At 44.6% G+C, this 69,245-nt stretch overlaps 6 protein-coding genes across 11 annotated transcripts in view; 4 read left to right on the top strand and 2 right to left on the bottom strand.

The window, feature by feature from the left end:
- The window catches only part of LOC129862445 (desumoylating isopeptidase 1-like), a 6,665-nt gene extending 3,645 nt beyond the window's left edge, over positions 1-3,020 (bottom strand). Inside the window, exons 1-5 of the mRNA XM_055934142.1 lie at positions 2,536-3,020; positions 2,290-2,311; positions 2,056-2,125; positions 1,524-1,633; positions 1,259-1,381 (exon numbers count right to left, since the gene is read on the bottom strand). Of these exons, the coding sequence (XP_055790117.1) occupies positions 1,259-1,381; positions 1,524-1,633; positions 2,056-2,125; positions 2,290-2,311; positions 2,536-2,626 (416 nt within the window). The 5' untranslated portion in view covers positions 2,627-3,020. The remainder of the gene's footprint in view (positions 1-1,258; positions 1,382-1,523; positions 1,634-2,055; positions 2,126-2,289; positions 2,312-2,535) is intronic.
- A 762-nt stretch (positions 3,021-3,782) lies between these two features.
- Positions 3,783-9,012, top strand: LOC129862432 (X-ray repair cross-complementing protein 5-like). Of its 2 annotated transcripts, none has more exons than XM_055934120.1 (13): positions 3,783-3,935; positions 4,710-4,801; positions 4,891-5,003; positions 5,245-5,386; positions 5,573-5,824; positions 6,016-6,202; positions 6,353-6,539; positions 7,120-7,288; positions 7,457-7,618; positions 7,738-7,867; positions 8,071-8,171; positions 8,307-8,423; positions 8,588-9,012. In XM_055934120.1, exons 2-13 carry the CDS (start codon positions 4,732-4,734, stop codon positions 8,785-8,787), a joined length of 1,830 nt encoding a protein of 609 aa, XP_055790095.1. In that variant the 5' UTR covers positions 3,783-3,935; positions 4,710-4,731; the 3' UTR covers positions 8,788-9,012. The 2 variants fall into 2 exon arrangements, with proteins under 2 accessions (XP_055790095.1, XP_055790104.1); XM_055934129.1 differs by lacking the exon at positions 3,783-3,935 and adding an exon at positions 4,010-4,592.
- Positions 9,013-14,632: 5,620 nt separating this feature from the next.
- LOC129860383 (GTPase IMAP family member 4-like) lies at positions 14,633-19,140 on the top strand. Its single transcript, XM_055930789.1, has 7 exons — positions 14,633-14,927; positions 15,295-15,372; positions 15,603-15,653; positions 15,825-15,875; positions 16,067-16,117; positions 16,222-16,299; positions 18,049-19,140. Exons 1-7 carry the CDS (start codon positions 14,810-14,812, stop codon positions 18,792-18,794), a joined length of 1,173 nt encoding a protein of 390 aa, XP_055786764.1. The 5' UTR covers positions 14,633-14,809; the 3' UTR covers positions 18,795-19,140.
- Positions 19,141-19,366: 226 nt separating this feature from the next.
- Positions 19,367-26,025, top strand: LOC129862425 (josephin-1-like). The gene is made up of 5 exons (XM_055934111.1): positions 19,367-19,504; positions 19,969-20,828; positions 21,029-21,157; positions 23,630-23,824; positions 24,054-26,025. The coding sequence occupies exons 2-5, from the start codon at positions 20,521-20,523 to the stop codon at positions 24,154-24,156; spliced, it is 735 nt and encodes a 244-aa protein (XP_055790086.1). The 5' UTR covers positions 19,367-19,504; positions 19,969-20,520; the 3' UTR covers positions 24,157-26,025.
- A 164-nt stretch (positions 26,026-26,189) lies between these two features.
- LOC129862416 (chromobox protein homolog 7-like) lies at positions 26,190-34,969 on the top strand. 3 transcript variants are annotated; one of them, XM_055934097.1, is made up of 7 exons: positions 26,190-26,586; positions 27,587-27,630; positions 27,738-27,803; positions 27,943-28,009; positions 28,153-28,495; positions 28,652-28,743; positions 31,380-31,498. In XM_055934097.1, the coding sequence occupies exons 1-7, from the start codon at positions 26,518-26,520 to the stop codon at positions 31,410-31,412; spliced, it is 714 nt and encodes a 237-aa protein (XP_055790072.1). In that variant the 5' UTR covers positions 26,190-26,517; the 3' UTR covers positions 31,413-31,498. The 3 variants fall into 3 exon arrangements, with proteins under 3 accessions (XP_055790072.1, XP_055790064.1, XP_055790054.1); XM_055934089.1 differs by having other exon boundaries at positions 26,191-26,586; positions 28,649-28,743; XM_055934079.1 differs by lacking the exon at positions 28,652-28,743 and having other exon boundaries at positions 26,202-26,586; positions 31,380-34,969.
- A 138-nt stretch (positions 34,970-35,107) lies between these two features.
- LOC129862407 (histone acetyltransferase p300-like) lies at positions 35,108-61,906 on the bottom strand. 3 transcript variants are annotated; one of them, XM_055934046.1, is made up of 29 exons: positions 61,393-61,906; positions 58,768-59,354; positions 57,541-57,720; positions 57,057-57,372; positions 56,751-56,864; positions 56,173-56,406; positions 55,661-55,766; positions 55,281-55,415; positions 54,247-54,364; positions 53,885-53,972; positions 53,529-53,606; positions 53,201-53,283; positions 52,720-52,962; positions 51,941-52,417; positions 51,207-51,627; positions 50,922-51,040; positions 50,542-50,781; positions 49,659-49,747; positions 49,001-49,111; positions 47,224-47,280; positions 47,019-47,096; positions 46,859-46,926; positions 46,580-46,730; positions 42,526-42,672; positions 42,125-42,404; positions 41,800-41,967; positions 41,453-41,614; positions 40,964-41,245; positions 35,108-40,411 (listed from the first exon to the last, which is right to left on the bottom strand). In XM_055934046.1, the coding sequence occupies exons 1-29, from the start codon at positions 61,484-61,486 to the stop codon at positions 37,235-37,237; spliced, it is 8,403 nt and encodes a 2,800-aa protein (XP_055790021.1). In that variant the 5' UTR covers positions 61,487-61,906; the 3' UTR covers positions 35,108-37,234. The 3 variants fall into 3 exon arrangements, with proteins under 3 accessions (XP_055790021.1, XP_055790042.1, XP_055790032.1); XM_055934067.1 differs by having other exon boundaries at positions 49,001-49,081; positions 61,393-61,905; XM_055934057.1 differs by having other exon boundaries at positions 52,729-52,962; positions 61,393-61,905.
- Between the last annotated feature and the right edge of the window lie 7,339 nt (positions 61,907-69,245).

Below are 69,245 nucleotides of genomic sequence, written 5' to 3'. Positions count from 1 at the left end.
TTTTTGTTCATCAGACCAGAGAACATTTCTCCAAAAAGTTCAATCTTTGTCCCCATGTGCAGTTGCAAACCGTAGTCTGGCTTTTTCATGGCTGTTTTGGAGCAGCGGCTTCTTCCTTGCTGAGCGGCCTTTCAGGTTATGTCGATATAGGACTCGTTTTACTGTGGATATAGATACTTTTGTACCCATTTCCTCCAGCATCTTCACAAGGTCCTTTGCCGCTGTTCTGGGATTGATTTGCACTTTTCGCACCAAAGTACATTCATCTCTAGGAGACAGAACGCGTCTCCTCCCTGAGCAGTATGACAGCTGCGTGGTCCCATGGTGTTTATACTTGCATATTATTGTTTGTACAGATGAACGTGGTACCCTTCAGGCATTTAGAAATTGCTCCCAAGGATGAACCAGACTTGTGGAGGTCTACAATTATTTTTTCTGAGGACTTGGCTGATTTCTTTTGATTTTCCCGTGATGTCAAGCAAAGAGGCACTGAGTTTGAAGGTAGGCCTTGAAATACATCCACAGGTACACCTCCAATTGACTCAAATAATGTCAATTAGCCTATCAGAAGCTAAAGCCATGACACCATTTTCTGGAATTTTCCAAGCTGTTTAAAGGCACAGTCAACTTAGTGTATGCAAACTTCTGACCCACTGGAATTGAGTGAATTATAAGTAAAATAAACTCTGTAAACAATTGTTGGAAAAATTACTCGTGTCATGCACAAAGTAGATGTCCTTACCGACTTGCCAAAACTATAGTTTAACAAGAAATTTGTGGAGTGGTTGAAAAACGAGTTTAATGACAACCTAAGTAGCCAACCTAAGTGTATGTAAACTTCCGACTTAAACTGTGTGTGTGTGTGTGTGTGTGTGTGTGTGTGTGTGTGTGTGTGTGTGTGTGTGTGATATATATGTAACCCTAAATCTACTTTCAATAGTCTGAATAAAGAGAAAAATATGGAAGGAAGACAAGTCTCCGTTCACATGTAGAGTGGGGTCTACATTCTACATGTGAACGGAGACTTGTCCTCCTTCCATATTTTTCTCTTTATTCAGACAGTATTGAAAGTAGATTTAGGGTTACAGGTAGAGGAGAGACAGCATGAAAGTGTCAGGGGTGGAATTCTTACCCATGTCACTCATGAATAATATGTGCTCGACTATCGCTGTGCCATGCTCCCGCACTACACTCTAAATATCTGACAACAGGTTCTTGTTGCTATAGAGACAGGGGAGGGGAGAGAGGGGTAACTCACGTGGAGAGCACTTCAGCCGGCAGGTCTGTGATGTGGCCGGGGATCTTGCTGCCAGTGAGGAACTGGGCCACTTCGTTACTGAACGTGTTACAGTTCCACTCAAACAGATGGTATTGGTTCCCCCTACAGATAAAGAAGATGTGAGGCAAAGATAGGAACAGAGTAAAGATAGAAGGGAGAAAGAGAGGGAGAGAGACTGCACATTGCCATTACGTGTGGAGTTGAGATCCACCAGGTTGAGATCGACCAGGTACCACAGCCTCACCTGTACGTGGACTCTCCCAGTGAAGACAGGTACTCCATAAAGATCTCCTCAGTCACCTCTGTGGTGCCCAGGTCTATTATGGAGTTGGGTTGTCCCAGGGACGTTCCGCCCTAAAAACACACAAATACAAACAGCTTGTAAGAGGAAAGGGGATGCCTAGTCAGTTGTACGACCAAATGCATTTAACCCAACCCCTCTGAATCAGAGGTGCGGAGGGGTGGCTTAAATTTACCAGGGAGCAGGTGTTGTTGGAGGTTTAACTGCCTTGCAGAACTGCACATTTTTCCACCTTGCCGGCTTGGGAATTCGAACCAGTTGGTTACTGGCCCGACACACTTAACCGCTAGGCTACCTGCCACCTGCTTGCTCAGTTGTCCTCCAATAGCCCATATGCAGCCCCAGGATTCGTTTTGTATCACAACTAACAAGATCTATGCTTGGGGTAACTAACTTAGACTTATGTACACCAATAAGAAAGAGATTTACAGGTCTAGTTTATGTCAGGAAGGAATAGAATAAAACATTGTCTTACAGGTGGGCAGTTTGTGATGCCATCTCCCCCATAGAAAAACTCCTCTCCATGTACAACAATAGCAGTGTGCCTAAGTGAGAGGAAAAAAAGCTAAAGTTTATTTCACATAAAGACGGATTCCCAATTAACAAACTTAAAAACACTGGGGGAAAATATAAAAGGTGTACATAACTTGACCTTTGTCCTCACTAAAATAAGGATTTCAATCATTCAAAAAATACATAATTTACTCACCATATTCCATCAAGCTGTTTACCTGTGAATAGAACAGAATAATTGATAACGTTATACATTAAGTTTACATTTTGTAGCGAACTTGGTGTACCTAAGATACAGAAATTGATTCTAAATTCAGCGCATAGGCCTAAAATGCATCCGCAGCCTCTGCTCATCAATCCAAACTCTACATCCGCGGGTAAAACAATGTATATTCCAAGCAAAACTAACGTTAGTTAGCTAACTAACGCGTTAGTAACTTACCTAGCATGAGGGGGCTCAGCTGGCGAGCCATTCCTTTAGATATATCGTAAACGTACAGTTTCACAGCGTACGATGTGTTATTTGGATCCATAATTCAGCTTGGTGGTGTAAAATTAGGTTGAGTGCTGTGTTGTCTTCAATGTGTACGAACTAGCTAGCTATTATTATCTAGCTAGTTATCCGACTAGTGTTATCTAACGTAACTAGTTAAGTTATTATATTTCGTTCTGGTTCCGCAAATAGAAAAACACAAATAGTCCGAAATGCCTTATGTTGGGCAAAATAAAAAGTCATATAGTAGCTAAGCTTAATTACAACGAATATCTAATAATTGAGACAAATTCACGAGTCACGACCGTAACGAAGCTCTTAACAAACATGCTAGTCAGCTGTTGCTGTGTCACTGTGACTCAAAACAAAATACATCTGTCAAAAATGCCCATTCATACGGCTTAAAAAACAGCCAATGAATGGACAGAGTGAGACTGGGACACCTGTGTGAAGCTAGCAGCAATAAGAATTGGCCACAATAGTGGAATTTTGGGTAGCGTTTAAAATAAAAGTCACCCATTGCAACATGCAAACGGATACAAATAGTGGAATAATACCATATTTGGACTAGATCATCCTAAACAAGTTTGGTATATTGATATATAAATTCAACAAAAGAGAACAAGTAGTTAATTTGACGCCAAAAAGTTATTTTTAAGTGTTTCAGCATATTGTGTGTTTGATTTGATTTGATAGTGCTTATTATAAGTATGCCCCCATTGCAATACGGAAGTCTAATTACATCCACAGTGCGATTTCAACTGATTCTTTACTTTTTTGTGTCAAATTAACTACTTATTGTCTTTTTTTGAATGTATATAAAAACATCCAACCTTGTTTGGCATCTAGTCCAAATAGGTATTATTCCACTATTTGTATTCATTTGCCTGTTTCAATGGTGGAATCTTATTTTGAAGGGAAACTGCAAATTCCACAATCCTTATTGTGGCTAGCTTCAAACAGTTGACTGTGACGACCTACATCGTGAAAGCGTCTGATAAAATATTATGAAATGGACGCAAGAATCCGTAATCAAATTAAGAAATCTTGTGTTTATGCAAGTGAGTTTTACGATTGATATGACAAATATGTTGACGATATTTGTTTCATAAATCGTCTCTACCTCAATCGCACAGTAGATGGCACTATGCACATTTGGCTTTACATGAACCCACCAACATTTTCACCATAGAAAAAGTAATGCGCGTTCACGTCGCAACTGATGACGCAATTAAACTATGTGACAAGACTACTGTCTGATATCGACACCTGCATCAAGACAAAACAAGGCTTGTAGCTAACTAATTCCACCGAAATCACTTTTGTAACATCATACACTCGGCCATAAGGTATGCTTTCATTCGGCTGTATAGTTTAAATGAGAGTGCATTCTTATTTATGCTGATAAGTGGATGCTTAGATAACCATACACCGTTTAGAAACTGATTATATTATATTCAAAAAGTTGTCTGCAGCCTATTCCCCAACGCTCCGCCAAATGTTCTGTCTAAACGCAAATGCAGGTGTTGGATACAGTTTTGGAAACATTTGGAACTTAACTTGAATATAAGTAGGGGAAGAAAATAATCAAATACAGAAGACTTACCGCATGCAGTTTGAAAGTTGCACACGGCTGTATTTTTAAGAAGCACCGGAAATGTGGAACGTATTGGTGTAATGGAGATATCGTAGCTGAGGCAGTGTGTGAAAACAGCCGGGTGTAACTTTGCTAAACTGTGCACAGTAAAAGTGTGTGTTTTGTATTTTAAATATTATTTCTCGCTTATATAAAAGTTACATTCCAAAGGTTTACAAAACCTTATCGCAAGTGGCGTATTTGCGTTTAGAGTGTCGGGAGTAAACAGAGCTTCGGGATTGTGGTTCACATGGGGAGGTAGAGTAGCTGTGGTCCATACTATCAGCTAAGAACCCACAAGGTGGGGCAACTGTGAAGTGTGTATACCCTCCTTGAGTTCTCAAGAACTAACTAGCCACTTACCCAAAAGGTGACAGGAGTGCCACATTAAATTGCCTCTGACATTGCCTGGTATCACCTGATCAGAGTTTTATAACAACCACACTGTGTGTGTGCACGTATGCGTTTGTTTCCTTGTTATTTTCAGGGCAAGACTAGTGCATGCCTCAATGGCACAGTGGAACGACTACCACCATGAAGATGAAGATGTGGATGGAGAGGAAAGGGATGAGTCTGGAGGTAAGACCAACATTGATGGTGATTGAATGGATCAATACTGAATAGAATGGGGGTTAGCATATGTAATGTAATGTAATCCCTTTCCACAGTGGACTATAAGAGCACAGGGCGTGACAGCCTGGTGTTTCTGGTGGATGCTTCCAAGGAGATGTTCATCAAGGGGGAGGATGAAGAGCCCTCGCCATTTGACATGACCATGCAGGTAGTCTTTCTCTCTCACTGTCTCTAACTCCCTCTCTGCTTTCCCTTTCCTGTCCTTTCTTCACCCCCTCCCTCCCCTGCCTCTTTCTCTCCTTATCTCAGACATGATCAAAATTACTGAACTCTTAGCACCATGAAAAGTGACATGACTGATGGCCCTTTCCCACTCCTCTCTTTATCTCTGTGGTCCTACTTAGCCCTTTGACAGTGTTTTATTGTATTGTGCTACTCTCCCTCCCTAGTGTGTCCGCAGCGTCTACACCAGTAAAATAATCAGCAGTGACAAGGACCTGGTGGCTCTAGTGTTCTATGGGACGGAACAGAGCAAGAACCCCAGGAACAGTTTCAAGCATGTCTATATCTACCATGACCTGGACTCACCTGGTATGTCCCCCTGGCCTGCTGTTTCAGTGTGTGTTCTGAAAGAGTCTTGGATTCTTCTGGAACCCATTTGAACATTTGTTATTATTCTCTCTGTGTATCTCCAATCTGCTTATCTTTACTCTTCCTCCTCACCTATCTCTCTGTCTATCCTTTTCTTTTATCTCCTCCCATCTCTCTCTCCTCTAGGTGCCCGTCGGGTGCAGGATGTGGACGGGCTGCGTGGGGAGAAGGGTGCCCAGGTGGCAGGAGAGACCATGGGCAGTGGGAATACTAACCTGGGTGAGGCGCTGTGGTGCTGCTCCAACCTCTACAGTGACATCAAGCTTCGGCTCTCCCACAAACGCCTCATGATCTTCACCTGCCGTGACACACCACATGGGGGAGACAGCGAGCGCAACCGCCAGGCCCGCACCAAGGCTAGCGACCTCAAAGAGACTGGTGGGTCTGGGGGAAGGCAGTTGTCAAAGAGAGAGAACATACATAGTTGTATCTCTATGGCAGTTGGCCTCCTTGATGTAACAGGGTTGAAGGTGAAGGGGTTTGAAAGGGGCCGGAAATACATCTTGGTCTTGCAAATGTTTAGTTTATCACAAACAATGTTGGATCAGTGAACTCTCTCTCTCTCACAGGTGTGGTGATAGACCTGATGCATCTGATGAAGCCAGGTGGGTTCGACGTCTCGCTCTTCTTCTGCGACGTGGTGAGCCCCCCCGAGGACGAGGCTGAGCTGGGCCTGCAGATGGATCCTTGTGGGAAATTGGAGGACCTCCAGAAGAGGGTCAGAGCCAAGGAGATGAAGAAGAGATCGGTCGCAAGGTACAGAGCACAGCCCAGCACTGTTTTCCTCATCATTGTATAGGCGTGGCCCTGTGTTCTTATAGGACATGTTTAGATGTTACAAATGTTTAATAAAACTGAATAGGGCCCTGGTTGCTGATGGCTCCTCTCTTGTCCTCTGTGTCTCAGGTTGAATCTGTGTCTGGGGGAAGGGATGAACGTTGCAGTGGGTGTGTACATCACGGCCCTACAGGCCAAGAAGCCTAACGCCATCAAGCTCTACAGAGACAACAACGAGCCAGTCCGCACCAAGACACGCCTCTACCACACACAGACGGGCAGTCTGCTGCTCCCCAGCGACACCAAGAGGGTTCAGGTAACTAAGTGGGAATCGCAAATAAAACCAAATAAATATATATTTAAAGTGTATCAAAGAAAGTATGGGCCTCCCGAGTGGCGCAGTGGTCTAAGGCACTGCATCGCAGTGCTAGCTGTGCCACTTGAGATCCTGGTTTGAGTCCAGGCTCTGTCACAGCCGGCACAGAAACCGGGAGACCCATGGGGCGGTGCACAATTGGCTCAGTGTCGTCTGGGTTAGGGAAGGATTTGGCCGGCAGGGATGTTCCTGTTCCATAGCGCTCCTTTGGCGGGCCGGACACGCTGACACGGTAGCCAGGTGTACAGTGTTTCCTCTGACACATTTGCAGCTGGCTTCAGGGTTAAGAAGGCATTGTCTCAAGAAGCAGTGCGGCTTGGCTGGGTTGTTTCGGAGGATGCACGGCTCTCGACCTTTGCCTCTTCCGAGTCCGTACGGGAGTTGCAGCGATGGGATGGGACTGTAACTACCAATTTGGATATCACGAAAAATGGGTATAAAAAAAAAAAAAGTATGATTTCATATTTCTCATTCTGTCCGGTTAATTTCAGTCTAGATGTGATGTGTGTTGTCTGTATAGGTGTATGCAGGCAGGCAGATAGTGATGGAGAAAGACGAGGTGGATGTGATAAAGAAGTTTTTTGACCCGGGTCTGGAGCTGATTGGGTTCAAGCCCATGGAGCGTCTCAAACTGCACCACCACCTCAGATCTGCTGTCTTCATCTACCCAGAGGAGGAGGCGGTCACAGGTGTGTGTGAACCTGTCACTATGATGGGAAGAGAAACGGTGACAGTTGAAAACATAACTACAAGTCAAAATGTAATCGGGGAAACGTCAGCCCATGTTCGTTCTCCAAGTTCCATTTTGAGTTCCAACTTTAACCCCTTTCTCATTATGTCCTGTTTTTCCATCCCAGGGAGTGCCTGTGTGTTCACAGCGTTGCTGCGCAGGTGTAGTGTGAGGAACGTATTCGCTCTGTGTAAATATACACGGATTCGTAATTCTCCCCCACGCTTCTTAGCGCTGGTGCCCCAAAGAGAGGAGGTGGATGATGGCCAAGCCCAGATTGCGGCTCCAGGTACAGTCATTGGGTCCCACTGCAGCCGTGGTCTTGCACAAATACCACACAATTAAAATACTTTTAAACGTTCAGACTAATTGTATTGACGTGTGTGTATGTGTGTGTGTTTGTCTCAGGCTTCCATGGCATCTTCCTGCCCTACGCGGATGACATCCGTACCCTGGACGCTCCTCAGCTCCCCACGGCCTCCGAGCCTCAGGTGGACAAGATGAAGGAGATGGTACACAAGCTGCGTTTCAAATACAGGTACGGCCCTTTTATTACAGTGAATACTAAACATTATTTCATACCAGGATTCACATTTTGAAAAGAGTTAAAGCATAAAACATAACAGTGAAAGAATAGCAGAAAACAAGGGGAACACTATTATAAACGTCCTAGAATATGACCTGAATGAGTCTTGAGATTCCCATTCCTGTGTTGTCTGTGTTGCTCTTCCTGTGTTCCAGGAGTGATGCGTTTGAGAACCCAGTCCTCCAGCAGCACTACAGGAACCTGGAAGCCTTGGCTTTAGATCTCATGGCCCCAGAGCACATAGATGATCACACCAGTAAGATGAATACACACATCATATGCTTCTGATTGGCCCACATGCTTTTTTTTTAGCAGTGCTCAAGCTCGCTTTCTCTCGTCCATTCTTTCTGTTCAATCTCCTTATCTATCTTTCTCTCTCTCCCTCTCTCAGTGCCCAATGTGAATATGATGGACCAGCGTCTTGGTTCCCTGGCTCAAGAGTTCAGAGATCTGGTGTACCCTGCTGACTACAACCCAGAGGGCAAGACTGCACCCAAACGCAAACCAGGTGAGTTCTGTATGATCTATATTGTGGTGTATGGTTTACTTGCTTTGTGTCCTTTAGGAGAGATTTGGTTCTGGCCCATGTGGTAAGAAAGAACAGAGTAGTAGTTGGCAGTCTCACTGTTGAAATACTGGTTGTTGTAACATCCTGGCCCTGTGTGTGTTCAGCTGAGGCGGCAGGCGGCACAGAAAAGAAGCCCAAGGTGGAGATGTCTGAGGACGAGCTGAGGGGTCACGTACAGAAAGGCACCCTGGGTAAGCTGACGGTGCCTGTGCTGAAGGACGCCTGTAAGCAGTTTGGGGTGAAGGTCACAGGGACCAAGAAACAGGAGCTAATAGACGCCCTGACTGCACAGCTCAACAAATGAGGCGTACATGTCAAAATATGTTGACATCTACGCTGTCGATATTCTGGTCAGAGGCACCAGATGGCAGGATTATTGGTCTATCTTTAGGCTTCCATTTTAAGGTTTCTAGTCTGAGATATCACTGTACTTAAAATGGAAAGTTTCTCATTGGTGTTGCTAGAATAATATTTGTTTCTTTACATGTTTTAAACTTTAATAAAAAATGAAAAGGAACAATTTATATAATTGTCTGTAATTGTTGTTTTTGAACATAAAGGTAACTACCAAAATAAAGAAAACATCAACGTAGTGTCTTAATAGGGCGATGGGACATCACGGGCTGCCAGAACAGCTTCAGTGCGCCTTGGAATAGATTGTACAAGTCATCAAAAAGAAAGGAGGACCAAGGCACTCTTCATATAATTAATTAAAATGCCTTTATTAGTATGGCATGTTCAATAGAAACAAAGTTGTTTAAAAAACGGCGCGTTTCGGCTGCATGGCCTTCGTCAGGGAGTACAGAAAAAGGAGAATACAATGTCCTCTTTTGAAAGGCTTTTCCAATTAGCCCTAATTAGAAGAGGGAGTGGTTACCAAATTGGACACACCTAGTAAGCAATAATATACACATGAAAAGGTGAAATACTGTAGCTATGTTATCATGAGCATACAACTCCAAGCTAGAAGCATCAGAACACCCAGAGAGGCAGTTCCAACCCTAACCATGACTGGGAGAAGTGTCCAGAACAAGAAAGCAATATATTCCACAGTACACTAGACCACAGCAAAACATGAACAACAGTCCAAACATAGCTGAGGGCAATTGAGCAAAATGCCCACTAGATGACAGCAAATGGACCCATCACGACCCTACAGGAAGGGTGAGAAATCCATATCTTCATTTAAACCAGGGTACTTAGTGGCCTGTAGTTTGTAAATCCAAAAACTTTCCCTTTGGTTTAACTGTTTAAGACGGTCCCCTTTTCTAATAGAGGCCGGAACATGATCAATACCCATAGCTTGTAGGGAGGCAGGGTTGCCATGGTGTAAGGACTTGTAGTGCCTTGCCATGGGGTAGTCTTCATTGCCTACCCGTATGGCGTACTTGTGTTCCGCCAAGCGATCTTGAAGGCGTCTCTTTGTCCGTCCAATGTAGAACACCTTGCACTGTGGACATTCTAATCTATAGATGACATGAGTGGTTTTGCAGTTAATAAAATGCTTGAGGTAATACTCCATTTTAGAAGCTGTGTCAACAAAATACTTTTTCTGTGCAATATTACTGCAATGGTTGCACTGGTTACATTTAAAAGAGCCCTTCGGTTTGTGGTCAAGCCAAGTTTTTTGAGAGTCACCCGGAAGATAACTGTGGACTAATTTGTCATTTAGGGTAGGACATCTGAAGGCCTGGTACAAGCAAAACATCTCTCCAACTACAGACGCCAGTGTCTCAAGTCAGGCAGTTTCTGTTCCCTCAAAAACACCTTTTAAGCCCAAGTCCACTTTTTGTCCCATAGTCCAGAATGCCACACTAAATACATTTGCCAAGAAAGTTAATTTTGATGTGGAGAATCTGTTTAAGGGTAAAATTGATTCCAACAAAACACGATGTAATCTTTCTAAGACGGAGAGGGATGCAGTTGAATCATTGTCCAAAAATGAACGGATTGTAATTAAAAAAAGCAGACAAAGGTGGTGCTACAGTAGTGTGGTGTAAAGACAAATATGTGACAGAAGCCTACCGTCAATTAGACAATACGAATTCTACCAATCTCTTACCTTCAACCCTACAGAGGACCTAAAAACTGAATTGAAAGGGATCCTCACAGAAGCTAAGGAAAATGGTTACATTTCAGACAATGAGTTCAAATTTCTTTTCAATGGCAGTCAATGGCTTCTTTTTACCTTCTTCCAAAAATCCACAAAAATCTTGAAAACCCCCCAGGCAGACCAGTCATTAGTGGTAATGAAAGTCTGACAGAACCCATCTCTAAGTACATTGATTACTTTATTAAGACTTTTCTGATGTCACTTCCAGCCTATCTTCAAGATACCACAGATGTGTTGAACAAAATTAAGGAATTGAAGAATATAGGTACAGCTTCCTTTTTAGTCACCATGGATGTGGAGTCTCTATACACCACCATTGAGCATCAACAAGGTTTGGCAGCGATGCACCATTTCTTGAGTACCCGGCCCTAAACTGAGATGCCTCCTACAGAATTCATTGTATCACTGACTGAATGGACACTTAATCATAACATCTTTATCTTCCAGGACTGTATTTTTAAACAGGTCAAAGGATGTGCCATGGGAGCTTGCTACAGCCCTTCCTACGCTGGTTTGTACTTGGGTAAATGGGAAAATTACTTCATTTTGGATCCTTCTAATAACCATTTCTTTGACCGGATTATATGGTGGGGACGCTATATTGATGATGTTTGCCTGTTTTGGCCCGGCTCAGAAGATGAACTTATTTCCTTCCACCAATACCTTAACGGCATTAACCCTAACATCAAACTAACTATGGAATACAGCAAGGATAACATTCATTTTTTGGACCTCGACATTAGTAAAAATGACAAAGGTTGTTTGCACACATCAATCTTTAGGAAGCCTACAGATGGGAATACCATTCTGAGGGCAGACAGCTTTCACCCCAAAAGGCTAAAAGAGAATATTCCATATGGCCAATTCCAAAGAGTCCGCAGAATTTGCGATCAGGAAACAGACTACAGTGTCAAATCTACTGAATTGGAGAATCGCTTTTTGGATCGGGACTACAGCGTTCAGGTCCTGAAAGATGCAGGTATAAGGGCTGGATTACTTGACAGAGAGAACTTGTTACGAAGAGGAGTGCCTCGTGATACATCAGAGAGAGTGTATTTTGTTACAAAATACAGCACTGAAGCAGAGAACATTAAAAGAATCATTAAAAATAATTGGGGAATCATCCAAAGTGATACGCTACTACGCCAAGTCTTTCCTGAACCACCAGTCATAAGCTTTAAGAGATGTCCTACCCTAAATGACAAATTAGTCCACAGTTATCTTCCGGGTGACTCTCAAAAAACTTGGCTTGACCACAAACCCAAGGGCTCTTTTAAATGTAACCAGTGCAACCATTGCAGTAATATTGCACAGAAAAAGTATTTTGTTGACACAGCTTCTAAAATGGAGTATTACCTCAAGCATTTTATTAACTGCAAAACCACTCATGTCATCTATAGATTAGAATGTCCACAGTGCAAGGTGTTCTACATTGGACGGACAAAGAGACGCCTTCAAGATCGCTTGGCGGAACACAAGTACGCCATACGGGTAGGCAATGAAGACTACCCCATGGCAAGGCACTACAAGTCCTTACACCATGGCAACCCTGCCTCCCTACAAGCTATGGGTATTGATCATGTTCCGGCCTCTATTAGAAAAGGGGACCGTCTTAAACAGTTAAACCAAAGGGAAAGTTTTTGGATTTACAAACTACAGGCCACTAAGTACCCTGGTTTAAATGAAGATATGGATTTCTCACCCTTCCTGTAGGGTCGTGATGGGTCCATTTGCTGTCATCTAGTGGACATTTTGCTCAATTGCCCTCAGCTATGTTTGGACTGTTGTTCATGTTTTGCTGTGGTCTAGTGTACTGTGGAATATATTGCTTTCTTGTTCTGGACACTTCTCCCAGTCATGGTTAGGGTTGGAACTGCCTCTCTGGGTGTTCTGATGCTTCTAGCTTGGAGTTGTATGCTCATGATAACATAGCTACAGTATTTCACCTTTTCATGTGTATATTATTGCTTACTAGGTGTGTCCAATTTGGTAACCACTCCCTCTTCTAATTAGGGCTAATTGGAAAAGCCTTTCAAAAGAGGACATTGTATTCTCCTTTTTCTGTACTCCCTGACGAAGGCCATGCAGCCGAAACGCGCCGTTTTTTAAACAACTTTGTTTCTATTGAACATGCCGTACTAATAAAGGCATTTTAATTAATTATATGAAGAGTGCCTTGGTCCTCCTTTCTTTTTGATGACCAATTTACACCTTTTACCAAAGAGCACCTTCTATCTACCAAAATATACTGTAGTGTACCTTAGTAGCGCTTCCCTTCCTCCTCTTTCTACTCAGATTGTACAAGTGTCTGGAACACTTTTGGGGGGATGTGACTCGATGACAAATTATATAATTTGGTGTTTTGTTGATGGTGGTCGCTGTTTCAGGCTCCACTCCAGAATCTTCCATAAGTGTTTCATAAGGTTGACACGCATACACCCTTTAAACCCCCTATGTACCTTTGAGACCCCTCTTTCAAAGTCACTAGCTAGGTTTCCATCCAATTGGCAACAGATTTTCATGTGAATATTCTAAAGATCTGCATAAAAACAATGTGCATTTTCCATCAAATTGACTTGTTGCAGATAAAAGCCTGTGCGTGATGGGTTAAAGTCCCATGTACTGAATTTTTTTCTTTTAAAGAATTATACTGAACAAAAAATGTAAATGCAACAATTAACAATTTTACTGAGTTACAGTTCATATAATGAAGTCAATAAAATGCATTAGTAAATAAATTCATTAGGCACTAATCTATGGATTTCACATGGCTGGGCAGGGGCACAGCCATGGGTGGGCCTGGGCCAGCCAATCAGAATGGGTTTTTCCCCACAAAAGGACTTTATTACAGACCAGAAATACTCCTCTGTTTCATCAGCTGTCTAGATGGGCTGGTCTAAAATGATCCCGCAGGTGAAGAACCCGGGTGTGGAGGTCCTGGGCTGATGTGGTTACATGTGGTCTGTGGTTGTGAGGCTGGTTGGACTTACTGCCAAATTTGCAAAAATGATGTTGGAGGCAGCTTATGGTAGAGAAATTAACATAAAATTCTATGGAAACAGCTCTGGTGGACATTCCTGCAGTAAGCATGCCCCCTTAACTTGAGACATCTGTGCCATTGTGTTGTGTGATAAAACTGCACATGTTAGTGGTATTTTATTGTCCCCAGCACAAGGTGCCCCTGTGTAATGATCATGCTATTTAATCAACTTCTTGATATGCCACATCTGTCAGGTGGATCTATAATCTTAGCATAGCAGAAATGCTCACTACCAGGAACTTAAACACATTTGTGCATACCATTTGAGAAACTTTTTGTGAGTATAGAACATTACTAGGATTTTTTTATTTCAGCTCATGAAACATCGGACCAACACTTTCCATGTGGCAGTTATATATTAGTTCAGTGAGTGTAAGAACCATCATATTGAAGTAAACTTTGAGTCACAGGATATGTTGTGTGGTCCTCCCACTATGACTCGGGAAAGCATGCAGTTTATTAAGCTACAGATGAAATAAAATATGATAAACTACAGAGGGTGGTGAATGTGCATGGTGATTAGCTTGATGCCTCTTCCCAATGCATATCGAGGGTCTTATTCTGGTGACATGTTTGATGCTTGGCTGCCGTTTGACAAATACAAATATTCTCACTCTTATCCATAATAATATCAACATGTGTAGACTATAGCCAACCCTCACTGTATCTGCAAGTTGCTGGCTAGATTGCACATGCAAAGACCAGAGTACATTCAAATGTACGCAAAAAAGTAAATGTGTGCAATGTCATCACTGACTGATTTTTAGCCACAAGTCAGTTTGGTGGGAAAATGCGCATATATTTGTTAGAATATTTGCATTCAATTTGTCGACAATTGGATGGAAACCTAGCTACTGAGGTCTCTTCTTGCCATGGTAGCTAAAATAATGGGCATTTTTCTGCATGACCCTAAGCATGATGGGATGATAATTGCTTAAGTAACTCATGAACCACACCTGTGTGGAAGCACCTGCTTTTAATATAATTTATATACCCTCATTTACTCAAGTGTTTCCTTTATTTTGGCGGTTACCTTTATTTCCCGTCTTACTTGTATGATTAGAAAAAAGGCGTGTCTCAGTGCCACACATACTGCATTATATCGCTCATTCAGTTACAATAAAGAACACTTTTGTTCCGACGACTCCTCAAAGTATTTCCACGTAACGAGAGATGGCGCTTTGGTTTTGGCCAGTAGCATACGGACCGGGCTTACCTGTTAATATGGACCAGTGCGACTGCAAACCAGACAGCGATTGTACCGCAACCTACTGTGGAGATGGTAGCACTGGTAAGAAGGATATTCACATCCGATAAATTTAACTGTTAGCCTATCCGTCCGAGATGTAAAAGTAACATGTATCATACCGACATTTGCTCCGTCTGTGTAACATGCCGACCGTAGTTTTTTTTCTGTTTCAATCTTTGTGGAGACAGTTGAGTCCGAAATGTAGGCTACATATTACAAATATAGACAATAACGCATTTAGACTAGAAAATCAATACAAAACACAAAAGTATACCAAGCTGATAAGCCCACAGTTTATAAATGTAGAACCAAAAATACCCCGTTTCAAAATTTATTGGGGTTAAAGGTTAAACTCCTGACAAGTAAAGAGCATTGATCAGTCTCATGCTTCACTAATCTTTTCTTGCAGGTCTGTGGTTGGACTTCAACAGTGTTTTGACAGGAGCTCTCACTGTGGTGGGCTATCTCTTCTACAGATTCTCACAGGGTCAGCAGTCTTAAACCACAACAGTACTATTTCAGCAAATGCTTTTTTGATGTACATCATGTTGTTTTATCTGTAAGATGATCCTCTCTCCCATCTGGGGACTGACTGTATGGTTTTAACATCAGCAGGTGTTGTGTATCTGATTGCTTTATAATCAATTTGTTATGCCACTGTAAATAGAGTTTTGTTTGATACTGAGTGAGTTTATTTATCTCTTTGGTCCGCTACAGCCCTCCCAGCTCTGATAAGATGGCCCATCCATCTCTTCTGCACACTCACTGGTGAGTCATCATGCCTGGAGGTTGAACCTTGAACCCTATTGCATTATTCAGCCTGCATATCTCATTCATCAGGCATCAATATTTGAGTATCTTCATCTGAACAACAGATTAAATGAAATGTCTTCTTAATTAAATACTATTTTAAACAAAATATTATTCCCTCTGTTTTAGGTCTGTCCTCACTGTGGGGTTGGGTGAGCCACCTGATGGGAACTCTTCGTAGTACGTACTGTCACAATTCTTCACTTTATCAAAACCCACACGCAGGAAAATATTAATTGACATGTTTACTAAACTCATCTGAATGTAAATGTGCAGTAGATTAATTGATTGCCATCACAGGTTTTAGGTCATTATAGAGTAATGTATGATGTGGTGGTGAATGATTTGTTAATTCTGTCTTTGTGTGTCAGGCTTACAGTACTTACTGAAGTGGCTGTCGCGTATTTGGAGGTTTATAGTTGGTAAGAGATTGTTAATACCCACCCACCCTATAAATGATAATGTCTTTGATTCATAACTCTAAAAGTGTTGATCATGTATTGATATGGTTTTGTTCGTCTATCAGCTTCATTCTCAAAACTCAGCGGGTTCACTGTTATCATTCAAAACAACTCTGGTAAGTTTCTCCCTTTTCTAGTTAATTGCACGTTCTGTTCCTTTATACAGTACCAGTCAAAAGTTTGGACAACTACTCATTCAAATGTTTTTATTTTATTTTTACCATTTTCTACATTGGGGTAGTAGTGAAGACATCAAAACTATGGAATCATGTAGTAAACAAAAGTGTTAAACAAATCTAAATATTTTAGATTCTTCAAAGTAGCCACCCTTTGCCTTGACAGCTTTGCAAATGCTTGGCATTCTCTCAACCTGCTTCACCTGGAATGCTTTTCCAACAGCCTTGAAGGAGTTCCCACATATGCTGAGCACTTGTTGGCTGCTCTGCGGTCCAACTCATCCCAAACCATCTCAATTGGGTTACGGTTGGGTAATTGTGGAGGCAAAGTCATCTGATGCAGCAGTCCATCACTCCCTCCTTGGTTAAATATCCCTTACACAGCCTGAATGTGTGTTAGGTCATTGTCCTGTTGAAAAACAAATGATAGTCCCACTAAGCGCAAACCAGGTGGGATGGTGTATCGCTGTGGTCGCCATGCTGGTTAAGTGTGCCTTGAATTCTAAATAAATCACTGACGGTGTCACCAGCAAAGCACCATCACACCGCCTCCATGCTTCACAGCGGGAACCACACATGGGGAGATCATCCGTTCACCTACTGTGTTTCAGAAAGACATGGCAGTTGGAACCAAAAATGTCGACTCATCAGACCAAAATACAGATTTCCACCGGTCTAATATCCATTACTCATGTTTCTTGGCCCAGGCAAGTCTCTTCTTATGGGTGTCCTTTAGTAGTGGTTTCTTTGCAGCAATTCGACCATGAAGGCCTGATTCACGCCGTCTCCGCTGAACAGTTGATGTTGAGATGTTGCCTGGTATTTGAACTCTGAAGCATTAATTTGGCCTGCAATCTGAGTCTGGTAACTCTAATGAACTTATCCTCTGCAGCAGCGTTAACTCTGGGTCTTCCTTTCCTGTGGCGGTCCACATGAGAGCCAGTTTCATCATAGGTCTTGATAGGTTTTTGCAAACGTTCTTTATGTTCTGCATTGACTGACCTTCATGTTTTAAAGTAATGATGGACTGTCACTTCTCTTTGCTTAGTTGAACTACTGTTCTTACCATAATATGGACTTGGTCTTTTACCAAATAGGGCTATCTTCTGTATACCACCCCTACCATGTCACAACACAACTGATTGGCTTAAACGCATTAAGAAGGAAAGAAATCCCACAAATTAAGAATTCACACCTGTTAATTGAAATGTATTCCAGGTGACTACCTCATGAAGCTGGTTGAGAGAATGCCAAGAGTGTGCAAAGCTGTCATTGAGGCAAAGGGTGGCTACTTTGAAGAATCTAAAATATTTTTTTGGTTTTACTTTTTTTGGTTACTACATTATTCCATAGTTTTGATGTCTTCACTATTTTACAATGTAGAAAATAGTAAAAATAAAGAACCCTTCACTGAGTAGGTGTCAACTTTTGACTGGTACTGTATGTGTAATTTAGTTTCCCATACTGTTCCCCTCAGGTTCACTATCAAATGTGAAGCATTGTGTGGAATCTGTCAGCAAACTGAAAGAGGAAATTAGACATTTCTATTATGTTCCTTGCTGCGTCTGTATTCCTGCACAAAAAATATACTATCAACTGTCCTTTAGTCTTGTGGGTTGTTTTCCTTAATAATAGAACTAGCACTTGATGAAATCATCACACAAAACCCTCTCCATTCATTGAATGAACTGTTCCACTCATGTCTATTTATTTCAGGGGCTTCTAGTGACAGTCCCCCAGGCACAGAGCCCTTTCCCAGCCCTATCTCCATAGAGCCTGGGCTGAGGCTCATCCTTATGGGGCCTCCCGGTGGAGGTCGGACCTCCCTTGCAGACGCCCTGGTTGGCTGCAGGCTCCCTCAGGTTGGGGGGTCCCTGGGGGCTGTGATGGAGTGTACTAAGCGGAGGGTGGTGGTGGACAGGAGAGAGCTGATCATAATAGACACCCCAGACCTCCTGGGTCCATCTCTGGGTGACAGTAAGAGAGCCTTGGAGACCCTCCGCAGCCTGCAGCTGGCCAGCCCAGGCCCGCATGCCTTCCTGCTGGTGCTCCAGACCCCTGGATCTGGAGATGGGGTGGACCAGGATGCTGCTAGTGCCACCAGGGCCCTCCTGGAGCTGGTCGGAGAGAGTGCCACAGGCCACATCCTCATTGTCCTCACCCATGCAGACGGTTTGGGTCCGGGCTCCACGCTAGCCCAGCTACTGGAGGATGATGCTGGAGGCCTCAGAACTGCTCTGTATCTGTGTGGTCAGAGGGCTGAGCTTGTGGACAACAACCCAGACAAGCCGGTGGAGGAGAGGAGAGAGCTGGCGAGGGGGCTGCTGGAGAGGCTGGCAGAGATGAGGGCACTGAGGGGACACTACACCCACGAGCTGCAGAAAAGGGAGGACCAAGTCAGGGAGGAACTGCTGATGGACATGGCCTCTGTGTTGGCACGGAAACTGGGACAGGAGTATTGAGAGTTGAAAAGTAAAACTTCATTTTGGGTTTAGGTGCATTTTGTTGACTTATTTTTGTCATTCTGGGTTTGTTCTTGTCTTTGGGGAATTGATCCTCAGGATGTCACTGTCTCTGCATGGATTATTGTTAAATATGTCAGTCTGAGCATGGGCTTGTTGGGTCAATTTGTTTTGTAACAACAATATCATGTTCTTACAGTACTGCTGTTATTGAACAATATTTAATCCATGTCAATTTGCCTTAATGTACACTACTTGTTTTCTTGCACACTCTTGTCTGTCTACTACATTCCTCCCATGGTTTCCCTTTTTTTTTCTTTAAAGTATTAAAGTTGCTTCCAAATAAGTGCAGTGACTCGGACTGTATTTCCTGCTAGTGTAACTGCAAGTCAAAAGAGCCCTTATTTACTTTCATTCAATTTGCGGATGTTTTTGCATAAGATAAATGTTTGGTCTCAGCCCATTTTTAGATAACTAAACCCTAGATTTAGTTTTTTAGTCTCGAGGGAGTGGAGGGACTACAGGGCTGACGCAGGCTATCTGCGAACTATGACAAGCAATTGACGGTTTGCGCATGCTCATATAGAGATACGGCGCTACAAGGAAAAGGTGCTAAAGACAAAGGACTAAACAACCCCAGGAAAAGAGGCGAAACAATTAATTTAACCAGGATTATGACAACCATACTACAGTATCGCATGAAGCGAAAGGTAAGTGGCAACAGATAAATATACTAAATATGAAGGGTTTCGCATCCATGTTTACGCTATCAAACAAATGGCACGTACAGCCAGCCATAGAAAAAAAATCTAGTCTTTGCAGCTGCCGTCCTGTTCCACTAGATTTTAGCTAGAGCGATGGATTTGAATATCAGGTAGATTTCACATATTTTGCTAATCTGTAAATATCACTTGTTTTACAGAATACTAAATAATACCAAGACACTCTTACGCCTGCTGTCTAGTTATATCAGTTTACTATGATGCCACAAGCATGCCGCTCTCATCGAGTCAGCTGTTAGTATAAATGTTTACTCTTGTCTTGTGTTTCTTCCTGTTCACCACTGCTGAAAAGACGCTTTAGAAAAACACCTTGTTATCCCTAAATTGTTATTTCAGCATGACATTGATTTAGGTGAAAACCTCAACATGGGTTTCTGCCTCTTCTCCCTCAGCTGTTTTCTTAAGGAGTCGTCGGTCTGTCTACTAGTCACAGAGCCTCCTGTATCAGGTCCCTCACTTTTCCACTGGAGCAAACTCTCAGTGGTGGAGCCGTGGTCCTCTGGGCTCTCTAGAAATGGAAAGAACTCCTAAGCTCTCCTAACACTTGAGGTACTCAAAAAGTTAAGATGACACACATCAGAATGGAGGAAGTTGAAAAAAGAGACGCATACTCTTGCTTCTCTTGCTCATTTTTCCATAGATGATCCTTGTGGTTATTTCTATTTTTATACTGAAGCAACTGGAATATCAATGTCTACACACCCAACTTTTTGTTCACATAATTCAATTCGGGGCTCCTCACTCAACTTGAACACTGTTTGCCAGCAGTTTTTTTTATTTTTCTCTTCCAATCGTTGCTTTTGAAACAGCAGGTGTAGCTGAAGTGACCTGGCCCCCCTCAGTGTCACCCAGTAGACCCACCTCCCCCTTGTCACACGCTCGCTCCTACAGCAACTGAAAGGTTGCCATGACAATGGTAGTCGTGTCGGCGTAGTGACAGGGTGATGGGGAGTGCTCCATGTTCCGGGAAGGGGAGGGCGAGAGGGGGGCTGCAGGACCTGGGCTGTATGCCATGGAAGCTGAGCAAGCAGAAAGGGGTGGGGGTGGTGGCGCGGGGAGGGATGGGAAGAGGGGTGGGGGGGGGGGGGTCAGGCCTGGGAGAGCATGCTCCCTCGACCCCTCTGGCCACGCCTCCACCGCCCATCTACCACGAGAAGCAGCGGCGGGAGCTGTGTGCTCTGCACGCGCTCAATAACGTCTTCCAGGATGGGGCAGCTTTCAGCAGGGATACTCTCCAGGACATCTACCAGAGGTGGGGGGTTAAAGTTGTGTTCTCTAGGGGAGATATTTCTCTCCTCCATTCTCTATTTCTCAAATTCCTTTCCTCTTTCACCCCCTCTCATTTTCTCCCCCCCTGCATCTCTTTCTACCTTCTGCATCCCTCTCTACCTTTCTCAACCTTTTTCTCTCTTGCTTCTTCTGTCCTCATCGCTCTCTTGTCCCTCTCCACAGACTCTCTCCTGGCACTCTGGTAACCCCCCACAAGAAGAGCATGCTTGGAAATGGGAACTATGATGTGAATGTCATTATGGCCGCTCTGCAGACCCGAGGATACGAGGCTGTCTGGTGGGATAAAAGAAGGTATACCTCTGTTCTCATCAAAGCTATATGGCCTTCTTCCCTATCTAGTCATTTAACTAACATTTTTATCCAAAACGATGTACGTGGCCCATGCAGAGGTTTTCAAATCCACAACAAGCACCATCCAACCCTTCATAGGGGAGAGTGGGGTAAGTTAAGTCATTTTTTATATTTAGCGTCACTACGTCAAGGCAAATATAGTTTTCTTTCTAACAAAGATATCTACATATATTTCAGGATATTGTGTATCCCTGGAAATAATCAGAATTCATGTAAACATTACAGTTTTGAAAACATAGCTTGGGGTAAGTGGGTGATGGGAACTGGTAGGTCAAAGTTGATTTCATGGAATGGGGGTGTGGTATATTTTACTGGAGGTTGGTGGCACCTTAATTGGGGAGAACGGGCTCGTGGTAATGACTGGAGCGGAATCAGTGGAATGGTAACGAACATTGTTTCCAGGTGTGTGATGCCATTCCATTTGCTCTGTTCCGGCCATTATTATGAGCCGTCCTCCCCTCCGCAGCCCCCTTTGATATATTCAATTTATTATAGTGTACAAAATATTAGGAACAACTGCTCTTTCCATGACAGACTGTCCAGGTGAAAACTCTGATCCCTTACTGATGTCACCTGTTAAATACACTTTCAATCATTGTAGATGAAGGGGAGGATTTGTAGATGATTTTTAAGCCTTGAGACAATTGAGACCTGGATTGTGTATTAGTACTATTCAGAGGGTGAATGGGCAAGACAAAAGTTTAAAATGCTCTTGAACAGGGTTTGGTCGAAGGTGCCAGGTGCACTGGTTTGAGTGTGTCAAGAACTGCAACGCTGTTGGGTTTTTCACGCTCAACAATTTCCCATGTGTATCAAGAATGGTCCACCACCCAAAGGACATCCAGCAAACTTGACAACGCTGTGGGAAGCATTGGAGCCAACATGGGCCAGCATCCCTGTGGAATGCTTTCGACACCTTGTAGAGTCCATGCCCTGACAAATCGAGTCTGTTTTGAGGGCAAAAGGGAGGGGTGCAACTCAATATTAGGAAGGTGTTCCTAATGTTTTGTACACTGTGTATATCTTGAATGTATTCCTACATTCAGATATAGATCTCTCTGTTCAATATGACTTACCCTTCCATTTCTTGACCAGTTGTCTGGGACAGGGATGTTGTTCCATTTCTTGACCAGTTGTCTGGGACAGGGATGTTGTTCCATTTCTTGACCAGTTGTCTGGGACAGGGATGTTGTTCCATTTCTTGACCAGTTGTCTGGGACAGGGATGTTGTTCCATTTCTTGACCAGTTGTCTGGGACAGGGATGTTGTTCCATTTCTTGACCAGTTGTCTGGGACAGGGATGTTGTTCCATTTCTTGACCAGTTGTCTGGGACAGGGATGTTGTTTCAATGTGCCAATTTGTAGGAAAGTTCTCCGCATTAGAGGCTACTAAGCCCATGAAACTGGTCTGCAAAATTCCGGATATGTTTATCAAGCTCAGACTCCATGTCATCAGATAAGACCTTGTGCCTCTGCTGTTTTCTTTTTTGTCAATGTACCTCTTCAGTGTCATTCAGTCAACTTGTTTCATCCCTTGCTGCTGCTCCAATGGACTTCTTCCCTTCTCTCACGTCCTTGGCTGCTTCTTTCAAGAACCTTAAGGGGGGCTAGACCTCTGCTTGTTTTCCGTTTGTAAACACAGGAATGATGATCTTGAGTTCATAAGCATGACACATTGCAAAAATACTATGCATATTATGCATAGAACTGACTAAATGTAATCATCATTTGTAGGGGGTATGGTGGCGAATTGCTCAATTTATCCCAAGGCAAACATTTTGGCTATATTAGCCCACATAGCTACAAGGTTGCATGTTCATGCAAAGTTAAGGACCTCATATTGTTGCTTATAGAGACCCCAACTGATGTATAGATTAATCTTAGAAGTATCTACTTTGGTTTAGATACAAGCATCAAAATCATTAGAATTTGTGAAAATATTTTCTTTGGACATAACTTGCTTATCACTTTTCCCATGTGGTTTCCTCCTTCACAGATGCCATGAAATTATGACCTCTTCATAAATATTTGGTCACATGATCAAGTTTGTGTATAGTTATCTAGAAACAAGGGGTGGCTTAACTTACCCCCCAAACATCATCATGGATTTACAACATTACAGTAGCTACTGAAAATCCACTCATGGAAGTCTGTGATTGTGTAACCTTTATTTAACTAGGCAAGTCAGTTAAGAACAAATTCTTATTTACAATGACGGCCTACCCCGGCCAAACCCAGACGACGCTGGGCCAATTGTGTGCCGCCCTGTGGGACTCCCAATCATGGCCGGATGTGATTCAGCCTGGATTCGAACCAGGGACTGTAGTGACGACTCTTACACTGAGATGCAGTGCCTTAGACTGCTGCGCCACTCGGGAGCTCGTGATTGACCTGTGTATTGTGTTCCTGCAGGGATGTGGGCAGTATTGCGCTATCCAACGTAACGGGCTTCATCTTGAACGTCCCGTCCAATCTGCGCTGGGGTCCGCTGCGCCTGCCACTCAAACGCCAGCACTGGATAGGGGTGCGGGAGGTGGGCGGAGTCTATTACAACCTCGACTCCAAACTACGTAGCCCACATACCATCGGAAACCCTGATGAGCTCAGGTAGTGTGTGTGTGTGTGTGTGCGTGTGCGTGTGTCATCCCAATTATCCTGTCCAGTCAGAAGATTGAGTCCATCATAATTTGCGTTGTTCATTTTACATACATTGTGGAGCAGCCACAATTCCACGGCCGCCATCCACAATGATGATTGATCCTTGTCTAACTTCTAATAAATAACAAGCTGGCATCTTTATTTTCCTTCTGTTCTTTCGATTCCCTCCACACAACAGGAAGTTCCTGCGTTACCAGCTGAGAGGGAAAAATGGTGAGCTCCTATTGGTGGTGTCTGAGGAGGTGGAGGTCCACCAAACATGGAGGTCAGATGGCTGTTGATTGAATGTGCCCGGCAACCTTTTCTCTACCGGATTAGACTTTCCCAGTTGTTGCTCAGGATAACATGGTCCAATCAGGGGACAGATTGTTCAGCCAATCACACAGATGCACACCGACCAGACATACTTTTTTTTTCTCACACACCCATTGCTGGACTCTGGCTGATGAGACCTGAAGCGATGAAGGAAACAGATGAATACAGGGAGGTCATGAAGAAATCACACTACACAACACTCAGATTTATAAACATTATGTTTGGTGTTTGGGATTCTAATGTGTTTTTATATATATTGATGACTATTTTTCCATGTTACTTAAATTTATTTTGTACGTTTCCAAGTGTGAGAGGCATGTGACTGTGTGTAATACTACCCATCTGTCACTCTTGCTCTTGCTAGCTCGCTCTCTCTGTGTCCTCGCTCTCTCTGTGTCCTCGCTCTCTCTCTGTCCCCTCTCTCTCTCTCTCCTATCTGTCGTTCTCTGCTCTACTGTGACAGTGTACATCTCTTCTTTACCTGTCTGTCTTCCTCTGATCATGTCACTGCACACAATTCAAATTTTTTCACTCGGACAACACTAAATCCTGCCCAATTTTTTTTTTACCGTTTGTACAAACACAGAGCTAATGATGACAGCAACCAATGGAATGCCAAGCACTTCATAGTGTGTCTATTGTGTACATAGACTGTAATATAGTTCGTGAGAAGCACGTTTTCTCAATAGCACAGGAGGACCTTTGTATGTAGCTGTTTTATCCTCTCAGTTGCTTCTGAGACCATCCCTGTCTGTTAGTAGGAAACTGCTAGTTCATGTCTTCAAATTAGAAATCCTCTTGGCTGAATCCATGTTAGGCCCAGGTATTGACACATGGCTATATAAATAAAGGTTAAATTAAAATGTATAAATTAATTGACAAATGGCTATATATTGTATCATGGTAGAGCCAGGATTTGTTCTTGACCATGCGGCCTGACCAGGAAAAGCCACACACTTGATTGTAGGCTAATCAGGGCCCAGAGTTTTTTTCTGGTTAGATCATGTGGTTAAGAAAAACTCCTGACCCTTAACATGTGTAACTGACCATGGATAAATGGTTGTCTGCAAAAATCCACCAGCCAAATATACAGAATTGTGGAATTGGTACAAATGCTAATTAAGGTTTCCAGTTATCCGCTGGAAATGCACTGCTGTCAGATTTTGATCTGTCTGAAGATGCCTTGGCCTTGGCTGTAATGTCCACAATGCTGAGTGCGTTGAGGGAAGTTGGTACGTTTGAAAAGTAAAGTGGATTCAGAGGGAAAAGGTTGACAGTTGAGGGAGTAATGGAAAGAGAAAGTATGTCGATAGATGTGTAGAAGAAAAAGGGAAAGTTCGAGAGTCCAAGACCTGTTAGTTTAGAAATTGAAATTTTTTGAGAGATTTGGTTAATAGATCTTTATCATCATCACAACAACATATTGTGAATTATTCAAGACTTGATAAGGCCTTAACTTGTTTACAGAGGATGCAGACATTGTCTACCAAAAGAGGGGTTGTTAAATTTTGCACCTGGTGGGCTCAATCCTAAAAGCTTTCCTATTCATCTGAGAATCCAATCACATGATTCATTCAACTGATAATTTAATAATTTGCAACAGTCACTAATCATGAGACAAAACAATGAGGTTGCTGGTCTGAGGATGTCCCTAGGGGACTTCAGGTTGGGCAACCAAACTCACCGGTAGAAAATCCCTTTCAAACCAGTAAGTAGTGACATAGTGGATTTAGCGTTTTTCCATGACCATCCCACCCACCTCCCTTCTGTTAAAGGGTCCTGGTTGTGTTACTCTTATCTGTTTTTTCACAAAAAATAAAATGCTTGTAATGGTACCCCTGAGGATGTGGCTTAATTTCTTGAGTGCAATTGTTGAATGGAAAATGGAGCGCATTTATAATATACCCTACGTTGCCTGCTTTGTTTTCCTGCTACTGCTTGTTAGTGTCATTTGCGTGCGCGGACCCATGTTACGGGCGTTTCGCTCGAGTTGAGCGTTGTTTTGGCACTGTGAAACGAAGAGCGCGCGTTTGGAAGTACGGGGACGCGCCAAACAGTGCAGATGTGTCGCAGATTTGAGAAGTCACTGTACGTACGGAGAGATCGAGTGCAATGGAGAAATTAATCTGGAACTAAAGCGAAAACAAAGCTCACTTTCTAGAGGGAGGGTTGGGGGAGGAGAATACCATTTTTAAACACGACTTATAGATATTTGTCATAGCCTATACAGTTACTTTGTAGCGGAGAGCTGAACTAACAGCGGTTATTCTCATCTCTACTAGATCAGTTTATTTCAAAGAGTGAGCAGAACGTTCTATATTGGACCAATGGAGCTGTCAGCGATTGGTGAACAAGTGTTTGCTGTGGAATCAATAATCAAGAAAAGAGTTAGAAAGGTAAAGCGTTCATATTGGAAATAAAACGCATGTACCATAATTAGATAATGACAATTTTACGCACTTAGGAGAATATCCATTATAGGGTACCCTACATTTAGTAGGGAACACAGATGGCTACATTGAAAAGCACTTGTACCAGTAGTCTATTTATATCCACTATCCATTGACATAAACGTTTAAGGGGGCGTGAAAGTGGGGAGTATCTCTTTAACATAACGTGGAGCGTGTTGCAGTCGCTTTACACTCCGAGTGCCAGTGGTCTATCCTAACGGAAGCATCATATCGCGAACCTAAACATTGCATTCAGTCTTGTGCATTGGCAGAAGAATAGCCCACGGGTTATGCAATTATTGCGCATTTGTGAAGAGCTACGCAGTTTCGCTTGAGGAAATGGCAGATACAGGTTTGTGGGTTATTAGGGCGCAAAACGCGGCCGCCTCGTTTGACAAGCATCATGTATGATACGAAGTCCTTGTAAGTGTTGGTCTTGCATTGCTTTAAAAGTGAATTCGATTCCGTAAGTGCATGAGTCATTGTCCGTGCAGGCGCGCATCAACCGTTAAAATAGCCAGTAACATAGGGAAAAACATTGCATTCTGTCAAATATTGTTGTGCATGTCTTTAATCACTGTCCAGTTCACATATTCATTTTATAATGTTCTGAGTGTGTGCGTATGTAGGGGGGAGTCTCGTTGACGTTCCCAATTCTCTCAAGTCACCAGTGCGCTCGTGAGATGATGTCATTCTATTTAGCAACTGTCAAAATCGAGAAGCTATATAGGGTAACGTCATCTGGAATCTGACTTCCCGGTAATGACATGATTACATCGTATAGATGAGAAGACATGCATTTCCTTGATTTTCAAAAGTTATTGTAGGCTATTTATCTATGTGCTTGGAGTAGACTGAGCATAGCAACATTACCATCAACATCCTCCCACACACACTCTCCTCTTTCTCCCTGATTGATGTTTGTCTCCAACGTTCTGTGTCACAGGGGAACGTGGAATATCTATTGAAGTGGAAGGGATGGCCCCCCAAGTGAGTATCATCTCTATGATGTCATCCTCATATCCAGTAATCCAGGACCATAAGTCATACAGAGTATTATTGGATGGATGATTAACCACGGCGATGTCTTTGTACAGATACAGTACATGGGAACCAGAGGAGCACATCTTGGACCAGCGTCTGGTGCAGGCCTATGAGGAAAAGTAAGTCCATGAGACACTGTAGAGGCCTTACCTAGCTAACGAATATCATAGCACTGTAGTAGTAGTATTATTAATACACCGTACTGTAGTAGTAGTAAACTATGCCTGTTTGTACTGACTGACCTTACCATTCCACCAGAGACCAAAAGGACAGAGCTCTAGGGTACTGGAAGAGAGGACCCAAAGCTAAAAGGCTTCTACTACAGGTGGGATGGGTTAATGTTAAATGTATCTTCTCCTGTATCTGTTTAGACAGTGTAATACTAGTTGGCATACTAACTAAAGGGGTAAGGATGTTGGAGAAACACTGCTACTCTATAAGACATCTTTATTATTCCCCTCTCTGTAGAACACTATTTACACCATGGATCTCCGTAGTGCCCACAAGGCCCCAGAGAAGCCTCCAGCTCACCTACGTCTCTCCCTGACTCGCTCACTGGACTCTGAAGCAGAGGATCCGACCTACGTGGCCTGTAGACGGAGCCTGCACCCCCACCTGGACCACCACGAAAACAAACCCAGGAGGTCACAGTTCGTGCGCCTGGCATCTCCCCCTACCCCCACACAGGACCCCACACATGAGGACTGGGGAAGGAGGGAAGAGGAAGATGAGGAAGAGGACATGGAGGAGGAGGAAGCTCGACAGGATGAGTCAGAGCGAGAGACAGAGAGGTCCAGCGGCATTCTGAATGGTAAGTGTGTTAGTCGGTCACAGGAAGTTTCTATTCTGCCTAATCACCAAATTGACCTAATTCTAGACTATGACACTGCTGTGTGTGTGTGTGTGTGTGTGTGTGTGTGTGTGTGTGTGTGTGTGTGTGTGTGTGTGTGTGTCAACCTGTTAGTAGGTATAGTACAGGAGGCCCGCTGGGCAGACAACCAGGAACATAAGCTCCCCGATCCCATCCAAACTGGCCACTGGCACAGCAAACAGACACAAGTAATGGCAAGGGAGAGGGTTGACAATGGGGTTTAATGTATGGCGCAGAACAGTACATGTCAATCTTCCTGGTAGAACACAGATGGCCTATGCATAGCCTACAGGCAATGTACTCATCATGCAAGCAATGCACAGTGCTCTTATCAATCTTTGTCAGTGAGTTCATGATATCAGGAACGAAAGACAAATGAGATACACAATCTAGGTCACCATAGAAACGTAACTTAATAATAAGTTTGTTCTTGAATTGCGGTGGCATTTGCATCTCCTGGCTTTGCAACCATGGAAAACACTTTAAAATTACAAATAGTTGCAAATATATACATGTTTTTTTGGTTTATAATGAACTAAAGCATAACAGATGTTTATATTGCAAAACCTTACCTTAATGCATTGTATAAATTACCAAGAGCAAGCAAATTGGTTTGTGCCTGTAGTGATGAGTAGAGTTGTAGTGATAACTTTTGGGCGGTAAAAACACCTATATGCACAAATATTAATATAATAACAGTACATGAACAGTACATGTCAATCTTCCTGGTAGAACACAGATGGCCTATGCATAGCCTATAGGCAATGTACTCATCATGCAAGCAATGCACAGTGCTCTTATCAATCTTTGTCAGTGAGTTCATGATATCAGGAACGAAAGACAAATGAGATACATAATCTAGGTCACCATAGAATCTAGGTCACATTTGATAGCTTTTTCCTTAAGTATTAATTTGTGATTTGGCAGGAAACTCATTGGTTCATGCGCAACTGTCAAATGTACAACATGAAATGTATTCTGTTTATTTTGCTTCTTAGTTTTCATATCAAATAAATATTGAAGTCACGCGATGATATGGTGTGTGGCGCTCTCACTACGACTCGGGAAAGCAAGCAGTTGATTAGGCTACAGATGAAATAAATGATAATGAACTTCACAGGGTGGTGAACGTGCACAGTGATGATAAGCTTGATGCTCCTTTCTAATAAATATCGAGGGTCTTATTCTGGTGACATGATGATCGATGCTTGACTGCCGTTTGACAAATACAAATATTCTCACTGTTGTCCATAATTAACTCCATTCATGTAGACTTGTCAACCCGCACAGCCTATCTGCACTGTAGACTACCTGCACTGTAGCCTACCTGCACTGTAGCCTACCTGCACTGTAGACTACCTCCACTGTAGCCTACCTGCACTGTATACTACCTGCACTGTATACTACCTGCACTGTAGACTACCTGCACTGTAGTTTACCTGCACTGTATACTACCTGCACTGTAGTTTACACGCACTGTAGTTTACCTGCACTCTAGCCTACCTGCACTGTAGCCTACCTGCACTGTAGCCTACCTGCACTGTAGCCTACCTGCACTGTAGCCTACCTGCACTGTAGTTTACCTGCACTGTAGCCTACCTGCACTGTAGCCTACCTGCACTGTAGTTTACCTGCACTGTAGCCTACCTGCACTGTAGTTTACCTGCACTGTAGTTTACCTGCACTGTAGTTTACCTGCACTGTAGCCTACCTGCACTGTAGCCTACCTGCACTGTAGCCTACCTGCACTGTAGTTTACCTGCACTGTATACTACCTGCACTGTAGTTTACCCGCACTGTAGTTTACCTGCACTCTAGCCTACCTGCATTGTAGCCTACCGGCACTGTAGCCTACCTGCACTGTAGTTTACCTGCACTGTAGCCTACCTGCACTGTAGCCTACCTGCACTGTAGCCTACCTGCACTGTAGCCTACCTGCACTGTAGCCTACCTGCACTGTAGCCTACCTGCACTGTAGTTTACCTGCACTGTAGCCTACCTGCACTGTAGTTTACCTGCACTGTAGTTTACCTGCACTGTAGCCTACCTGCACTGTAGCCTACCTGCACTGTAGTTTACCTGCACTGTAGTTTACCTGCACTGTAGCCTACCTGCACTGTAGCCTACCTGCACTGTAGCCTATCTGTACTGTATCTGTGAGGTGTTGGCTAGAACACATGTGTCAAGACCAGAGTAGGCACATTTGCTATTTAACACAACAGTTTTTCATAAAACTATGGGTAGAGTTGAAAATGCGATGTAAACACATTGAACTTTAGTTTTTTATTCGGTACATGAAAACTTAAGCAAAAAGTACATTTTGTATGCACTAGGTCATTGCGCACGGAGTTCTATCCTCAACAAGTCCATTTGTGGAAACATACCACTGGTGGGAAAATGTTCATATTTTATTTACACCGATTCTAGAATATTCTCATGCAATTCTGTCACCAATTGAATGGATACCTAGCGACTGTGAGCAAAATCATTCAAAATATAACTTTAGTAAATTATGTTTAAATGGTTAATGACCTTAGATGTGTCCATCTGTGGTCTCCCTTCCAAAAATTCTCAGTTAACTAAAATGTGTCATTAGTGTTACCATCATTGATGTTACAACTCCTACTGGAGGCACAGTGTTATTTAAACTTTATCATAATGATAAAAACTGTTAAAAGTCATGAAGCTGACATATCAGTTGATTTAGAATGGGAAGATGTACACATACATTCAATACACGTGATAGACTTGATGAAATCCCAGCAAACTTACCCTCTCCTCTTCTCTCTCCCTCTTTCCTCCGCTCTCACTCCCCCCCCCCCAGGGCAGAATAGGGCAGGGGACTGGAGTTCCGTGATTGGCTCAGAGGAAGTGACCGTGTCAGAGAGGTCGGACGTTTGGAACCCAGTGATTGGCCCAGGGGAGGTGACCGTGACTGACGTCACCATAAACTCTCTCACAGTGACTTTCAGAGAGGCCCTGGCAGCCAAAGGCTTCTTCAGAGGCTGGGGCTTAGAGTTCTAGAGGTTCTTGAGTTTTATCTCCACACTGTCGGGAATGCGTGAACTCTTTTTCTCCTCATACGTTTACCCTTCTTCCCTTTCTGGCCTTGTGAGTGACCTCTGTCCACACTAACTTCCTCTTCCGTTCAATAGGCAGACTGTAGTGTACAGTATACACCGACTACATTGAGATGGGCATAGACTCCTACATCGAGCCGGCTATACACAGTATTCTGTATATCATAGCCTTCTATACAAAAAAGGGTTTTGTGCACTGCATCTGGACTGTTATTATTAGATGTGGCTTAGTCTTGTAATGATTTAGAAATCGTCTACAAAATGACTTAATCAGCCTGCATACTTTTCTCCTATCCTCTCTATGGGTACATAGTGATAATCAAGACATGTTGGATCCCACGAACACCCTGCGCAACACATGCAGTGTAAACTGCCCTTAAAAGTGGAACCAAAACCTTTTTGATTTTTTTTTACAAAAAACTGACTTGGGAACAGTCTCTTCTGAATTGCACTGTATTTACATCATGATGTTGTCATCTTTGTGGAATCTCCCATTGGTCAGTGGCTGTTTATCCCACTCCAAGCCGAGGCTGATGGTGTCTTGTGAGTATGACTCGGTAAAATGATCTCCCTCTGCGATCACAATGCAGCAAGGGATTATGGGACTGCCTGAAGTTACTCTTTCTGGAGATATTTTGGGGCTTGTAAACGTGCGTCTGCACGCGCACACACAACAATGCAACACTGACTGCCCCCTCTTTTTGGATGTCTATTCAGCTTATCCTTTGAGCTTGAAGTAAGAGGAATGCTTCTTCCACCTTAACTCCAGGGTTAGGAGAAACAGACTGAAGGCTATTGTGTCTTTTTAGTCCTTATTTCTCTATATATCGATCTGACTGAATGTAATTCAATGTATTTATTATTTTAAGGAGAAAACTTGTGTATTAGTAAATACTGAACAGAATTTTTTGGTAACACTTTACTTGACACACAGCGTCGTAACACATTGACATGTTCATAACCATGTCATAACACTGTCGTGACATACATTGCATTATTTTATGGCTGGTTATGACACCTACAATACCGGTCAAAAGTTTTAAAACACCTACTCATTCAAGGGTTTTTTTTATAAAAAAAAAATGTTCTACATTGTAGGATAATAGTGAAGACATCAAAACTATGAAATAACACATGGAATCATGTAGTAACCAAAAAAAGTGTTAAACAAATCAAAATATATTTTATATTTGAGATTCTTCAAATAGCCACCCTTTTGCCTTGACAGCTTTGCACACTCTTGGCATTCTCTCAACCAGCTTCACATGGAATTCTTTTCCAACCGTATTGAAGGAGTTCCCACATATGCTGAGCAATTGTTGGCTGCTTTTCCTTCACTCTACGGTCTGAATCATCCCAAACCATCTCAATTTGCTTGAGGTCGGATGATTGTGGAGAGCAGGTCATCTGATGCAGCACTCAATCACTCTCCTACTTGGTAAAATAACCCTTACACAGCCTGGAGGTGTGTTGGGTCATTGTCCTGTTGAAAAACAAATTATAGTCCCACTAAGCCCAAACCAGATGGGATGGTGAATCGCTGCAGAATGCTGTGGTAGCCATGCTGGTTAAGTGTGCCTTGAATTCTAAATAAATCACTGACAGTGTCACCAGCAAAGCACCTCCTCCTCCATGCTTTACGGTGGGAAATACACATGCAGAAATCATCCATTCACCCACACCGCGTCTCACAAAGACACAGTGGTTGGGACCAAATATCTCCAATTTGGACTCCAGACCAAAGGACAAATTTCTATCGCTCTAATGTCCATTGCTCGTGTTTCTTGGCCCAAGCAAGTCTCTTCTTCTTATTGGTGTCCTTTAGTAGTGGTTTCTTTGTAGCAATTCAACCATGAAGGCCTGATTCACGCAGTCTCCTCTGAACAGTTGATGTTGAGATGTGTCCGTTACTTGAACTCTGTAAAGCATTTATTTGGGCTGCAATTTCTGAGGCTGGTAACTCAAATGAACTTATCCTCTCCAGAAGAGGTAACTCTGGGTCTTCGATTCCTGGGGCGGTCCTCATGAGAGCCAGTTTCATCATAGCGCTTGGTTTTTGCGACTGCACTTGAAAATGTTCTTGAAATTTTCCGTATTGACTTGACCTTCATGTCTTAAAGTAATGATTAACTGTCATTTCTCTTTGCTTATTTGAGCTGTTCTTGCCATAATATGGACTTGGTTTTTTACCAAATAGGATTAGCTCAAACTCATGAAGAAATTCCACTTTTAACAATAACACACCTGTTAATTGAAATGCATTCCACTGGACTACCTCATGAAGCTGGTTGAGAGAATGCCAAGCTTGTGCCAAGCTGTCATCAAGGTAAAGGGTGGCTATTTGAAGAATCTCAAATATAACATATTTTTATTTGTTCAACACTTTTTTGGTTACTACATGATTCTATGTGTTATTTCATAGTTTTGATGTCTTCACTATTTTACAATGTAGAAAATAGTAAAAAATTAAGAAAAACCCTTGAATTAGGTGTTATAAAACCTTTGACTGGTAGTGTACATAAGTGTCAAAACCCACAAACCCTACCCCACAAGGCAAAACATTCCATTACACCATGGCCTGCCTGTCAACAGTGTATATTTACCATATTCAATGCTCACTGTAATTGCGCACACATTGATGTCAGACATGCACCTACCCCAATGTGCTGTTGCTGATGACTACGATAAATGCAGGAGCAGGACAAGACACCCTCTTTTAGACTGATGACTGATATAACGGCGTGTACGTGATGGGCTTATATAATTAGGATTGTCATAATGCTTCTTGACGGTGTCAAAGTGTATTTTCTTAGTAAAATGACACAGGATGGTCATAATGCTTCATGACATTGTCAGTATTTTCTACAAGTTATTTAAAATATGAAAAAATGAATTACAACAAAGGATACACTTTCAAGAGAAAGGAAACTTGTTGGCAGGGGAAAAGATTACAGTAAAATGTTGGTTTTGACTTATGTGGGTGTCATAACCAGCCATAAAATAACGCAATATGTCACAACAGGTGTAAATATGGGTCATTAGTGTTACATGGTTCTGACTGTGTCCATGTAATAACAAGTTATGACACTGGGTGTCAAGTGTTACCTTTTTTTCTTCGGATTAAACTATGCGCTAATGCTGTAGCCATGACAGGACTCGTTCGATATTGCCAAATGTGGTTAGTTGCTTAAATATTCACTGCTGCGCAAAGACATTTTGCACTTTATTATGGCTTGTCTAATCAGAAAATGTAATCTACAAAAACCATTGTCTATAAATTGTCAATGTCTGAGAATATTTATTGTACTAAAAATAAATGGATGTTAATCTTTAATTGTTCATTTGTGACTAATTTCTTAATTTATCTGCGGTCATGTGGGCGAGATAATGAGGTAAATGTGTTGTCCGTGCAACCAATGTATGATTGGCTGAATCATGTTACTGTAGCTTGTGTAAATAGACATTACAGGTATTTTTCCAATGGTACAAACATACTTTATTGTACAATTAAATTATTTGCAAAAAAAACAAACAATTCAGACCACCAAAATAACTTAAATTTGAAACTAAAGAAAAATGGAGCAACGGTTCTTTTTTGCTTCCTTTTAGCACAAGCACCAAAATATGTAAAGAGAAAAGTGGTCAAAGATTCCATTTGAACACTAAACAAATATTAATAGTCTTATTTCCAGTCTCTTTAGGAAGAGAAACAAACAAAACAAAAGTTCAGTTGCCATGGTTTCTACAGTGATTCAGTATGTATACATTTATATGCATGTACATCTCTTCAAAATGGCATGATATACTCAAACCCGCAGTATCAATGACCGCAGTGTCATTTTGCATCACATCTTTAATACAAAAAAAGTTTCATCTAATTCCTGTAGCTTCAAGTTTTATATATATAAAAGAAATTAAATAATATATCTATATATAAAAGACTGTCTTTTTATATAAAATAAGTCTCAAGATATTGCCACTTTTTCCCCTCCCCCCAAATCCCAACCTATAGAGAAAAATAAGTGAACTTGTGAAATCTTTAATGACCAATTCATTTTCTGACCACACTAATAAGCCTTCTCCCCGGTATTGTGTTGCGCATGTGAATGCGTTGGTGCTCACAGCAAACAAGATGTGATTTGTTAGAATAACCCCAGTTTGTCAAAAATACAAAGGCGCATTGGTGCTCATATGACCTACACCCCATACTGTACCTTACAGAAACCTCAATACTTTCAATTTGGGAGGAACCCGAGTTGCTAGGAAACCAAATCAAAAGGAGAAAATCTATAATTGAAAGAGTCTCTGCTCATCCTATGTTAAAGTCTGTACACTAAGTTTATGCTGCTCATTTTATTACAAAAACAGCATTTCATTAAAGTCCAGTTCTTTGTACAGTAATATTAGATTACACCCAATGGTGCAGGCCAAAAGACGACAAGGGGGATATGACTAGGAAGAGAGGCGGGAAAGGGCAACATTGTTGACAAGAAAACATATTTTTTGAAATGCAAGAGGCGAGTTTATAGCTAGCAAACCCCACTACACATTCCCCACTACCATATCCCCCATTCCCCTGTGTTTCATTTCATGAGGGTATGTATGTATGTATGTATGTACACACGCATCAATCTATCAGAATCAGCTGGCAACAGGCAACATCCTCAGTAAGTCCATCCATCATTCTGTAGTAAGTGTGGGGGTAAAAGGGGAGTGCACATTCGTGAAAAAATAAAAAAGTTGGGAGACACGGGGGAAGAGGTGCTCGCGTAGAAGATCTGGGCGTCAAAACTGGAAGCTTCCGACCTGAGACAGTCCAAGAGGGAGATCAGCCAGTGTTCAACACCCTCCCCACAACACTGTTTAACTAGGACCTCTAACCCCATTACAAAACCAGAAAAAAGTCACACAAAAAAAAAAAAACTCACCTTTCTCAATCCTCTCGGTTTTTGGACAGTCATTTTCAAAAATATATTCTGTGAAATGTAGCAGTCATAAGGTACATTTACAGAAAAAAAAGTCCCGTCCCCCCCCAAAAAAAGGCAGGAAGATATGTTGTGATGTTTGTTTGTAGATACAGCGAAAATATTGATCATTATAATATATATATTTTTTTAAATACTTCTGCAAAACAGATACAATCATGACTGGTTTTATGAAGGAAAACAGAACGATAAAAAGGTCCATTGTATTAACTCACTGTAATTTTCCACCACATTGAAATTCTTAAAAATACTTGTAAAAAATAAAAAGCAAAAAAATTCAGTCCCCAAAAATATTACTTGTGTCATATACTAAGGAAGAACTCTCACGTCCAGAAACCCCTTACACCTTATGTACACAATTGGCAAAAATGTTATATATATATATATATATATAACATAAACAGCAATAACTTACCATTCGTTTAATTTATTCATTTATTGACTTGTAGGTTTAAAATGTTGCATCTCCCATAGGAAGTTAAGTTCTTTTCATTTATACATCAGAAAAATATTAAATAAAAATAACTTTTAAAACTGCCATCCCCCTTCCATTCAATCCCAGCAAGACCCATGAAGGCAGTTCTTCAGACCACTGAGACAGACCTAGTAGTAGGTTACATAATGTCTAAACTGTTGTGGTTAATGTTCGTCCCCAGGTCCTGGTTGTTATTACCCAACATGTCCGACTGCCCTGGGCCATGCAAGCCCCCCATCCCACTTATCTGGGACATCATAGCACTTGGGTCCGAACCAAATGTACCCGGGTCCCCAGAGTTAGTCTGTTGTTGTTGCTGTGACAATTGTTGTGGGTTTTGGGAGGCCACCATGCCAGGGTGGTGCTGGGAGAGGTGACCCGGGTGCGGAGAGCCTGTCTGGGGGGAGATGCGGTGAGGGGAGGGCTGGGGCTGCATGCGTGGCGAGGGGCTGGAGTGGGGCGGCTGGGACTGTGGCCGAGGGGAAGGCTGAGGAGAACGCACCTGGTTGCTGAGAGATTGACCGCCCAGAGCCTGGCCCTGGAGGTGGGGGTGTGGGGACTGGGCCATCTGCTGCTGGGGGCTCATAGGACTGCCGTGCTGGGCAGGCGAGCCCCCTCCTAGGTGCTGCTGCTGGAGGAGTCTCTGGTGGAGGGCCTGCTGGAGAATGGCATGGGAGGACTGGGGCTGGGGGGGACCACCTTGGCCTTGTTGGGGACCCTGCTGCCCCTGTTGGAGCTGCCCAGGCCCCCCACCATCCTGTTGCTGCATCTGCTGCATCTGCATCTGGTGCTGCAGCCTCTGTTGCAGGGCTGTGGCTACCTGCTGGGACATGGTTCCAGGGTAGCCCTGCCCTTGCTGGCCCTGCCCGGGACCCGACTGGGGCCCCTGGCCCCCCCCCTGCTGCGGCCCTCCTCCCCCAGACTGGGTCTGGCCAGGTTGACCAGGCTGGCCCTGCTGCATGAAGCCCTGCTGGCCCTGACCCTGCTGCTGTTGGGGGGGCTGCTGGAACTGACCATTGTTACTCAACTGTTGTTGTTGCTGCTGCTGCTGCTGTTGTTGCTGCAGGTGCCTTCGCATCAGAATCTCTCTGAACTGGGGAGTCATGTTGGACATTGGGGTGCCTTGGCCTGGCATACCGCCTTGTTGCTGCGGTTGAGGCGCTGCCATTTGCTGCTGTTGCTGCAAACTCCCAGGCAAGAGAGGGCGCTGCAGCTGTTGTTGTTGTTGCTGCTGTTGTTGCTGCTGTTGTTGTTGCTGCTGTTGTTGCTGCTGTTGTTGTTGCTGCTGTTGTTGTTGCTGCTGTTGCTGCTGTTGTTGTTGTTGTTGCTGTTGCTGCTGTTGTTGTTGTTGCTGTTGCTGTTGTTGCTGTTGCTGTTGTTGTAGTTGCTGCTGCTGCTGCAACTGCTGTAGCTGAGCCATAGTGGGTATATTTCCTCCTCCCTGGCCCATGTTCATACCTGCCTGGGCCGCTCCAGGGTTTACGTTGACCTGCTGACCATCCATAACAACCTGGTTACCACCAGGCCCAACTCCTACCCCACCAGGGGCCCCCTGGAACCGCACACCTCCAGGCCCCCCTCCTGGGCCTCCTCCCGGTGCCCCAGGCACCCCTGGACCTCCCTGGTATCGGGCAGCTCGCTGCTTGATGAAGGCAGCCATGAGGAGGGGGTTGGAGCGGAGGATGTTGAGGACCTGTTGCTGCTGGCCGGGGGAGCTGGGAGAGCGAAGGGTACGCAGGAGGTCCTGTAGAGCTGCCTGAGGGAGGTTCCCTGTCCCCACCATTGCCGACGCCGCCCCAGCCACGCCGCCTTGAAGTCCCATCAACCCCATTAACCCCCCTTGCCCTGCCTGCTGTTGTTGCTGGGGCTGACCTTGCTGTTGCTGCTGCTGTTGTTGTTGCTGGGCAAGCTGCCGCTGCTGCTGTTGTTGTTGCTGGGCAAGCTGCTGTTGTTGCTGCAGTGTCAGGTGACCCATCTGTCCCATCATGCCTTGCCTCTGCTGGGGGGTCATCCCACCAGGGCCTCCCCACTGCTGTTGGTTGGGGTTCTGAAGTCGGGCCTGCTGCTGGAGCTGAACCTGAGGGGGGATCTGGGACTGCTGCTGCATGCCTCCTGGCCCTACCACCATCCCCTGCTGCTCCATCAAGGTCCTCCCTGCCAGACCCTGGGGCCCTACCATGCCTGCTCCTGGGTGGGCCATGCTCTGCATCTGGGCCTGGGGGTTCTGGTGGTGAGGGGGGATCATGCCTCCACCCTGGGCCGCCTGCTGCCTCTGGAGGATCTGGGCCTGGGCCTGGGCCATCTGACGCTGAGTCTCTGCCACACGCTGGATCTTCAACGCTATCTCCACCGCTGCCGGAGGAGGCCCCTGCTGCTGCTGCCCCTGGGGCATGGAACCCTGGCTAGGGTTGGTCTGCTGCTGTGGAGGGGTGGCTGGGCCCAGACCAGGTTTACCCAGGGACTGGTGGAGGGGCGAGGCTCCTGGAGGTCTGGGGGTGTAGGGGGGCAGACCTCCTGGGTGCTGCATCTGCTGGACATTTGGAGACTGGCCCTGTTGCTGCTGTTGAAGCTGTTGGACCATCTGTTGCTGCTGAGGAGAGTTCATCATTCCCCCTCCCCCCTGCTGCTGCAGCTGCATCTGCTGCTGGAACTGGTGCTGCATGTGGTGCTGCTGGGGAATGCTGCCCTGCTGCTGCCCTGCGGGGCCCTGGCCCATCCCCTGCTGGGGCATGTTCCCCTGGGTTGGGGTCTGAGGCGTGAGGGGCTGCGTGCCCACAGACATGGGGGTGCTGGGCCCTGTGGTGACGTTGTTTCCCGGAGATGGTAGTCCACCGTTTCCCCCCGGTCCCGGAGGTGGCTGACCCACCCTCTGCATGCTGGCCATCCTCCTCCGCAGCATCTGGGCCTGCTGGAGTCGATGCTGGAGCTGCTGCTGCCTCAGCTTGTGCTTGATGTTCAGACAGAACGGTACGGGACACTTGTTCTCCTGGCAGTGCTTGGCATGGTAGCAGCAGAGAGCGATGAGTTGCTTACAGATGGGGCAGCCGCCGTTGGTTTTGCGCTTGCAACCTTTGGTGTGCTGCACCACACGCTTCATCTTCTGGCAGGACGGTAGGCTGCAGTTGGCATTGCGACACTGGCAGGCGTGGACCAGAGACTGGATGCAGCGCTGGATGCTGAGGCGCCGCGAGTCCCCGGGGTTGGCAATGGATGAGGAGGCTGCGTTGTTGCTCTCGTCGTCCAGGCCCAGACCCAGCTTCTCCATCTTGTGGATGTGGCCCTTAGTATTGTAGCAGGTGATGCACAGGTCATAGTCCTGGGACAGAGAGGTGAGAAAGCATGTGTGTTGGTTACTACTCCACACTTTACTCATCAATTTACAAGTTCAAAAATGTATGTAGCAACTAAGGATTCTAGTTTTAATGTCCTGTAGGCCTAGGCTACTTGATGTATTCAACATGAATGGCGTGCAACTCTCCACAGGTGCTTCATCTCAACCACATTAGGCTTCACAATCATATGTAAAGTGCTGGTGCCATTTGCTCAATATTGGATGAGAAATAAAATGTTAAACCCTGAAAACTTACTCTCTTCGATAATGGTAGTTGCTTTAAAAACAGTGTGTTTTTCCACAATTGCAACATATGCTTGCGCTTATCTCTCCCCCCAATTAGTGTGCACATGGGAGAGGCAGTGAAACAGGGACAGGGCATCGAATTTGTTTTAGAAAATAAAACATTTAAAAAAAGACGTAAACAAAATTGCTTTGGTAAGAGGAAGGCAATGTCTAATTTTCAGTTTATCGTTCCAGCTTTTCCCATCCCCTCTTCTTTCCTCCTCCCCTTCTAACCCTCCACCAGCCCCTCACCTCGCAGACAGTGCAGTGGTAGCGCGTCTCCACGTGGCCCTTGCACTCATTGCAGGTGTAGACGAAGCGGTCCTGGCTCTGGTTGTGGAGCTCCACCAGCATGCACATGGAGCTCCACTTGGACCTGCGCAGCGAGCTGAACTCCAAGTGTTTGTCCCGGGCCAGGGTGAGGAAGGCGTCGCGCCCATCCATCAGGTCGCAGGCCATCAGGCCGTCGGGGTCTGTGATGGGGCCCAGCGTGTTGGACATGGGCGCTGCTATCAGACGGATCACAAAGAATACCTGGCGAGGAGAGAAGGGTTAACAGAGAAGAGTGAGAATAGTCTGTCTTAGTGGAAAGTATTTTGGGGTTTGCGAAAGTGACTCGTTCAGCCGGTCCTAAAATCTGATTCTCACCAATTTACTCCAAGGGAGCCTGATTTACTACCCAATGTTTGTAACTTATGTTCAGAAATACATTAAAAACATTCAACGGTCTCTTCCTCCTACCTCTTTGTGCTTCTCCATGCTGGCGTAGAGTTTCTGAGAGAGGTCATTGGACACGTTGGGCAAGCCTGGCTTCTTCTTATTGGCTCGGCTCATACTGCTCTTATTCTTAGAAGTCTTCTTGCTGTTCTTCTTCTTGGCGTTCTTGCTGTCGCCCTTCGTGGCCTGGAGGTGAATTACACACAGTAGTAACCCTTTTTGATTTAGATCAAATGTAGAAATGCAGTTCATACAAGCATCAATTTTACATTTTGTATTTAAAAGTTAAAATTTAATCACATTGAAAGAGATCAAAAGACCCATAAGAACACACAGCAATGTACCTTGTAGTAAATACCTATCCCACTTACATCTACGCTCTCGTTGGAAGTGCTGTTTTCCTCTCTCTTCCTCTCCTCCTCCTCCTGCTCCAGCTCCTTGATGCTCTCCTCCAGCACGTTGGGCCAGAAGTCCCCCTCAAAGTACGGCAGCTCCTTGGCACTGGTCAGACGGTCCTCCGTGGCCTGCTTGAAGATGTCCTGAGAGAGGGAGAGAGAGATTAAACCTCCACTCGCCCTGCTTTATGCTTTATGCCTCTGTCCTTGTGCGCTCAACCCTTCCACTTGTGGATGGAGCCATTTAAAATTTGAACTCTGTCCCTGCATGGACCCCTCAAGCCTTCGACAAGACTCTTACCTTGAAGTCGTGCACTATGCGCTCCGCCACAGCCTTGTCCAGCATCTTCCTATACCACTCCTGTAGCCTCTTGGGCTTGGGGATCTTCTGGTCCATAGGGTGACAGTGGAAAATGTAGTCGTCCCCTTCACTAGGTGGGCATGCCCAGATGTGACCTGTCGTGTACCCCAGCTTCTTGACATACTCCAGGTAGCCAATGAGAATCTCATGGTAGACACCCGTCCTCAAAGAACGAGGCTGGAAGAAGTGAACACTGTCCAGGTACGAGATGTACACTCGTCTGGGGTAGACAAGTAGGCAGAGAGAGAAAGAGCAAAGATGAGGTCCAGTCCTTTGATGCATGTACATAAAACTGCTCCCAACTGAGTTAAGATAAAATTGACCATTAACAGAACCATTACCTCTGATTGGGAGGAGGGCAGTCCGAGCCATACTCCTGTACATGCATGCCGAAGAAGCAGACGTCAGCGCCATCGATGTCCTCAAAGGCAAACAGGGCTTTCGTTCTATATGGGAATGACTCACACATCTCCCCAGTGTCCACAAACCTGGAGACATGACAAAAGTGAGACAACTGATGCTACAATGCATGCATCCCAACAGGGTTAGGTAGGTTACTTTCTAAATGTAATCCGTTAGTAACTAGTTACGGTCATTTTTTAAATTATTTTTTTATTTCACCTTTATTTAACCAGGTAGGCTAGTTGAGAACAAGTTCTCATTTGCAACTGCGACCTGGCCAAGATAAAGCATAGCAATTCGACACCTCCAGTTACACATGGAATAAATAAAACAGTCAATAATACAGTAAAAATAAGTCTATATACAATGTGAGCAAATGAGGTGAGATAAGGGAGGTAAAGGCAAAAAATAGGCCATGGTGGCGAGGTAAATACAGTATAGCAAGTAAAACACTGGAATGGTAGATTTGTAGTGGAGGAATGTGCAGAGTAGAAGTAGAAATAGAGGGGTGCGAAGGAGCAAAATAAATACAGTAGGGGAAGAGGTAGTTGTTTGGGCTAAATTAGAGGTGGGCTATGTACAGGTGCAGTAATCTGTGAGCTGCTCTGACAGCTGGTGCTTAAAGCTAGTGAGGGAGATATGATTCTCCAGTTTCAGAGATTTTTGTAGTTCGTTCCAGTCATTGGCAGCAGAGAACTGGAAGGAAAGGCAGCCAAAGGAGGAATTGGCTTTGGGGGTGACCAGTGAGATATACCTGCTGGAGTGCGTGCTACGAGTGGGTGCTGCTATGGTGACCAGTGAGCTGAGATAAGGCGGAGCTTTACCTAGCAGAGACTTGTGGATAACCTGTAGCCAGTGGGTTTGGCGACGAGTATGAAGCGAGGGCCAACCCACGAGAGCGTACAGGTCGCAATGGTGGGTAGTGTATGGGGCTTTGGTGACAAAACGGATGGCACTGTGATAGACTGCATCCAATTTGTTGAGTAGTGGAGGCTATTTTATAGATGGCATCACCGAAGTCGAGGATTGGTAGGATGGTCAGTTTTACGAGGGTATCTTTGGCAGCATGAGTGAAGGATGCTTTGTTGCGATATAGGAAGCCGATTCTAGATGTAATTTTGGATTGGAGATACTTAATGTGAGTCTGGAAGGAGAGTTTACAGTCTAACCAGACACCCAGGTATTTGTAGGTGTCCACGTATTGTAAGTCAGAGCCATCCAGAGTGGTGATGCTGGATGGGTGAGCAGGTGCGGGTAGTGATCGGTTGAATAGCATGCATTTAGTTTTACTTGCGTTTAAGAGCAGTTGGAGGCCACGGAAGGAGAGTTGTATGGCATTGAAGCTCGTCTGGAGGTTAGTTAACTTCTTTATGATAGGGGGCAGCATTTTCACTTTTGGATGAATTGCGTGCCCATAGTGAACTGCCTCGTACTCTGTCCTAGATGCTAATATGCATATTATTATTGGATATAAAACACTGCAGTTTTTTAAACTGTTTGAATGATGTCTGTGAGTATAACAGAACTCATATGGCAGGCAAAAACCTGAGAAATATTCCAAACAGGAAGGTGAGAATTCTGAGGCTGGTTGATGTTCAACTCATCGCCTTTTCAATTCCCTGTAAGATATGGATCTGTTTGCACTTCCTACGCCTTCCACTAGATGTCAACAGTCTGTAGAATGTGGAATGAAGCCTCTAGTGTGATGTGGGGCCGGATGGGAGGTGTTTCAGTCAGTGGTCTGGCAGAATGCCAGTTCCTGGTCACGCGCATTACACATGATATCCCCTTGCGTTCCATTTCTTCTAGAGACACAAAGGAATTCTCCGGTTGGAACGTTATTGGATAGTTATGACAACATCCTGAAGATTGATTCTCTACTTAGTTTGACCAGTTTATTCGACCTGTTATATAAACTTTTTGAAGTTTGTCCGAGTTCGCCTGCATCTGCGCGAGCGTTTGGACATGTGCACTAAACATGCTAGCAAAAGTAGCTACTGAGACATAAGTAAGACATTATCGAACAAAACAACGATTAATTGTGGAACTAGGATTCCTGGGAGTGCATTCTGATGAAGATTATCAAAGGGAATATTTATGATGTAATTTCATATTTCTGTTGACTCCAACATGGCGGAGAAATGTTGTTTATATCTGAGCGCCGTCTCAGATTATTGCATGGTGTGCTTTTTACGTAAAGTTTTTTTTAAATCTGACACAGCGGTTGCATTAAGAACAAGTGTATCTTTAATTCTATGTAAAATATGTGTCTTTCATCAAAGTTTATGATGAGTATTTCTGTTATTTGACGTGGCTCTCTGCAATTTCTCCAGATTCTGGAGGCATTTCTGAACATGGCGCCAATGTAAACCGAGATTTGTGGATATAAATATGCACATTATCGAACAAAACATAAATGTATTGTGTAACATTATGTCCTATGAGTGTCATCTGATGAAGATCAAAGGTTAGTGATTCATTTTCTCTATTTCTGCTTTTTGTGACTACTATCTTTTGCTGGGAAAATGGCTGTTTTTATGTGGCTATGTACTGAGCTAACATAATTGTTTGGTGTGAGAGAGTCGGCCCGAGGATTGAACCCTGTGGCACCCCCATAGAGACTGCCAGAGGTCCGGACAACAGGCCCTCCGATTTGACACACTGAACTCTGTCTGAGAAGTAGTTGGTAAACCAGACGAGGCAATCATTTGAGAAACCAAGGCTGTCGAGTCTGCCAATAAGAATGTGGTGATTGACAGAGTCAAAAGCCTTGGCCAGGTCGATGAATACGGCTGCGCAGTAATGTCTCTTATCGATGGCGGTTATGATGTCGTTTAGGACCTTGAGCATGGCTGAGGTGCACCCATGACCAGCTCGGAAACCAGATTGCATAGCGGAGAAGGTACGGTGGGATTCGAAATGGTCGGTAATCTGTTTGTTAACTTGGCTTTCGAAGACCTTAGAAAGACAGGGTAGGATAGATATAGGTCTGTAGCAGTTTGGATCTAGAGTGTCACCCCCTTTGAAGAGAGGGATGACCGCGGCAGCTTTCCAATCTTTGGGAATCTCAGACGATACGAAAGAGCGGTTGAACAGGCTAGTAATAGGGGTTGCAACAATTGCGGCGGATAATTTTAGAAAGAGAGGGTCCAGATTGTCTATCCCGGTTGATTTGTAGGGGTCCAGATTTTGCAGCTCTTTCAGAACATCAGCTATCTGGATTTGGGTGAAGGAGAAATGGTGGGGGCTTTGGCGGGTTGCTGTGGAGGGTGCCGGGCAGTTGACCGGGGTAGGGGTAGCCAGGTGGAAAGCTTGGCCAGCCGTAGAGAAATGCTTATTGAAATTCTCAATTTTAGTGGATTTATCGGTGGTGACAGTGTTTCCTAGCCTCAGAGCAGTGGGCAGCTGGGAGGAGGTGCTCTTATTCTCCATGGACTTTAGTGTCCCAGAACTTTTTTTAGTTGGAAATTTGCATCCTGTAGTACGGTTTGAAAAAGCTAGCCTTAGCTTTCCTAACTGCCTGTGTATATTTGTTCCTAACTTTCCTGAAAAGTTGCATATCACGGGGGCTATTCGATGCTAATGCAGAACGCCACAGGATGTTTTTGTGCTGGTCAAGGGCAGACAGGTCTGGAGTGAACCAAGGACTATATCTATTCCTAGTTCTACATTTTTTGAATGGGGCATGCTTATTTAAGATGGTAAAGAAGGCACTTTTAAAGAATAGCCAGGTATCATCTACTGATGGGATGAACTGTTACTGTTTCTCCATCTAACAATTCAAAAAATAAAAATAAAAACTAATTCTGAGGGAAAGAAGTGATCCAATCCTCTCAGATGTACAAAAGTGCCTAGGGGGTAGAGGCTATGGGTTGATTTTGGCTTCAGCAAATTACTACATTAACCGCACTTGTTCCACCACTACCATTATCCCTTTCTCCTGTTCTATTTCTTCAGGGTAAAACACACATACCCCCCCATGGTGTCCCTTACCTGGACTTCATGCCTGGTTTGACCTCCACCACCTTGTCAGAGACGTGGACGACTCGAATGGTGACGTCACCCGACTCAGGGTGGCTCTGACGTTTCAGGAAGTCATTCACCCTCGTCTCCAAATAACAGCCCAGCTTAGTGTGGGGCAACCCTGGAGCGAGGGAGGAAGATGAGCTTAGTTTAGTTACAAGTAAGCTAGGTAAAGAGGGATGAACTACATCAAAATGGATACAGGTAAGTGATATTTAGATTCTTTTATATAAAGACATTGGTACTTACTTTTGGCGGCATACTTGTTCTCTCTACGTGTCTTATTCAACTTCTTTAAGCAGCCATCACAATTAAAACTGGTAGGAGAAAGAGTTCATTAGAGAAACCAGACTCTTAAACTCAAACTGCCTCATCTTTCCTAGGTTACAGGGCAGACAGACAGACTTACCCTAATGGCCAGATAGTGTCGTTGTGCAGGACACAGATCTGGTGCATCTTACGTCCACAGTCCATACATTCCACAAGCCTGCAGAGAGGAGCCAAATCAATCACTGCGACGTCTAACAACTGCACAACTACATTGCGCTCACAATGCAAATCACAACATGAATGCAATTACTCAACAAGATATTTACTTCTAATGGTGGACTTACAATTCTGGGTCCAATGCGTCATTCTTCTTCTTCTCAAACTGATCTTTACCGATGGAACTGAAGTGAGAAAGAAGAAATTCCACCCCCAGTCAACATCCACAACCAGGCCACACCCAGTCAAAAGCCTCATGAGTTTATGAAAATGGAAAAAAGTTAAGATGGATGAACCACAGCCTAGGTGGTTCCCAACCTTCTTTGAAAGATTTTACTGAGTAACAGTTCATATGAGGAAATCAGTAAATTGAAATGATAGATTAGGACCTAATTTGATTTCACATGACTGGGAATACAGATATGTATCTGTTGGTGAAAGATATTTTTTAAAAATAAAAAAGGGCCTCAATCTCATCACGGTATTTTTGCACATTCAAGTTCCCAATCGATAAAATGCAATTGTGTTCGTTATCCGTAGATTACGCCTGCCCATACCATAACCACACAATCAGCAAACCGTTCGCCCACATGCCGCCATACACATGGTTTGCGGTTTTGAGGTCAGTTGGAAGTACCGCCAAATTCTCTAAAACGATGTTGGAGGCAGCTTATAGTAGAGATATTAACATTTAATTATCTGGCACATTTTAGAGTGGCCTTCTTGTCTCCAGCACAAGGTGCACCTGTGCAATAATCATGCTGTTTAATCAGATTCTTGATATGCCACACCTGTCAGGTGGATGGATCATCTTGGCAAAGGAGAAACGTTCATTAACAGGGATGTAAACACATTTGTGCACAATATGAGAGATAAGTTGTGTGTATGGAACATTTCTGGGAAGCTTTTATTTCAGCTAATGAAACATGGGATCAACAATTTACATGTTGCGTTTCTATTTTTTGTTTAGCTATTGCCATAGCTCTTTACTCATGATAAAAAATTAATTTAAATAAGGTATTTAGTTTTGAACGTTTGAGCTAGAGGCAAGTGGTTTTCTGCATTGTAAAGGTAAAACACAAAGCCATGCTTTGTTACTTAGCTGTAAAGTGCCTGGGCTAAATGGTTCTCACTGGCAAAGTCAAATGACCTTGCGCGTGATGAGTGCCCCTCAAATTATACAAATGTAACAGCCTGAGAACGCCAGACTTGCAATGACAATACAGATGTAACAAAGTGTTATTCAATGTATTTGAGCGCCACTGGAGCTCCCAAGTCTAAATTCAACAGGTCAAGTTTACAAATGAGTGCTAAAAAAAAAATGGAAAGGTTTCACTGCACAAATGAGCACTCCTCAAGGAACACCACCGTGCCAAAACCACTGGTCTAACCTTTACAGGGTTTCCAACCCTCTCCCCCAACCATTAACTAAATACTTCAAACTCTAAAATCACCACAAGGTGGGAGCATTGGATTCTCTGGCTGTGCCCTTGTCCAACATTTCATATTGAAAGTATAAGACTCATGAAACAGATATCCTGGCCAGATTTTTAAATACGGCGTGTTTTCATCCCAATCTTGATTTACTAAAGAGACGCTGCAAAACAAATGTAGGGCTATAGAGGAAGACCAGTCAGAGGTGAGAAACAATAACAGCGGCAGTACAGATGTACAATAAAACCAATCACCTACTGCAGAAGACAGAATACCACAGAAAACATAGAAATGGAAGGGAGACATTCACAAAATATTACCAATAACAGCAAATGGAGGTACTTGAAGCAGATATGAGGGAGAAGCTTGGCATATGAGGAGTCAAATAATAAAAGCCTAAATATAAAATCAAATGTACGTTAAAACTAAAAGACAAGTTGAGGGAAGGCTAGAGGGTAACGTTCTACTCACGTCGGAGGCTGGGAGGGGTCGTCTCCTAGGGACACGTTGTCCCCCTGGATTTCGTTGAAGCACTTCTCACAGAAGTGGTACCTGTCAGCAAGAAGCCCAAATTTTGGTGAACTACACCGTTCCCCAACAGCACAGCCAATCACAGAGAAGGCACGGGGGAGGCAGCCACCAATCAGGGCAAGGCATGGCAGGACAGGGCGGGAGCAAGCACGCAGGAGGAGCGCAGAGTGGGCGGGGCAGGGGTCGTCATCAGAACAGCCAATCATGATTCAGGATTGAAGGGGAGGGAGGGGTTTGGAGGCGCATGATTGGATCAGACAAAAGCAAGCCAATGCAGATGTCACAGGCATTGACGACAGAGGGAGAGGACCAAAAGGGTTGGATGGTGAGGAGAGGGAGGACAAGACAACAGAGCAGAAGGCCGAGGCAAAGCACAGATTAGCATTTGGACATGAGAAGATGAGCAAAACCACCACAGCAGCGACAGAATCAACTGGAGGGGGAGGGAGGGGAAACATGGGACAATGCAGACACTGAACAGATATGAAAATGAAGTGGCAAACCATTTATTTCCATAGAAACACAATTCAACATAGAATAACTTTTCTATTGATCACCGTGTGTGAGTGTGAGTCACTCAGATTCCCCCCCTCCATACCTGTTCTGGTAGCTGAAGTAGGCAGCGTCCCGGGGTATAGTGCACAGCTGCTTCCCATAGCAGCACAACGTCTGGGGAGAAAACTCCAACTGAGTTAGGAGAAGAAAGGAAAACAGGAAAGAGAAAGGTAGATGATAAATGAACACTTGCTTAAACCCAAACTACATTTTCAAAATAGTTTGGTCCTTCAATACCAGGAGGAATATAATAATATTTGTACAGAGTTTTTCAATACAGGTTTAAAAAAATAAAGTGCTACCCATTTTACAAATGTAAGTACTAACAAAAAGACTGGAGCAAGGAGAATGAAAAGATGGCTAATTTAAAAAAAAATAATAATAATTTTGTTACGCATTGCCAAGAGTTTTACCAGACCATGCGACCAGGGAAACATGATCATGAGCACCATTAGACCCAAGAGGACAGACTATCTACAGCCTCTGCCCAAAGCAATAGAAAAATGTTTTGGCATCATCATGGGTCACTTGGTTAGGCCAGAGGAATGTGTCAGTCCTGGCTCACGTGAACCTTCAGGCTCACTGTCACAGTACAAGACAACAGCTGTATGGGGCTGAGCCCCGACCGCCACGCCTCGTTTTCATGAACGGAGACGCTCAAGTCATCCCCTGTTGACCACTTTGCTTAGCCCATTCAAGAGCAAAGTCAGAAATAGCTGCAAGGTTATGCTCAATATTTAAAAAAGGGTTGAAAGTTAATATGGCGGTGTTATGCCAACGCTGAAATTAGCCAAGCCTCGTCTCCATGCACAGAATGGGATGTGAAACTAACGATGTAATAGCCACATCTAGCCTGACACTATACGTCACACACCCTAATAACCAACCACACAAACACATAACCCCGCATCACACTCCCATTTCACCTTCCGACCACAGCAGTAGCCCAGGTTGACCATGACGGGGTCTATCTCGGCCTCGAACACCTCAGCCAGTTTGGAGCAGTACTTGTAGACACGGGACGTCTTGCGGTTGTATAGCCAGGCGTTGTTTAACATGATCCAGATGTCGTCCACATACTGCCAGGGTTCCTGGTACTGACCCGTATCAAGCTTACGCTTTATAGTGGACAGGTCCATGGGGGTCTTCACTATGTCAAAGTAGTCCTGGGGAGGGAGAGAGGTTTGGTCAAGTTAAGGTTCCTTTACTATTCCACAGAGGGGAAATTGGTTTGGCTAGCTTCACATGTAAAAAGCACATTTTTGATGGAGCATTAACTGAAACAGTGTGAATATTCAGTACATACAGGTATGCCCAGTAGGTGAGGGTCCACAGGCTGTCTGAAGGGCAGAGACTCTGGGTCCTGTCTGTATAGAGATTCCAGGGTGGGTATGAGGGCCTGGCGCAGCTCCTCTGGCTTAAAGACTGAGAGAGGTAGAAGGAGATAAGGTAGAAGGAGTAGAGAGACAGGTTAGGGTTCAAGTCAGATTCAGAAACGGATAACTGCATACATTTTTAGAAGCAGGAACATACTCTGTGGTTATAGAAACAACTCAGTACATTTGCTACCACAAAATAAAAGAGTCCTTACTCTTCCTCTTGTTCTGGGCACCAGACGGTGTACCAGGGGACTCGGACCCCTTCTCTTCCTCTTTTAGCTCCTTCTTCACCTCCGGCTTCCGGTCTTCAGTCTTCACCCTATCTTCACTCTTTACCCCCACCAATGACGACGTTTCCATGGGAACACCTTTGCCCCCACACTCCTCTTTCTTCACCCCCTCCATTTTGATGGGTTTGTTCTCCATATTGACGTTGGATAACTTCCCCCCCTTGGAGCAGCCTTCCTCCCCGTCGTCCTCCTCGTCCTGCTGCTGCTTGACCTCCGTCTTGGGGTCCACGGAGGCCGAGGCATCCGAATGGGAGGCCTGCTGGGAGGCTGTGTCCGCACTGCTGACCGACGCTGGGGTCAGAGCCTGACCGTCCTGGGGCTGGTAGCCGCCCTTCTGGGACATCTGGGGGGGGGGGGGGGGGGAAGAACGAACAGGACACTGGTTAGAAAATAAATGATATTACAAGAGAATGCAACAACCCCCATGGGAGTTAGTGAAGGTGAGGAAATTGACAGGCAACTCAGTGCAGTAAGGTGGGTGAGAGGAAGTTCCAAAACAAGTAGTTAGTACATTGGCTGTTAACTGTTCCATTTTGCAGCTGTATGTCAATGTTGTGATCACTTTTGTAAAACTGGTACTGAATCAATGTACTATTCATACCACATGTTGGAGATATAGCTGTACTTTTCTACATGATCTAATAAGTCAATCTCACCGGAGTGCGAGGCGTGCGAGGGAGCTGGCCTCCATGGGGGTTGGGGGTTGTGGAGGCGTGAGCAGGGTGCGATGGGGTGGTGGACCCCACCCCCATCCCCTGCTGCATGGGCTTGTTGGAGCCTGGTCCCTGGCTGCCGGGCCCTAGCTGCTGCTGAAGGCCTGGGGGGGCCAGCTGGGACGGATTGGGGGTGTGGGGCTGGGGGGTCTGTGAGCCAGCTAGCCTGGGTGGCGTTTGGTGGGGTGTGGGGGTAAGACTGCGGGCGGGGGAGGGCGAACTCTGGCGCATGGCCGCGAGGTGGGGGATGGAGTTGGGCTGCTGGGGGTTGTTGGACAGGGGCAGGTTGGACAAGGGGCCTCCACCCACACTCTGGGGACCCATGGGCCCCACCGAGGGGACACCACTACCCCCTCCGACCGAGCCGGGCCCAGCTAGAGGGCTGTTGACGGGGAGAGGGGAAGGAATGGGTATCTGAGTCTGTAAGGAGAGATGAGGTATTTAGCATTAACAGTTCATACATTATTCAGACGTTAACATACATTATGTATGACAGGGGCATCCCTCCAGTGAACCTACATGACGAAACACTAGTGTAGGAAGTAGGGTATCACTTGTGCATGTACAGATGTGTGGGAATGTCTTAGCGATTGTGTTTAGTTGGTTTGGTGATACGGTTCACAATTAAAACCAACAGCATAACCCAATCTGTCCTTTCGTTTCCTGCATCTACATAAGACTTTGAGGGCAGCGACAGACCATGTAGTTCCACTTTTGCCCACCTCTCTCACCTGTGCCATCCCTCCCTGGTTGCCTTGCTGGTTTATACTAGGCTGTGCCATGCCTCCCTGGTTGCCTTGCTGGTTCATACTAGGCTGTGCCATGCCTCCCTGGTTGCCTTGCTGGTTCATGCCAGGCTGTGCCATGCCGGGCTGACCCGTGCCGAGGCCTGGGAACTGTCCCTGGGGCAGGTACTGGTTCTGGCCCACGTTGGGCTGGCCCATCCTGGGGTTCCCCATGCCCATCTAAAAAGGGGACACAGACATTGGTTTAGAACAGAGCTCATTAGTCCTCTCAGACACTGATACTAGGGACTACTCCATGTGTTTAATCAATGTATACGTTAGTGCTATGACATGATACGGTTCCTCTTGTGTCATAATACATCTATAAGATCAATTGAACACTAAAACGTTTGTATTTGGGTATAATGCTCTCTTTTCAAAACAGCGCCCATTATGTGCATATAAAAAGAGTACTGACCTGGTTGATGGGTGTGAGGGGGAGAGGAGGGGTCAACCTCTGACCCATAGACTGCATCCCCATCTGATTGAACTGGTTCATACCTGAAGAAAACAAGCATGAGGATGATCACATAAAGGAAACGCATTTAGGTGCTTATGCATCTAAACGTGCTGCATAACATTGGACATAGTAACCAGGATGGCTCAAGGCACACTAACAAAGTAACAGAATAAAATATTGTCAACATGAGCCAAATGTAGTAACCGCAAGTAAAACGATAAGGTATAACACCACTAAAAACAGCCCAATAATGTCTGCTTGGCGACCCCTCTCTCCATGGACTCACCTGCAGGGTTCTGCATCCTATTAACCATCTGGTTGGGTCCACCGGGCCGCACCAGAGAGTGGTCAGGGAGGGGACCATCTGTAGGGGTGAAGAGGCGAAAAGATGGAGAGAAGATGTATTGCCGCTGTTGCACTCTAGAGTATGTGTCCTGTCTGAGAATCTGAATGCAGTATGCACATCTATTTGTGATATTACATGTGTATCCTGTCCACTCAGTGAGAGGCAGTGGCTATAGCTGGCCAAGGGCCCTACACCCTGTAGGGGGCATGCCAGCTGGCCCAGGGCCCTAAACCCTGTAGGGGGCATGCCAGCTGGCCCAGGGCCCTAAACCCTGTATGGGGTGGGCACCAACATACCCTGCTTCTGGAGCCGCGTCCGCCTCTTCTCCTCCAACTCCTTCTGGATCTTATAGATCTTCTCAGCCAACAGGTGGTAGTACTCCGCCTGGGAGGAGAGAGACAGGCAAGGAGAAATGATAGAGTGAAGGAGACAGCAAGATAAATGAAGGTTAGGGTGATAGAAGAGGGGTAATGATGAGAAAGGGGAACAGTGTAAGGAAAAGAGGGGGAAATTATTTATAACATACTAGGAACAGACAAATACACAAAATGAGAAATTCTGAAGTGTATTTGTATTCCAGACATTTGTATCGTCTAAGGGTTGCCCCCTTCAACAGGAACTCAGTGAAAGTCTTCAGTCAGTCAGTGTAACAGCTTACCCTGCTGTTGGCAGACTCATACATGTCCCCCTCCACCTTCCTAGCATACGCCACTAGGTTCTCCATCCGCCTGTCCTTCAGAGCAGCAGGGTCTGGGGTCGGGAAGATGGCTTGTACCCTACACACAGAGAGAGAGAGAGACAAGAGACTAAGGAAACTGGGGTGGGGGTGGGGGGGTGAACGAGAGCAGGACGCAAATCACAGTTCAGTGCAAAGAAAACCATTTTGTTAACTTTTATTTTGTCCCATAGAGAATGATTTAAGAGGAACGCTAGGGGAGATGCAGCAGGGAAGAGTGTTGAAAACAGACAATCACACCTAGCCAGCTGTGTGAGCTGGGAGACAGTGGGGAGGTGCTTAGATGTGGTGAATGTGGTCAGTGTGTTCTGTCATAGTCGTTCTGCGCAGTATGAAAACCCAGAGGATGTGAGTTTACTGTGAAACTGTCTGCGGCCTGTTCTGCACTGTCTGGGCTGGTACATTTACCACAAATAGTTCTCTTCATATTTCCTATAGCAATTCAATGTTCCATGTTCTTACAGTACACCCATCTATGACATGAGATAGCATTAGCTGCATTGAAACGGAGGCTAGTTTTTGGCTTGTATACAACTAATTGAACCAAATTCAAATGAAAGACACTGCTAAACCAAATTTAGCAGGATGTCTTCATTATCCACAAATTAGAGACCCTTTAGGCTAACACGCCCCACTATAGGCTCACACGGCCCACTTATTTTTTATTTCACCAGGTAGGCCAGGCGAGGACAAGTTCTCATTTACAACTGTGACCTGGCCAAGATAAAGCAAAGCAGTGTGACAAAAACCAACAGAGTTACACATAAACAAACGTACAGTCAATAACACAAAAGAAAAATTGAAAAGTCTATGTACAGTGTGTGCAAATGTAGAAGAGTAGTGTGTTCTGCTATAGGCTCACACGCCCCACTACAGGCTGTAACTCTTTAGCCGTATAAGAGTGTTAAGCCCGCATCCAGAGGCTATTGTCCCTCCATTCCAGCTCAGTCACTTACAGTTTGTGCACCAAGTGGTTCCTCAGGTCCTGGGTGATGTCCTCGTGCCAGCTCTTCCTCATGCCCGCTGCTGAGGGTGGGGTCGCCGTGGGCATGCATCCCATGTTACCCGTCCCACCCACATCACTCATCAGACTAGAACACACAGAGAGAGAACAAAGTTAAATTCATCACTGGAAAATGATTTATTTATTTATCCAAAAATCACAACTTGGAGCATTTGATAGCGCATGCCTGGAGTGACAGGTATGGTCGATGGGGTTTGCACTTCAGGGACTATTCTATTGGTTCCATTGCGCCGGGCCTGCTCAATCAAGCACAGATAGAAGTATTGAAAAGAAAGCTAATAAAGTATATTTGAAGGCAGGTCTGCTACTCACCCCTGGGAGTTCATGTTGAGGTGTAGCATGGTGTCCTGTAGCAGGCTGGCCTGCTGGTTCTGGGGTGAAACACCCACACCTCCATTCACTCCCATCGGGTTACCCCCTGACAGAGCGTAAGAAACATTAATACACAGTCAATATTCAACATTACCTTTTTTTCTTTTTTCTTCTCAGAGCCACCAACAAACACTACTTATAAGTCAATGATAGAAATTACTCCCCCTGCGCGTTTTATTTGCAAATGACTTGATAAAAAAAGGCCAACTTGACAAATGTTGACAAACAAAACATGCAGAGATAAACATGTGTGCTGGAGTAATTCCTATTAAAGTGGAGAAGAGGGGGAGGTTAGGGAAAGCAGCAGTGTAACCTTACTACTGTGGATATTGACTGGTTACAGCTTCAATCCCCAAGAGGGACATGCACACTGTTGCTGTAGTACATCAATTATTTAAACCAGTAAAAAAAATAAAAATAAAACATTAGACTGGACTAACTAAACAGCTTACCCATGGGATTGAGCGGCCTCATGCCTGGTTGGCTCTGCAGGCCCTGTGAGGGCAGAGAAGCCTGGTTGGGCTGGCTCTGCAGGCCCTGGTAAGTGAGGCCCAAGGCGGCGTAGGCCCTCTCGATGGAGCTGGGGTCGATCTGGCTGGGGGGGTTGAGGTTTGGGGCGCTGGGCTGACCTCCGGGCACTGAGCCCAGGGAACTACCCAGACCTACACCAGCACCTCCTAGCAGAGCTGTAGAGACAGTAGAGGGGTAGATCCATCGGTGTTAATATTTCTGTCCTCTAGGACGTATGCTATGAACACCTAGGTCAGGAACACAAGGAATTGGTCTGTCGAAGTTTCAAATGTAGTCACTTACAACATATTTATAAGGCAACAGATCCAGAAGTCCACGGCAGAGTTCAATCATAAGACAATCTCTCAAAGCATCTAGACCACTCGTATACATCCATACACACTACTTTAAAGAGTTGAGATCTGACGTCTCTTTAAAACCTAATAAGAATACTACAAGTGCATACTACTATTACATGAGCCAGCTGGGGGAGTAGCGTTTGATGGGCAGAGACACTCACACTGCTGGTTCCTCTTGTCCCCAGCGTTCTTGAGCGGCAGGCAGACCGGACAGTCGTGCCGTGTACAGTTCTTCCAGTGAGAGATGATCTGTCTGGATGAAGCACAGTGAGCCACTGGGGAAGAGAGAGGGGGGTGGGGCAGAGAGAGTAGGAGGGCGAGGCAGAGACGAGGTAAATAAAAAGGGAGGGAGAAAAGGCTAATGTGATGAGCACGTCAGGCAATGGTGAATATCATACACATCTCAGGTAAAGGTGTGACAAGGAACCATCTTGCAGGTCTTTCTCTTCTGTGTTTCATCAGCTCACCTTGGCAAGACTTGCCAGCCTGGCAGTGGGTCATGTGGTTGAGGACGTTCTTCATGGTGCGGCAGTGTGGCAGGTTGCACTGGCGCACCTCCCCGTTGGCTTGCTCCCGCCGCTGGCACTTGTGTGCGTGTAGCAGGAGCACTAGTTGCTGCTGGATAAGCTTGCGCTTCTCAGGGTCGGCCGTAGGGGGCGCCCCGGCTGCTGCGGCAGCTGCGGCTACAGACACGGCGGGCCCCAGGCCTCCTTGGGCGTTGGGGACCATCCCTGCAGTGCCTCCGGCTCCACCGCCCACACCTGCAGCGGACTGCTGGGGGGCCTGGGAATAGAGAGGGGAGGAAGAGAGAAAAAAGAACTGTGATGGTCAGTTAAGGGATGGTCAGTGCAGTTGACGGGTACCCAAACGGTAGCACCTTCTGCATAAGAAAGCTTTGAGACAGGTAAGTGAGAAGAAATAGGTAGGAGACTAGCTAGCTAACTTCCTAACCATGACAGACATGCCCTGCATGGGCTGGCTCTTCTTGTCCATGTTGAACTGGGCCAGGCTGTTGGGCATGGAGCCTTTGTTCTGGAGCGGAGGGCCCAGCCCTGCTCCCCCCAGGCCCTGGCCTGCCTGCTGCCCTCCATAGGGGCCTCCATAGGAACTCGGGTTACCCATCATACCCATCTGAGGAGATTTGGGGGGAGAGAAGAAAAACAGTTTAATAAATTGACATTATTTCTACAGCTTTTATATGCTGCTCCAAACAATGTGTATGAAAATGTAAGTGTTCAAGTCAATTGTGTCATTTCAGACAGTAGCCCTGTTAAATGAACACAACCCCAGGGATATTACCCACTTACAGTGAAGAGCATCTAAGCTAAAAGAACCACCATCTCCTTTCAGAGAGAGATTATTAAATCATACTGCTTTTTACCACTAATCAACTTCCCTTCCCTGCCATTTACACACCAATTAAATCAACCACTTCTAAAGAGAGATAATGTACTTCATTTCTAATCAATTAGCGCAGGTAGCGCTGGTGGGTTCAATTAACTCATTAATGATGGCTCAGAACAGGCAGACCAATTACTACTCCGCCATGCCACGGTTGCCCCACATTTCATGTTGACATGTTGGATTAAGACGACCACTGATGTGAAATATTAATCAAGGGCTTCCACGTGGCTCCCAATTTGTAGTAAAATATCACACCAGCAGTTGTCACAAAGTGCTTATACAGACACCGAGCCTAAAACCCCAAACAGCAAGCAGAAGAAGCAGCGCTGGTGTGTGTGCTCATGCATCTCCACCTCTCCAAGAACTTGGGGTTAAGTGAACGTTTTCATCAATTTGCATTAATTTCGTCCCCAGCTTTCTCCCTCCATATCCCAGCCATGCTCTTTCCTATGTTCTTCCTGCTCCCCGACAGAGCCTTTAAACATCCCAAGCTTTTGATCTCTACAACTCCAATGTGTACGTTTTTAAACCATGATTAATACATCCTTAATAGGAGAACTGAAACGTGCTCTTTCACACTGCTTTCTTTTCGTGTGAATAAACTGTTGGATATTAACGTTGTGTGGGCAAAAATAACTGCTTGTAGCTTTCTTGGTCAGGGGGGCTTACTCGAAAAAAGACACTAATCTCAATGTCCCCTCCTTGGTAAAATAAAGAACAGGTCAATAAAATAAAAAACATCTCTCTCCTGTGGTCTGAAGGGTCCATACATACCTTGTTCATTGCTCCAGGTTGCTGTACTCTGAGTCCAGCCTGTCCACCAGCCCCCTGCTGCTGTTGCTGCTGCAGAGTCTCAGCCAGCAGGTTACTGTTCCCCCCAATCCCCTGGTTCAAGAAGCCCATCCTGGGGGATCCGTTCATCACCTGCCCACCCATCATGGATTGCTGCTGCTGTCCGTTGCCCTTCTGGGCCCCCATCATTCCCCGATTCATGCTGCCCACCATCCCCGCCTGCTGCTGCATCATGCTGGCCTGCTGCTGGGGTGAGAGGTGTTGCTGCTGGCCCATGCCCTGGGGCCCAGGGGACACCTTCATGTTTCCCAGGTGGCCCATGCTGGCCCCGCCTGTGCTGCCCACTGCGCCCTGCTGGGTGGAGGCGTGTGGAGCGCCTGACCGAAGGAGCTCGGAGAGCTGCTTGTGCTTGGCCACCGCGTCCTGGCCACCCCCCCCCCCAGGTCCCATCCCACCTCCCAGGCTGGTGTGCAGTTGGCTGAGGTCCCCGCCATTGACCAGGCCCAACTCTGAGGAGTTGATAAGCTCGTCTGGGAGGTCATGCTCCAGGTCAAACAACGAGCCGAAATCTGTGCAGAGAGGGAGAGAACGAGAGCATATGGAGAGATGAGGGAGAAATAGCATAACGGGATTGTAAGTGAGGGGATTGGAAGATACGAGAGAAAGAGATAAGTGTGCTAGGGTACATTGCTGGCATAACAAATTATTAGTAAGAAAACCAAATCCAGTGTACTGCATTCAGACATGGTTGCATCAAATGAGGTGGCTAATTGGCATAGCAATATACCTACATTTGTATAATTTTATTTATTTTACCTTTATTTAACTAGGCAAGTCAGTTAAGAACAAATTCTTATTTTCAATGACGACCTAGGGAACAGTGGGTTAACTGCCTTGTTCAGGGACAGAACGACAGATTTGTACCTTGTCAGCTCAGGGATTTGAACTTGCAACCTTTCGGTTACTAGTCCAACGCACTAACCACTAGGAAAACCAAAGCTTTGAAATGAAGGCAGATGCCCAAACAGACAGACGGCCGGCCGACCACAGGTTGTCCGTTCCGGACCTCGAGCGTGATTTTAGCTCGGCGCAGACAGAGACATGTTTACACACACACACACTGCTCAGCTCTGTGCCAGAGTATTCAACACAACAACTAGAGAATTTACAAATATAGGCCTACAGGATTTTTTTTCTGGATATATTGGACCGCCACAGCATTCTCTGAGCAGTATGGGGGCGGAAAACATTTCAAAAGTGCAGTACATGCACTGGATTATTTTCTGTTATTAGGGTAACTTGGACCCTTAAAAGTATTTTGTGTCAAGTGCCTGACTTGAGCACGTATCAGATGGACAATGGGAGGCCGTAGCTATGCAATGACAAAATGTACGAACAGTTTCAAGTCCCATTTCAAACATGCCTTCTCACATAACTACTAGCGAGCATCTGCAGGCCATTTTAACACATCGGAGTGGTGGTAAATAATGTGGCCACGTTCTCTGGCTTTTTGTCTTAACCGTGTAATTGTTCACCTTTTTGTATAAGGTTGCTGGACTGGATCCTCCAGTCTCTCCCACACATCTTCAGAAAAACTGACAATGGCAATTTGAGCATAACAATCACTCGGTTAGCTAGCTAGCTACATGGATGGGCCTGCTGCAGTAGCTATCCAACTATGAAATTAACGTTAGCCAGCAATCAAACTAAGCTAGCGTACTAAATTGGAAACATTGAACTTTTCCAGGTAACCAGGTGAAGGAAACTTCAACAATTAGTTTACGAGCTAACGTTATATAATTTGTTATATATATATAGTTAATGATAACAATGAAATACTCTGTTGGGAAATGTATATACACATCAGTGTTGAATTTTACTGTTCGTTGGTGCGTTTGTGTTAACGCGTTAGCTAGTTAGCATTGTATGGATGAGCTTTGTCATAACTCGCTTTGAAAGTTAGCTAGCGAGCTGACTAAATAGCTAGCTAACAAACTACAAATAGCTAACTAGTTAGCAAAGTAGCTAGCTACTTGGCTAGGCAAGTCAATTTACTGGTGAGCGAGTTGAACCATTTGTGTTTCATGGATTGCCACTTAGCTAGTTATCTAAATTATTATAAAACGTTTTTCAACCATCATTTGCCACACCGATCAAGCGGTAAGCTTCAACACTAGCTAACGCGTTAGCTACTTAAAAACAGTTAGCAAGCTAACGTTAGCTGTGTCGCCTAAACGAAGTACTTGTCAATATCGGGAAAATTTAAAATGTTAACCGTGTTGCTGACATACCATTTATATTTTCCTGTATTTAATACCTAAATACCAACGCCACATACGCTGTAGCCAACTACCCATGCAGCGAAGTAGCTATCAATCTAAGCCCCGGATTCGTAACTAGCTACAGTAGTAGCCAGCGTTCATCGTAGTGCTGAAATTACTAGCCTATTGCTAGTCCGACACTCGCTAGCTAGAGCTAATACGACAAAAACAGTGGGGCAATCGCACGGCCCCTTCCTATTTCGAATAAAAATCACATTTAATTTAAAATAATACAAAATAAAAACATACAACATAATACCCTAACAAACCAAATAAAAACATTTACCGTTTCCATCGCTGGCGGAGACAGACAGTGCCGGAGAGGATAGTTTAGGCCTCTTGGCTGAAGGCGGGCCAGAGTCCAGAACGTTCTCGGCCATATTTTTTCGAATTAAAAAGATATACGGTATCCACAACGGAAGACGTTTTCACGTCTTTTGAACCTTATTTTCCTTTTCGATTCCACAATTCTGACTTTTCCCCCTCCTTTTGGGGGACGAAGGGGGGGAAAGTCGCGTGTACAATATACTCCTTTCCTGGGTTCGCCTCTCGATTTCAGCTTCGGCGTATCAACCCCCTCCGTAGTCGAATTTTTTGTTCTTTATAAATTGCCAGCGGAGGAGGAGGGGGCTCGGTGTGAGAGAGAGGGAGACACACGCAGTGGCTCTCCTCTAAACTCATATAGCTTCATCTGATGCGAGAAAATTGTCCCAATATATATCTTCCATGATTACACCCGTCATTTATGCCACCCTTAGCATAAGATTAACATAAACGTCGGGCAGCAAACCCTTGTTGGCTGTGGCGAAGAGGTGATACGAAAAAATCCAGCGCAGCTGTAATTTATTGGGGATAGAATAAATAGCCTGTTATCTCCAGGGTCTGGAAAATGCAATAGTTGAAAAGTGTGTATTTCATTACATGTAGCCTATATGTTGCAATGCAGTACAAATATGATACAATGTATCTGGTTAAATCAGAATTGCAACTGCATGCATGGTGGTAAATTATGGACATGGGAATTTGAATACATTAATGGGATCTCAATGGTTGCACCATGCAACAACTTATTTAATTTAGCCTAGTAGGACTACACTCTTGAATACTTCTTTATAATTCTGAGGTTTTTCAGTCACCTCTCTTCTTTCCTTCCTTAGGGCCCCTGGCTCCTACCGGGCCACGTTCAGGAGCCTACTGAAACATTCAGAATGTAAGTAAATGCAGAGTCATACAGGCCTATATATACTGGATAAATGCATATAGGACTGGCATGATTCCCAATAGGCCTATTCTACATGGCACCTTATCCTTTCTGTTTTATTATATACATTTTCTGAACGTTCTGTAGTGCTTTGCAATGGACACTATCATATCCCTATTCAACATGACAGCGAGTCATATCTCTCGCTACACAATACATTTCTATCTGAATGTTCTGTAAGGTTGTAGCCTCTGTAACAGGCCCATGTGTACTTCATGATGATAATGGTTAAATTGTGACACATCATCTCTCACTGGCACTCAAAAGCTGAATTTGACCAACTGTCTATTGTCTTCACTGACATTTTAAACCTGTCCCTGACTGAGTCTGTAATACCAACATGTTTCAAGCAGACCACCATAGTCCCTGTGCCCAAGAACACTAAGGTTACCTGCCTAATTGACTACTGACCCGCAGTGGCGGTTCTAGACCATTTCAACTGGGGGGGCCAAGCTAGGGCCAGTTGTACTGTTAGAGGGGCCAGTTACATTAGACGTTATTGTTGTCATCGTTTTCTTCACTGCTTTGCAGGCATTAGCAGGCAAAAGACCATGTTCATAATCATCATCGTTGCCACCGTCTAATAACGAATGTAAAAAAAAGAACGCTAGCAAAAATTAGTTGTGTAATAATTATTTCATACTCCACATTTAGGGGGGCCACAAGGGGGTCCAAAATTGTTGTCACAGGGTCACTGGGACTAAACACCTCCCTCTGCAACTGGATCCTGGACTTCCTGACAGGCCGCCCTCAGGTGGTAAGGGTAGGTAACAACATATCTGCCATGCTGATCCTCAACACGGGGCCCCTCAGGGGTGCGTGCTCAGTCCCCTCCTGTACTCCCTGTTCAGTCCCCTCCTGTACCCTCCAACCCCTCTTTAAAGCTACCGCTACTCTCTGTTCATCATACATACATAGTCACTTTAACCATATCTACATGTACATACTACCTCAATCAGCCCCACTAACCGGTGTCTGTATGTAGCCCCGCTACTTTTATAGCCTCACTACTGTTATTTTTCGCTGTCTTTTTACTGTTGTTTTTATTTCTTTACTTACCTATTGTTCACCTAATACCTTTTTTGCACTATTGGTTAGAGCCTGTAAGTAAGCATTTCACTGTGAGGTCTACACCTGTTGTATTCGACACACGTGACAAATAAACTTTGATTTGATTTTCACCCATGACTGCATGGCCAGGCACGACTCCAACACCATCATTACGTTTGCCAAAGACATCATTACGTTTGCCAAATTTCCAGAATCTTAACAGGAATTTTCCAATGAAAGTTAAGCCCTGGAATTTGATGAATTTTGCTTACATTCATCAAAAAAGTTAGCTTATAACAGTGAACTTTTTTGTGGGATACACAAAAGGCAATTCTAGGTCTTGTGGCATATTTTGGTTAAACTATCCCCAATTAAATGGAATTGCAACCCTCTGCATGCACAGTGCATTCTTCCATCACATGTGCAGTGCACTCTTCCATCACATGTACAGCTGATTCTCAAGATCTTGCTCACTAATGAGATGCTATTGAGCCCACACTACTACACTGTCTGAGCCAAGGACTACGTGCTTTCTGATAAGTTTTGATTACAGTACTGGGTGGGGTGAATATATTTTATATGACATACATGATTTAGTAACTAACTAGTAAATAGTAGCCTACAGCAAAGTGTGTTTAAATCATTTCTAACTTGTTAACAATTTCTGCTCGTTTGTTTTTGCTACCGTGTTTTTTTTTTAGCTTGCTTGAGCCTGCTAACTGAGGAGTGTTAATTCACCTGTTTCCATACATGTTTCATTTTTAAACATGTATCTTACAAAGGAGTTGTTTAATCGAACTGCTTAACTATTTATCTGTACATGGAATTGTATTTTTTTTTTACTCATTAGTTTCTAATCATTACAGGAAAATGCCACGGGCACTATCTGATGTGTAGAGACATTTCACTGCAGATAATGTACATTTACATTTTACATTTAAGTCATTTAGCAGACGCTCTTATCCAGAGCGACTTACAAATTGGAAAGTTCATACATATTCATCCTGGTCCCCCCGTGGGAAATGAACCCACAACCCTGGCGTTGCAAGCGCCATGCTCTACCAACTGAGCCACACGCTGTGAAAAGCTGTGTTGTCACGCCCTGGCCTTAGTATTCTTTGTTTTCTTTATTATTTTAGTTAGGTCAGGGTGTGACATGGGTATTTATGTGGGTTTTGTAGTGTCCAGGGTGATTGTAAGGTTTAGGGGGTTTATTTAGAGTAGTTGGGTTTATGTTTAGTATAGTTGTCTAGCAGTGTCTATGTTGTGTGTAGTTGTCTAGGAAAGTCTATGTTTGCCTGAATGGGTTCCCAATTAGAGACAGCTGGTTTCTGTTGTCTCTGATTGGGAGCCATATTTAAGGTAGCCATAGGCTTTAGTTTGTTGTGGGGAATTGTCTATGTTGAACGTTTGTAGCCTGTGTGTGTGTGTGTGTGTGTGTGTGTGTGTGTGTGTGTGTGTGTGTGTGTGTGTGTGTGTGTGTGTGTGTGTGTGTGTGTGTGTGTGTGTGTGTGTGTGTGTGTGTGTGTGTGTGTGTGTGTGTGTGTGTGTGTGTGTGTGTGTGTGTGTGTGTGTGTGTGTGTGTGTGTGTGTGTGTGTGTGTGTGTGTGCACTACGTTTATAGCTTCACGGTCGTTTGTTGTTTTGATAGTTTGTAAGTGTTTTGTTTCGTTTTGCCTTCTTCTATAATAAAAGAAGATGGCTTATTTTCCACATGCTGCGTTTTGGTCCGTCTCACTCCCACACGATCGTGACGTGTACATTTTCAAATACTGTGCCAAATCATATGTGAAGAATGCAACGAAGATGCAGAATCATCTGGCCAAGGGCATAAAGTTCCCTCAGCGCTCACAACAAGCAACCTCTGACAAAAGTCGCTCTACTTCTATTTGAGGTGAAAATGATGAATCAGACACCTTATCGATAGCAACAGCTCATGGTCCTCCTGGAATCAGACGTTTTTTTGACTCAATGGAGGAACGTATTCAGAGATGCTGATGAATGTCTTGCTTGAGCTGTGTATGTAACTGGTTCACCGCTGATGCTCACAGGCAATGTGTATTTCTGAATGTTCTTCGCCCAGCATACACCCCTCCAACCAGACATGCTTTATCTACTCATTTGCTGGACACAGAGTTTAACAGAGTTCAAGTGAAGGTCAAGCAAATCATAGAGAAAGCAAACTGTATTGCAATCATCTCTGATGGGTGGTCGAATGTTCATGGAGAAGGAATAATTTACTACATCATCTCCACCCCTCAACCAGTATTCTACAAGAGCACAGACACAAGGGACAGCAGACACACTGGTCTCTACATTGCAGATGAGCTGAAGACAGTCATCAATGACCTTGGATCACAGAAGGTATTTGCACTGGTGACAGACAATGCTGTGAACATGAAGGCTGCTTGTTCTAAAGTGGAGGAGTCCTACCCTCACATCACACCCATTGGCTGTGCTGCTCATGCATTGAATCTGCTCAAGGACATCATGGCACTGAAAACAACGGATACACTCTACAAGAGAGCCAAGGAAATGGTTAGGTATGTGAAGGGTCATCAAGTTATAGCAGCAATCTACCTCACCAAGCAAAGTGAGAAGTATAAGAGCACCACATTGAAGCTGTCCAGCAACAACCGTTGGTGTGGTGTTGTCATCATGTTTGACAGCCTCCTGGAAGAGAAATGGCCATATCACAGTCTGCCGATATGGATAGTCCCATCAAGAGGATCCTCCTGGATGATGTATTTTGGGAGAGAGTGGTAAGTAGCCTGAAACCTATAGCAGTAGGATTGCATTGCACGGATTGAGGGAGACAATGCCATCCTGTCTGATGTTCAGACTGCTTGCAGATGTAAGAGAAGAAATCCATACTGCCCTGACCACTTCACTGTTGCTCCAAGCAGAGGAAACTGCCGTTCTGAAATACATCAAAAAGCGTGAAGACTTCTGCCTGAAGCCCATACACGCCGCAGCGTACATGTTGAACCCCAAGTATGCTGGCAAGAGCATCTTGTCTGGTGCAGAGATCAACAAGGCCTATGGTGTCATCACTGCTGTGTCTCACCACCTTGGCCTGGATGAGGGCAAGGTTCTTTGCAGTCTGGTGAAGTACACTTCCAAGTAAGGGCTTTGGGATGGAGATGCAATATGGCAGTCGTGTGGATCTGAGGCTTTTTCCCCTGTTGCCTCCATCATCCTCCAAATCCCACCAACATCAGCCGCCTTAGAGCACAACTGGTCCTTGTTTGGGAACACACACACCAAAGCATGCAACAGGCTGACTGATACAAGGGTTGAAAAATTGGTGGCCATCCAAGCAAATTTGAGGCTTTTTGAGCCTGACAACGAGCCATCATCAACAAGGTTGGAAAGTGACAGTGAAGATGAGGCCTCAGAGTCTGATGTTCAAGAGGTGGACATTGAGGAGGTCCAGGGAGAAGACATGGAAGCCTGAGAGGAAAACAACCAAAGCTTTAGTTTCTAGACTATCATTTTACATATGTGTAACAGTTTAACTTTAGTACGTCCCCTCGCCCCGACCCGGGCGCGAACCAGGGACCCTATGCACATATCAACAACAGTCACCCACGAAGCATCGTTACCCATCGCCTCACAAAGGCCGCAGCCCTTGCAGAGCAAGGGGAACCACTACTTCAAGGTCTCAACGCGAGTGACGTAACCGATTGAAACGCTATTAGCGCGCACCACCGCTAACTAGCTAGCCATTTCACATCCGTTACATATGTATGTTGAAAACGTTTTTAGGAGATGCAATGGATCTTTGGGGATCATTCAATATTCCCTTTATTTTATTGTTCAGTGAAATCATCCCATGTGAAGATTCAACTCATTTAATTAAAGTTAAATTCGTAACTAAATAGTTTTTTTTATTTCTATTGGAAGGATTTAATCATTTGCAATTATGTCTACTTATGAAAAGATAAAATGTTTATGTTTCTGTCTCCGTATGATATGGTAGATATATCCAATGCAAAAAACATCTACATTTAAATGGTATTCATATTAATTTGCATATATTTCCGTTAATTCCCATATATTCCCGTTAATTCCCACAGAAAGTTTCCAACTCTGAATTTTCCCAAAAATGTGCAACCCTACCGACAACACAACAGTGGTAGGCCTGATCACCGACAACGATGAGACAGCCTATAAGCGGGAGGTCAGAGACCTGGCCGTGTGGTGCCAGGATAACAACCTCTCCCTCAACGTGATCAAGACAAAGGAGATGATTGTGGACTACAGGAAAAGGAGGACCAAGCACGCCCCCATTATCATCAACGGGTCTGTAGTGGAGCAAGTTGAGAGCTTCAAGTTCCTTGGTGTCCACATCACCAACAAACTATCATGGTCCAAACACACCAAGACAGTCGTGAAAAGGGCACGACAAAGCCTATTCCCCCTCAGGAGACTGAAAAGATTTGGCATGGGTCCTCAGATCCTTTAAAAGTTCTACAGCTGCACCATCGAGAGCATTCTGACTGGTTGCATCACTGCCTGGTATGGCAACTGCTCGGCCTCCGACCGCAAAGCACTACAGAGGGTAGTGCGTACAGCCCAGTACATCACTGGGGCCAAGCTTCCTGACATCCAGGACCTATATACCAGGCGTTGTCATAGGAAGGCCCTAAAAAAAATTGTCAAAGACTCCAGCCACCCTAGTCATAGACTGTTCTATCTGCGACCGCACGGCAAGCGGTACCGGAGCACCAAGTCTAGGTCCAAAAGGCTTCTTAACAGCTTCTACCCCCAAGCCATAATACTCCCGAACAGCTAATCAAATGGCTACCCAGACTATTTGCATTGTCCCCCACCCCCTATTTTACGCTGCTACTACTCTCTCTACCTACATCTATGCATAGTCACATTAACTCTACCTACATGTACAAATTACCTCAACTAACCTGGGCCCCCGCACATTGACTCTGTACCAGTACCCCCTCTATATAGCCTCACTACTGTTATTTTACTGCTGCTCTTTAACTATTTGTTATTTTAATTAAACATTTTTACTTATCTATTTTTTACTTAAACACTTATCTTTCTGCATTGTTGTTTAAGGGCTTGTAAGTAAGCATTTCACTGTAAGGTCTACACCTGTTGTATTCGGTGCATGTGACAAATACAATTTGATTAGATTATAAGTGCAATCAATTTACAATGAAATTATTAAAAAACGAAATCACCGTAAATAAAAAAATAACACTGACACTTTCTAGGGTATTGGAAGTGAGCCCTCATTTAATGAAGTTGGTTAGCCTCCACCATGTTGTGCCATACTACATGCCTGCCTGGTCCTGCTTTGACTCTGCCCTATGGTTTATGCAACTGTCTGGCTGGACTTTTCCCTTATCATGACTCCAATTCCATCCATTACATTACAGTAGGAATGCCCCCTTGGGCTCTCTAGAGCTAGGCTGGACTAGATACATAGTCATGTTCCCTGGACACCGTTTCCAAACCCCGATACCCATCCACAGCCAGGATGGACTCCCCTGCATTAGTGTTACGCTTGAACAAAAGCCTGCACACACACACAGTGTCACTCCAGAGTCAGAGTTGCCCATCTCTGGTCTTTATAGTCCATGGGTCAAACTCACAAATTTGGGCCTTCGGGCTCACTTGTGTTGACAATGTCTCATAGCGATTTTCTTGAAGACTATGTCCCTAAAGTTGGAAAATGTGTGGCAGCAGTGCAGTACTGGCAGCTTTCTCTGCGTACGCAGACCCGCAAGCAACTGCGGCCGGCCCCTGATGATGAGTTCAGGTTTTTTGTGGCGCCCACCCCTATCGAATTTACCCATCCC

This window comes from Salvelinus fontinalis, chromosome 1, assembly GCF_029448725.1.
Source record: "Salvelinus fontinalis isolate EN_2023a chromosome 1, ASM2944872v1, whole genome shotgun sequence".
In the NCBI taxonomy this organism is placed as follows: Eukaryota; Metazoa; Chordata; class Actinopteri; order Salmoniformes; family Salmonidae; genus Salvelinus; species Salvelinus fontinalis.
Note: the sequence above shows the minus strand (reverse complement) of the source record. Positions and strands in the feature narration are given on the sequence as shown.

Bases quoted from the DNA above. Each gene is read 5' to 3' on its own strand.
- LOC129862432 (XM_055934120.1), top strand. From the start codon at position 4,732: ATGGCACAGTGGAACGACTACCACCATGAAGATGAAGATGTGGATGGA. The intron at 7,619-7,737 runs GTACAGTCATTG...TGTTTGTCTCAG, and splicing joins AGCCCAGATTGCGGCTCCAG to GCTTCCATGGCATCTTCCTG. The intron at 7,868-8,070 runs GTACGGCCCTTT...CCTGTGTTCCAG, and splicing joins AAGCTGCGTTTCAAATACAG to GAGTGATGCGTTTGAGAACC.
- LOC129860383 (XM_055930789.1), top strand. From the start codon at position 14,810: ATGGCGCTTTGGTTTTGGCCAGTAGCATACGGACCGGGCTTACCTGTT. The intron at 15,654-15,824 runs GTGAGTCATCAT...CCTCTGTTTTAG, and splicing joins TCTCTTCTGCACACTCACTG to GTCTGTCCTCACTGTGGGGT. The intron at 16,118-16,221 runs GTAAGAGATTGT...TTCGTCTATCAG, and splicing joins TATTTGGAGGTTTATAGTTG to CTTCATTCTCAAAACTCAGC.
- LOC129862425 (XM_055934111.1), top strand. From the start codon at position 20,521: ATGGGGAGTGCTCCATGTTCCGGGAAGGGGAGGGCGAGAGGGGGGCTG. The intron at 20,829-21,028 runs GTGGGGGGTTAA...CCCTCTCCACAG, and splicing joins CTCCAGGACATCTACCAGAG to ACTCTCTCCTGGCACTCTGG. The intron at 21,158-23,629 runs GTATACCTCTGT...GTGTTCCTGCAG, and splicing joins GTCTGGTGGGATAAAAGAAG to GGATGTGGGCAGTATTGCGC.
- LOC129862416 (XM_055934079.1), top strand. From the start codon at position 26,518: ATGGAGCTGTCAGCGATTGGTGAACAAGTGTTTGCTGTGGAATCAATA. The intron at 27,804-27,942 runs GTAAGTCCATGA...CCATTCCACCAG, and splicing joins GTGCAGGCCTATGAGGAAAA to AGACCAAAAGGACAGAGCTC. The intron at 28,010-28,152 runs GTGGGATGGGTT...CCCTCTCTGTAG, and splicing joins CTAAAAGGCTTCTACTACAG to AACACTATTTACACCATGGA.
- LOC129862407 (XM_055934046.1), bottom strand. From the start codon at position 61,486: ATGGCCGAGAACGTTCTGGACTCTGGCCCGCCTTCAGCCAAGAGGCCT. The intron at 52,418-52,719 runs GTGGGCAAAAGT...CTCTCCTTACAG, and splicing joins GGATGGCACAGGTGAGAGAG to ACTCAGATACCCATTCCTTC. The intron at 41,246-41,452 runs GTAGGAGGAAGA...TCTCCTCGCCAG, and splicing joins GCATGGAGAAGCACAAAGAG to GTATTCTTTGTGATCCGTCT.